This window comes from Gossypium hirsutum, chromosome D07, assembly GCF_007990345.1.
Source record: "Gossypium hirsutum isolate 1008001.06 chromosome D07, Gossypium_hirsutum_v2.1, whole genome shotgun sequence".
NCBI lineage: Eukaryota > Viridiplantae > Streptophyta > Magnoliopsida > Malvales > Malvaceae > Gossypium > Gossypium hirsutum.
This window is the reverse complement of record NC_053443.1, coordinates 22,577,571-22,640,874: the sequence shown is the minus strand read 5'-3', so window position 1 is coordinate 22,640,874 and position 63,304 is coordinate 22,577,571. Positions and strand designations below refer to the sequence as shown.

At 35.4% G+C, this 63,304-nt stretch overlaps 5 protein-coding genes and 1 non-coding gene across 7 annotated transcripts in view; 2 read left to right on the top strand and 4 right to left on the bottom strand.

Annotated features, from left to right (window-relative positions):
• Positions 1-3,342: 3,342 nt before the first annotated feature.
• On the top strand, positions 3,343-5,571 carry LOC121219093 (aluminum-activated malate transporter 10). The gene is made up of 6 exons (XM_041096727.1): positions 3,343-3,775; positions 3,863-4,003; positions 4,107-4,379; positions 4,472-4,578; positions 4,653-4,796; positions 4,899-5,571. The coding sequence occupies exons 1-6, from the start codon at positions 3,442-3,444 to the stop codon at positions 5,346-5,348; spliced, it is 1,449 nt and encodes a 482-aa protein (XP_040952661.1). The 5' UTR covers positions 3,343-3,441; the 3' UTR covers positions 5,349-5,571.
• Positions 5,572-17,456: 11,885 nt separating this feature from the next.
• Positions 17,457-20,445, bottom strand: LOC107954444 (protein LEAD-SENSITIVE 1). Its single transcript, XM_016890004.2, has 2 exons — positions 19,153-20,445; positions 17,457-18,390 (listed from the first exon to the last, which is right to left on the bottom strand). Exons 1-2 carry the CDS (start codon positions 19,244-19,246, stop codon positions 17,699-17,701), a joined length of 786 nt encoding a protein of 261 aa, XP_016745493.1. The 5' UTR covers positions 19,247-20,445; the 3' UTR covers positions 17,457-17,698.
• Positions 20,260-20,333, bottom strand: TRNAV-AAC (transfer RNA valine (anticodon AAC)). Its single transcript has one exon. It is a non-coding gene; the product is annotated as a tRNA-Val (tRNA).
• An 18,727-nt stretch (positions 20,446-39,172) lies between the features above and the next one.
• Positions 39,173-40,030, bottom strand: LOC107956107 (uncharacterized). The gene is made up of 2 exons (XM_016891851.1): positions 39,742-40,030; positions 39,173-39,696 (listed from the first exon to the last, which is right to left on the bottom strand). Exons 1-2 carry the CDS (start codon positions 40,028-40,030, stop codon positions 39,173-39,175), a joined length of 813 nt encoding a protein of 270 aa, XP_016747340.1.
• Positions 40,031-57,834: 17,804 nt separating this feature from the next.
• On the top strand, positions 57,835-62,809 carry LOC107954443 (calcium-transporting ATPase, endoplasmic reticulum-type). 2 transcript variants are annotated; one of them, XM_016890003.2, is made up of 8 exons: positions 57,835-58,159; positions 58,557-60,103; positions 60,187-60,308; positions 60,624-60,902; positions 60,996-61,379; positions 61,527-61,636; positions 61,711-61,939; positions 62,058-62,809. In XM_016890003.2, the coding sequence occupies exons 2-8, from the start codon at positions 58,636-58,638 to the stop codon at positions 62,616-62,618; spliced, it is 3,153 nt and encodes a 1,050-aa protein (XP_016745492.2). In that variant the 5' UTR covers positions 57,835-58,159; positions 58,557-58,635; the 3' UTR covers positions 62,619-62,809. The 2 variants fall into 2 exon arrangements, with proteins under 2 accessions (XP_016745492.2, XP_040952660.1); XM_041096726.1 differs by lacking the exon at positions 57,835-58,159 and adding an exon at positions 58,201-58,455.
• The window catches only part of LOC107954442 (U-box domain-containing protein 24), a 7,367-nt gene continuing 6,678 nt past the window's right edge, over positions 62,616-63,304 (bottom strand). Inside the window, exon 6 of the transcript XR_001699561.2 lies at positions 62,616-63,021. The gene's annotated coding sequence lies outside the window, so the exon portion shown is untranslated. The remainder of the gene's footprint in view (positions 63,022-63,304) is intronic.

Sequence of the window (63,304 nt, the reverse complement as noted above, 5' to 3'; positions counted from 1 at the left end):
GCAGAAGAACTGTAATCAAGTCTAAAACTTTATCACTCTATTATTCTCCTTCACTCTTATACTTATTTGTCTAGCTATTGAGAATGCATGTCTCATTCATGTATTCGACAATGTTTTCAATACAACATGGACAGATTCAATTCAAGCCATCGACACCATTGCCTTACCTTTGCCTTGCCTTGTTCTTGTTCTTGTTCTTGCCTTGTTCCAGTTCAAACAAATTCCACTTTTTCTTCTGTAAAAGAGAAAGAAGGGATGGCGAAGACATGAGTAAAAATCAGGAACATTCAAACACAGTTCCAAGACGACAGACGGCTTACCTATTCCCCATCATCTAATGATTCCCCAGAAATTATGTTGTTTAATCGAAACCCTAAAACCCCAAATAACTTAGACTGACCTAAAACCCAAAAAATTTATCGAAACAGAACTGGATGTGCTTACCTATTCAATCGACAAATCTCGCAGCTGTGCCCACCGTCTTTCAAGATCGACTCCGACCACCTTTCTTCCATTTCTATTTTCGTGATAAGTTTTTACACACTTCTCTCTGTAATTTCGACACTTAGAAATTTTGTTAAGGGTTGCTGTAACTGGAGGACGGAGGCAGAGATGTAAGTGAATTTGTCCGCTGACGAAACGGCGTCGTTTAAGTTAAGTTATAAGTTTTGCGGCGCTTCCCTATAAAACGCCACAATAGAATCTGATTCCCTAATTCACAGAACGACGCCGTATATTGTAATAATTGTGGCGTTTTTGACTAAAACGCCGGTAAAGGATACCTTTTGCGGCATTTTTATATAGAAACGCCGCTAAAACTCTCATTTTCTTTTTGTCTTACTTTTAAATAATTAATTACCAATTTATTTAACAAATAAATAATTACTAACTTATTTATTTGTTTATTTATTTATACCAATTTTAGTTTGGTCCTATATTTACAAATTAAATATTTAATAACTATATATATATCCATATATATTCATATATATCCATATATAAGTAAAATATATACAATGGACGTTAATTTGGGTTAAATGTTTTGCCAGTTATAACTATTATTAATTATTAGTTATATTAACAAGTCTCAAATTATAAATTAACCTTGTAATCTTCATATTAACCATTCAATTTATATATGTAGCTACGTACATGCATAAAGTGATCATCTTATACCTATTATACTCAAAACTTATCTTAATATTAAATTTATTCTGGATATATATTTTACAAATATATAAGAACATATATATTTACCTCCAAAATTAATCAATCTAATATTAACCTATTAAGAAACCCTAAACCCCGGCCAAACCCCTAAAACATCTATAACCCTCAGTAAACCCTAACCCTAATAATTAACCCTATACCCCTAAATTCACATAACCCCTAAAGCATAACCTAGCCCCTAAACCCTAAACTATAAATAACAAACCTTAAATTCATATATACCGGCCCGTACTCCTTAGAATACCATGCATCGACCAAAAAATTCCGTAAATATTCTTTAATAATAAAAAATATAGTGAAAATCTATTAAAATATAATAACTTATATTTATATAGTTAAAAATATTGTATAAAGTTGAAATAAGGAAGCAATATTATCTTTATGACAAATTTTCGTATGAAGCTTCGAATGTCCTCTTAACAAATGGATGAAATTTGTTATAATAAACTTGGTACAACAAATTTTGTCTCTTTGTATAAAAAACAATTTTTTATTATAAAATTTGGTATAGAAATGCATTTTTTTCGATAATAAGTTCGTAAATGATGAGGACACGGGTTAAATGGCCTTTAAAGAAACGGCGCCGCTTAAATTAATTTTAGGTCACATTTGCGGCGTTTGGCGTAAAAACGCCGCTATTGCTTGCCTTTGCGGCGCTACCGGAAAAAACGCCACTAACTTTTCAATTACAGAAAGAAACGGTGACGTTTTCACAAATTGTAGACATATTTGCGGCGTTTTACCTTAAAATGCCACTAAATTTTCAATTACAGAAAGAAACGGTGACGTTTTCACAAAATTGTAGACATATTTACGGTGTTTTCCCTTAAAACGCCACTAATAGAGTACACATTCAACTGAAACGACGCCGTTCTGACACAGTTTCAAGAATATTAGCGGCGCTTCCCTATAAAACGCCACAAGAGAAACTGATCCCTAACACGTAACGACGTCGTATTGATCCATATAAAACACGAACTTTAGCGGCGCTTAGCAAAAATGCCGCTAAAGAACAGAGAATTAGTGGCGCTCAGATAAAAACGCCACTAATGATACGAGCATTAGCGGCGCTTAGACAAAAACGCCGCTAAAGAACAGAGAATTAGTGGCGCTCAGATAAAAACGCCACTAATGATACGAGCATTAGCGGCGCTTTGACAAAAACGCCGCTAAAGGTTAAAAAAATCGCAAAAACGACGTCGTTGGTTTTAGCCTTTTTGTGGCGCTTTACATAAAACGCCGCTAATACCTATTATTGCGGCACTTGTTGGAAATCGCCGCTGATGTCTACCTTTAGCGGCGCTTTGACTAAATCGCCGCTAATGCTCGATTTTTTGCGGCGCTTTTATTTCAAACGCCGCTAAAAGTGCGCTAAAGGCTTATTCTGGTGTAGTGTGGTTAAAATGAAAGCTACTGTCAAATTTGTATACAAACCAGACTTTCTCAACCTGAAATTATCTGTATGGCTGATATACATATACAGCATATATATTGTTTGGTTATAGCTTTAATTTGCTGTGGTTTTCATAATCATCGTCAGTAACCAAGCTGGGAAATTGACTATGGCATGTGCCCATCACATCACCTAGCACTAAGTTGGAACCGTCAACCTAAATTAGCCTGAAGAACCACGGCAGCACCTTAATTAGAAAAACCATCAGTATTGGTGTGCGGTAATGTTAGTCTCGATCCTTTGAATCCCTTTATTTTTATTTTTATTTTCTCTCAAATTGATTAGTATATTACCATATCTGTATGCAAACTTTTTTTAAGCGCATTTCCCTGAGTTTGTGCTGCTTCCATGATCTTTATCTTGACAATGAGTGCCAAAGGTCTCTTCTCTCCTCTTTGCTTAGGAAAATATCCACTTGGCATAAAAGACAACAACCAAAACCATATCGTGTTTGCATTTACTAATATAAACCATAAAGCAAATGACGTTCAGCTAAAAGGTGATCGAATTTTTTTAGGCCATCTCCTGTATATCTCCTTTAATTTAAGGACAACTGGCAAGTGCTTTTCACTATTGGAATTTACCTACCGAAACTCGGATATGCTTTTAAGTTATTAGGGCTTCTCATGTATAAATATTTGCTTTACAATGGCGTTTAGTCCATATCAGTATATCAGTGTAGACAAGTAGGGAAACAAAAATAGTGAGAGGCACACCAGTAGACCAGACAGCCTGATAAGCTCTACTTTATTTTCAACATGGCAAAGAAAGCTTCTAGCAGATTGGAATGGAGGATAAATGTGCCTGATGGGGCATCGAAGGTGTTAGAGCCTGAATCTGGAGCAGTAGGCAAAATATGGGTAGGATTAAAAGGTTGTATGGGAATAATAGTTTTGAAAGTTTGGAGGGTTTTGGAGAATGCATGGCCTATAGGAGTTGCAGACCCTAGAAAGGTAATCCATTGTATCAAAGTGGGACTGGCACTGTCTATTGTATCACTTTTTTACTACATGAGGCCTTTATATGATGATTTTGGAGGGAATGCTATGTGGGCAGTAATGACGGTGGTGGTTGTTTTCGAATACACTGTGGGTTAGTCTTCAAGGCCCTCAGCACTTTTCACTTCATGTTGTTTACCTTATTGAACTTGATTCACTCTTTTTTTTTTTTCCATTGCAGGCGCCACATTTTATAAATGCATTAACCGAGTTATAGCAACTTTTCTAGCGGGTGCACTTGGTGTTGGTATTCACCTGGTGGCTGAACAGTCAGGAGATCAATTGAAACCCATAATTCTTGGGATCTCGGTTTTTCTCTTCGGTAAGTAAAATTAAAGTAACATGCCAAGAAATTAAATTCACTTTCTTTCTCAGCTCAAAGTTTCAAGATATTTGTTGTTGTTGTTGTTGTTGTCGGTATGCAGCTTCAGCAGCAACTTTCTCAAGGTTTATCCCATCGGTTAAAGCCCGTTTTGATTATGGTGCTATGATCTTCATCCTCACCTTCAGCTTGGTCTCAGTTTCTGGCTACCGAGTGGTGGAGTTGTTTGAGTTGGCTCATCTGAGGTTATCCACAATTGCCATTGGAACTTCCTTGTGCATCCTTGTAACCATGTTGTTCTGTCCCGTCTGGGCCGGCTGTGAGCTTCACCATCTAATTCATCAAAACATGGAAAAGCTTGCTGATTCCTTAGATGGTAAGTTTAAAAAGAAAAGAATCATTGCCAAATGAGATTATGTATCGGAACATAGATTGAAACTATAATTTTCTTTGTCAAACTAATTGCAGGATGTGTGACTGAATACTTCAAAGAGAATGGAAGTGAGAAGGATTTAAACAAGAAGATGAAAGGCTATAAATGTGTGCTTAATTCCAAGGCAGCCGAAGAATCTATGGTAGAATGTTATTAATGGGATTAATGTTTCGTTTCCTTGTGCTTGAAGTTGAACCTTCAATATGAATTTGACAGGCCAATTTCGCTAGATGGGAACCAACACATGGTCGGTTCAACTTTAGACATCCTTGGAAACAATACCTCAAAATCGGGGCTTCATTGCGCAACTGTGCCTACTGCATCGAGACTCTAAATAGTTGCATCAGCTCAGAAATTCAGGTCAGAATCATAGCTGATCAAAAGAACTCCTAAAGATTTCAAACAAAAATGGGATATATATACTTAAAGGTTAAACTATTTGCTTGTTGTAAATGGATATAGGCACCTCCATGTTTGAGGAAACATTTCAGTAATAAGTGCATGAAAGCAAGCTCCTACTCCATCAATGTCTTGAAGGAACTGGTAATAACAATCGTGAAGATGAAAAAGTCGTCCAACATAGATGTCAAAGTTGCAGAGATGAACTTTGCAGTAGAAGAACTTGTGGATGCATTGAAATCTTTGCCGACGACCCACTTTATTGCAACAACAACAGGAGAGGAATCAACCAAAGCCAAAGCGGAGGGGGTTGAAGGCAGTGAACATCCTAGTCCAATCATGAAGGTCCTTCCACTAGTGAAGGTGGTTTCAATGATGGTGGAAATTGCAACAAGAATAGGGGGAGTTGTTAATGCAGTAGAAGAGCTGGCGAGACTTGCAGAATTCAAGGCTGCAAAGGATGGGAAACCCAAGCAAAACCAACCTACGGACAAACTTGTTGCAGATCATTGAAATAATTAAACCATCTAAACGACCAAACCTTGAAGTTTGAGTTGGATTGTAATTTGAAAAAACTCGTGTCAAAAAAATTAGTAAAATTTATTAGAAAGTAAGAATTATTAATCAAATAATAATAGTGCAGCTAAAGTAGACACTGAAAAATAAAGTGTAAATAGTGAATTTTTGGTGAGGATTAAATTGAATTTTAGCAAAAATACGAGGATTAAAATGTAAATAGAACATAAAAGGAAAAGGATAAGGATAATTTTAAGTTTTAACATTTTCCATCAAATCCTACTTGAATTTCATTGAAAATTCATGAAATTTAGTTAGCTTTGATATACAAAAGTCATCCAAAAGTGATTTATCTACAAGAATTAGAATTGAAAATGAAGAAAGGAGTAAATGGAGGCGAATCATGGAGAAGCTAAAGGGGTAAGTAATTTAAATAATTTCTGCTTCATTTTTAAGTAAAGAAATTATTATATGTAAATTATAAGTTTTTATATTTATATCTTAAATTAATTTGTATATTAAATTGATATGTTGAATGGGTGGTGATGAATGAATAATGGATGAGAATTTGTGTTTGATTTATGGTATGAATAATGAAAATGAAAACGCAATGAAATTGATAAGGTATAATGACTTTTTTGGCACTCCAACTTTATAAAAAGGTTATTTTAGTTTTTTATTTAATTTTTCGTCTATTTTATCTCTTGAACTTGCGTTTTTTTGTCTAACCACCCAAAAATGGATGGACAAGTTAACATTTGTTAACTTTACTAATGTGGCATACACCTGGATGACACATAAGCATTTAATTAATTTTAAAAATTTTAAAATATTTTTTATAATTTTTTACCTTTTACTTTTTAAAAATAATTTTTTCATTTTTAAATTCTAAAAATTAATTAAATGTTGACATCTCATCCATGTTCTAGTGGTGAACAGGTACACCTTATGGTGAATTCAGGCTCTACGGAGCGACGCATTGAAAGAGGTTTACTAACTCTCTAGATTCAAAAGTCCATTGCTAGTCATGCCATGATCCAGTGGTGAATAGGTACGCCTTATGGTGAATTGAAGTCTACTAAGATAGCAAACAGGGAAGCCTATCAGGGCATAAAAGGAGAAGTCACTATATGACTCGCGTGGCGAACAGTCTGACATAATGATCATGACACGTCTGAAAACGCTAGCATGCGTGCTATAAGAATGCCAACCAATATGTGAAGACAGAAAGAATAAATGAATGAGCCTTGAGCAAGATTATATGGGGTTAAATGGGAATTTTCCTTCTAGTTATTCTCGAATAAGCATCCGCCATTAAGAGTCCACTAGAGGAAATGGACAAGCCAACCTAGGTTAAGAGGAAACAAAACGATTTATAGGTCTTACTTGGAAGTGGGAAGTCCGCCAATGACTATCTTGGAAGGAATGTCCGCCAGTGACTGACTGATTGATAAAGTCTGCTAGGGATTAACAAAGAAAGAGGACGTCCGTCAGGACTATCTAGTGTTGGGAAGACCACTTAGGGCTATCTAATATGGAAGTCCGCCGAGGACAATCTAAGGATGGGATAGTTCACTGGGGACTAGCTGTTGTTGGGAATATCTTGTCAGATGGTCTGAAGTGGTAAAGTTCTATGGAACTACTTACTAGTACAAGTATGCAAGGAAAAAGGGGAGCTTAACTATCAGTCATATCTCATATTCAAGGGCCGCAAATAAAGATATTAGTAAATGAGTCTTCTTAAGATAAGGGTATATGAACAGGCTAAGTCATAAAAGGGTAATTGTTGAGATAATATGGTATGTCTATATTGTGTTCAGTATGGAACGAAAGGATCATGGAAGAATCCACCATTGTGGCGAGACATTTTCATGTCCGCCAATAGTTGACGATAATCCGCATAGTTGTGTATATGGTTATCTCATGATGAGTCAAAATCAAGAAGGTAAAATGGAAGTTTGAGATAAAGCTAGATAATGTTAAGTCCTAGAAAAAAAGGTTGTGTGAAATAGAACACTTACAACTAAATCAGTCGATATGTTCCACCAACAATTAGTTCAGATAACGCATGGGCATTGGCTACGCCAATCAAACAGTGGAATCTTCTAAAACACTCAAGGAGTTTTAATTTTGTGCACTAACTCTTATTTACTCAAAAATTGAGAGTCTTTTATGAAAACTGTTGCACAAAATTTCACTAAGTTTATCTGAACTTAAGAATGTATTGTTTTGTATGCAGGGCCAATGAATGACTCGAAGGTCGTGTGGAGGGACCAAGCCATACATCGTCAGGCCCACGCGAGTGGTGTTGTAGCTATAACATATGTATAGAGAGGCACCCTCAGAGGTTATGTCTCAAGGGTTTTATTAAGTGTACTAATGTTGAAGTCTTAAGTTGTAAGTCAGTGTAAATTAATTGTTCATACTTAGTAAGGCAAATATGATTGTAAGAATCTTAGTGAGTGTAGAAGGTTCATTTGAAGTTAGTATTCAAACGTAGTGATATTTAAAATATTAGAGTGGCGTCATGTGGTAAATATAGGATTACAAGTTGGCGTTGTCTAAGTCTATAAATAAAGTAAGTAAGAAAGATTGTTAAGTAACAAGGGTTAATTGTGACACTTGGTGTAACACCCCTAACTCGTATCCGACGCCAAAATAGGGTTACAGAGCATTACCGAACTTATGACTTAAACAATCATACATTTCATAATCAATTATCATTCAAATCAAAATCCATTCAAATACATTCATACAATCCATGTTACGAGCCCTCGAGGCCCTAAATAGACATTAAAAGTGGTTTGGGACTAAACCGAGTATTCAAGAAATTTTTAGAAAAAACATTGAAATTTTTCAAAGTGCAAGGGACACACGCCCGTATGGCCAGGCCGTGTGTTAGGCCGTGTGAAAATTGGAGGGTATACTGACTTGTGCCTCACGGCCAAGCTACACGCCCGTGTGCTAGGCCGTGTGCAGCTACTGACTTGCTTTCTAAGAAAATTACAGGGGACACACGGCCATGTCACTTGGCTGTGTGTCACACACGGCTGAGACACATGTCCGTATCTCTACCCATGTTGACAAAAATAGGTCATTTTTCAAGACATATTTCTCACCCAAATTGGTGTAAACCTATACACATCAAAATACATGAAACCATGGTATAAATAGGCACTCAAGTCCAACCAATATCAAGTTTATAACATGTACATTCACACCATAATATGATATCCATAAACACATTCATTTGACCACTTTAAAACATACCAAACATAATTCAAAGGTTACCTAAATGGTCAATTACATATATGAGACATTGTGCCTAAAACTTAACATACATAATCATCTCCATTTCAACTAATTAATGCCAAACACAATTTCACAAGCAAGGTATTCATATAGCAGCCATACACCACATATCAAAGGACCATTTGAACATATATACATATCAAAATATGTGACCACCTTACAAGCCATCTCAAATGGCCAAAACACAACAAGACATATAGGCTACATTAGCCAAAACAACTATACATGCCATTTAACCAAAATATACAAAGTCCAAAATACAAAAATGAGAGTTTGATAGTGCGACACAATCTCCGAAAAATTCTAAACCGAGTGAGCTTCCGAATCACTATAAAACACGAAAATTAAAACAGACTAAACAATTAAGCTTAGTAAGTTCGTATGGCTAATAAATACAACTTACCATTCATCCACAGTTTAGATAAGCATAATTAAAACATAGGTAAATTTCAATTGGCCTAAAGCCTAACACATAATCACAATCATGTTAGTCATGTGTGAATACATCAACTATAAATTACTTTTCGTATTCCACACGAATACCTGTACTGGTTCGTATCAACTCTTAGAACCGGTGAGAATTTTGGCTAGGGAAGTTAAAGAATTATGGAATAAACGAGTACCATTAGTTAAAGTATTATAGCACTGTCATGGTTCGAAGGAGGCTACTTGGGAAACAAAAGAATCGATGAGATCACATTATTCGAACTTATTCTCAGGTAACAAATTTCGAGGACGAAATTTTCTAAAGGGGGGAGAGTTGTAATAGCCCAATTTTCAGTAGTGTCGAAAACAGTGGTTCGAGACCACTAAATTTGATGAGTGACTTCAAAAATTTTATTTTTTATTTATTTACGAGGCAAGTGTGATTTTAGAAATATTCTTGAATTGGTGATTTATGTTTTAGAAGAAGTTATTAGGTAAAATAGTTTCGAAAACGAGGAATCGAGACATCAATTTCATAAACTGAGCCATAAATATTTTTATAAATATTTACGGAGTTTCATTGCATTAGTATTAAAGATTCGTTAGAAAATTTTAACATTTTGAAGTTAATTAATTAAAAAGGACTAAATTGAAAAAGGTGTAAAACTTGCTAAAATGATTAAATAGCTCAAGTGTTAAACGAGGGAGGACATAAAAGGCAAATTATCCCAAAGATGATGGCTTGGGTGGCATAGACAGAGAAAAATCAAAGAATCAGGTGAAATAAGGGAAAAATTGGAAAATTGAAAAATTTAGCTTACAAATTGAAATAAAAAGAGAATTCTAGAGAATTTATTCATAATTCTCAGCCAAAAACACCATTGAAGAACCCTTAAGAAGCTAGTTATCATATTTTGCTACATGTGAGTTCAATTCTTGCTCTTTTCTTGAAATTTTTGTGTTTTTAAGATTTTTGTAACTAAGCCTAACTATCTAATTCATTAGTTTTTGATACCATTGATGAATAATCTTGAAAGTTACCATTGATGAGTGCTGGATGTTTATGATGAATTAACATTGATTTGAAGCTTTAATTTTGTTATATGATGATTTTATCAAGTGATTTCAAGGGAAATTGATTTTAGGACCAAATTGTGAAAAAGATTAAATCTTTGGGTTTGGTATTAAATTATATTTATCAAAGACTATGTAATAGCTTAGAATATTTATATAAAGTGTCACTTGAGAAAAATTAACTTATTTGATGGGCTAATTGGTGAGGGACTAAATTACAAAAATTGTAAAATTTAGGGTAATTGTGCAATTTCAAAAATTACTGGGTATAAATTGTGAAGTGAATTAGAATTGAAACATGTGCTAATGAATGAATAATTTTACATTTTAGATCAAGAGCCCTTAGACCAATGCGAAAAAGGGAAAATAGCCGAATAATCTTTGAACCACTACAAATTCCACAATTTAACCTAGGTAAGTTCATATGGTTAAATTTTAATGTTATATGTTAATTGATGAATGACATTTTGTATTTATTCGTAACATTTTTTGAAAATAAAATTATTATTAAATTTATGACATTGAATCAAATGTTCAAAGCGAACGGAACGCATGATTGAGTACAGTCGTTCAATACAAAAGAGGAATTGATGGCAAAATTACCCAAGTAAATCAAGGTTCAGCATTTGTTGTGAACTCTTGTGTTTGATTTCCGTTTAGCTCTCATGAGCTTCAATCAACTCATATGAGTTTTAGTTTAACCTTAATGGGTTTCAGTTCAGCTCTTTCGAGCTTCAGTTTAATCCTTCTGGGTTTTTGTTCAGCTCTTATGAGCTTCCGTTCAACCCTTATGGGTTTCTGTTTAGCACTTATGTGCTTCTGTGCAGCATTTGGGCTTCTGTTTACAATGTACTCATATCCGTAAGACGTTCTCTGATTTGACAAGGATTGGTAAGTGTCATATGGAAATAATGTTTGAAAACTTAAAGTTATTATTGTTATTGATCTAAAATAAGTGGATTCATCAATTAGAGTTGTGATTGACAGAAAATGTTTATGAAATGATTTATCTAAATGAATTATTATAGTATATTCGGTAAGATTTATGTTTAATGCCAACGAACTTACTAAGCTTCATTAAGCTTACTTGTGTCGTTTACTGTTCTTTATAGATTTTCAAGAAGTAAGGAAGTCGAATCAGCACATCGGATCGTACTATCCAACTTGTTCCGGTAGATTTTGCTATACATATTATGGTTTATATGGCATGTATAGGGATTGGAATGGTTTTAAGTAAAGTTGGTTTGTGTAAATACTAGGAGTTACACTTTGATTAAGTTTTTAATAAACTTATATATATATGGATTAAGCATGCACGAGGTTTGTTTATAATGATTTAATGATAGCTAATCAAAAGGCATATTGAGGTATGGTTGTAGTTAAAAATTTAGTAAATATGTAAATATGTATACATGAATAACTTGGTAAGTTTGGATATTGAATGTGTAATGATATGGTAGATATAAAGCTTCATTTTAGCTTGATTTAAAGGTCTTGTTATGATTTGGGAATGTAAAATTGGTTATACATGGGTTGACACCAAGATGGGGTGAGAAAATAGGCCATAAAATGGCCTATTTTCGTCCACACAGGCAGAGACACGAGCGTGTGTTTCAGCCTTGTGTGACACACGGCATGATACATGGGCGTGTGGTTTGGCCGTATGTCCCCTGCACCTTAAAAATTTCGAAACAGAATGCCTAGGTCTTAGCACACGGGCGTTTGGCTTGGCCGTGTGACCTCTGCACTTTACACACGGCCTAACACATGGGCACGTGGTTGGCCATGTGACCCAAGCCAGTGAGTTACATGGGAAAGGACACGGGCTGGGACACGACCATGTGCCTCACATCAAATGCCCACAGGCCTAAGACGCGGGCGTGTCTCTTGGCTGTATGGCTCGCACGGCCGACCACACTGGCGTGTGTCCCCTGTTTTTAAGAAAATTTTTGAGATTTTGGGAAAAATTCCCTGAGTATCCGGTTTAGTCCCGATTCACTTCTAAGGTGTATATTGGGCCTCGAGGGTCCATATAAGGGACAATATGAGTGTTATATAATTGATTTTTGATATGAAAAATAAAAGGTTGTGAAATGTTCGTATTTAGTTCGTAAAGTTTAGTAATGTTTCGTAACCCTATTTCGGCGACGGATAAGGGTTAGGGGTGTTACACCATGCATATCTACTAACTCATTTAATGGTCTAATTGTCATATAAGGACCTCCACTTTAAATTTCTATAGCTATTTAACACATTTAGCTAATAGAACACAACCTTCGCACTTTACTCGATTTAGTCTTTTTCACACATTGAGCATACAAACGGTAAAATTTCTTAATAAAATTTTTATACCAACATATTATCATACTATAGACCACAAAATAATATTAAAATAAATTTTTTGACTTCGTATTTTTGGTCCCTAAACCACTATTTTGATATCACTAAAAACGGGCTGTTACACTTGTTACCCAGACCCGACCATCGAGTTGGGTATAGGGTGTTACACACTCTTTCATTTATATATTCATTTTATTTGTTCTATATTCTTCTCTGATTTTTTTTGTAAGAGAGAACAATTAAGGAGTGGTCTACATGGGGGGACAAACATGCATATTACCTTATGAAATTGAGAATATAGTAAACTGGTAATCTTTCTAACTCTTTTGTATTTTTCAATCGAGGAAAAAGGAAGAAAAATTAAGGATTTCAGTTTAATTCATTGAATTTGTATTGTGATGATTAATGTCATAGATAACCTTTAAAGTTTCTCTACATGCAAATGAATCATGGTTTTCTTACATATGTATACCTTCCTTTTGTTCTGATGTGGTTGTTATGCTTAGCTAACTGAGAAAGAGGCTCAAGTGATTAGGAAAAAAAATTAGGCAAATGTAGCCGGTATCAACTTTCAAGTAATTTGCTGGTGAGTTTTTGGACTCAAATCTTGAGTGTTTTTTTATGTATATCAGTACTGTGTTGTTGTAGTATGATTGACTTCATATTCTACTGATGATGATGAGTGGAATTATTATGGGATGTTTGTCGTACAATTGAATCATGCAAAGTGATGATCTACAAATGCATATTTGGTTGTGTGTATAAGTTTGTTTTTTTATGAACTGTCACCAGTAAAGTGATTACTGAAGAGATTATCATTGAAATAGTCTGATAGGTGATATGTTTGGAATGATTAATATTGTGTTATTAACAGTATGTTTAGTTGAATGCTTGTTATATGTCAATCATAAAAATGAATAATATGCAGAGTGTGGAGGTATGTAATGGCGGATGGAAGTTGAAGAAATATCATGTTGTACACCCTGTGCCACATGTTATTGGTTTTGCGAAGGTTCGAATGGGTTGTACGAAGAATGTATATGCATATTTTGGTTTTGTAGAGGTTCGATTAGATTGTACGGAGATATATGCTGACATGTATCTGATAACCCTACGTGGGTTCTTTCAAGTATTAGACTCTGTGGAGTTTAAGGCTTAAAGCCTCATGTATGTAAACATGCCCCATGGTCATGGACATACGCAAGATAAGGCAGTCCGCTGGACTTATCTCATGATTTAAGTTACAATAGTCCGCCGTACTTGTTTTCTAAGCTTCATAACAAAGTTATACGTGGATTTTCTCCATGTGAAAGCCTGCGGAATAGTTCGATCCATGAATCTTCTATATGAATCCATATGTATGACAATCCATTGGATTTATGTTTATGATTCAAGCTATGGCAGTCTGCTGATCTTATATTCATGTTTCAAGTTTAAGAGTTTAAAGAGACTATCTTTCATAAGAGTTAGTATGGACTATTACCCAAGCAAGAGATCGCATGGGATTGGCCTTATGTTCAAGTTACGATAATTCATATGAATTATTTTTCTTAAGCCAAAATCCACAAGGATCTTCTTTCATGTAGGAGTCCAATAAAGACTATCTTAAATCAAGAGTCCACAGTGAATATCCACCAAATAAGAGTCTGGCAATGACTATCTACCAAACAAGAGTCTGACAGCGACTATCATTTAAGAATGAGTTCACAAGTAAGAATCTGCCTATATTAGTTTGTGATTATGATTCCGCATATAAAGGTTCGCAAGTATGGTCTACAAGTATGTATTTTCCAAGCTCGAGTTCGCGTATATAAGACTTTATGTGTAAATCCTTCTGTAAAAATTATCCAAGTGGGAATCACCATGCATGAGTTTTCTGGAATCAATTTGTCATATGTTAATCTGCAATAATAACTGCTAAGGTAATTTCCATATGTTATGCTGGCAAAATAAGTAATAATCCATCTTGTATGAAATCAATGCAAACAGGTAAGTGAAATCATTCCACATTGTAGCCTATAGCACGAACGATAGAAATGGAGGATTGCGACAATGCAAAAAGTGTACAAATTTTCAAGTTGAGCCAACACAAGTGAGGATAAGAATACGTCAAAAAGATGTGCGAGCTATACTTTTCAAGTAATGTCAAATAGGAGATGAGATCCATGAAGTTCTAACTTATAAATTCATAAATGGTATGTTATATTAGTAACTCACTAATTCATTTGAACTTAGTTTGTTATGTTTTCAGGTATAATGGGTTATATAAGGAGCTGAAAAGGGATCAAGCCAGAATTCGTTCAAGTTTAGGCGAACTTGTGTTCTTAACTGTAACATAAATATATTTGGGTGACCTAGAAGCTGAGCCTCTGGGTAAGAACTCTCTTTTCTTGTAACTAAGTATGAACCATAGTATGCATATATTAGCAGTTCAGCTAATTAAACCTGTTAAGATGTTAATGACAATATGAGAACTAAATTGTGTATGAGTAAAGAAGACATTTTTTTAGTCATATTAGTTGTAAATTGTTCCTAGTTTGTTTCAGTGATAACGTAACCTTTTGTATATGGACCTGTTGATCGAGTCGGGTATAGTGTGTTACATTAAGTTGCTGAACTCTTCAAAAGGTTTTTTTATTTAATCATTGAGCTTTTAAGTTTTTTTTTAAAATTCCGTCAATGAGTTCCACATTACAAGTCAACGATTGGTATGGCGGATCAATACTCATTGGCAAGTATTTATAGGCCAACTGGTCCAATGACTTTCTCCAGATCGATTGGTGGTTCTCCTTTCAACCGGTTTGACCAATCGATTTGATTCGATTCAAACAACTATAATATAAATAATTAATTTTAAAAATGATTTTAAAATTTGAATTTAATTCAAATCCAAATCTAAAATTGAATTATTTAAATAATTATTTTGATTAACTTAAAATTTTGAATTTGAAATATTTTACAGAGAATTTGAAAATTATAAATTTATAAAACAAAAGTTTCAAATATAAAATTTTAAAATCTAAAATCTAAAATCTAAAATCTAAATCTAAATCTAAATTCAAATTCAAATTTCATTTTTTTAAAAAAAATACTTTAACTAATTTAGCTTAAAATTATCATTAATGGTGATTGCTAGTGATAAATAGGCTTAATATAACCTTTGGTATCTGAACTTTGGCACCTAAACCTTTTTTTGGTCCAATTTGGCACTCAAACTTGACACTTTTTCCTAATTTGGTACCTAAACTTGACACTTTTTCTTAAGTTGATACTTAATCTTTTTGGGGGTTCAATTTGGTACCTGAACTTAACTCTTTTTTCCTAATTTGGTACCTACTCTTTTTTGTTCGATTTAATACTTGTCAAATGTTTTACAAATTACTCAAATAAACTAAAAATATTTTTTATGAGGTAGCAAAAATAATTAATGTATAATCGACATGTGACAGATGACATAATATTTTTTTATTTTACATGTTCAATTACTTTTAGTTTTAATTAATTAATTAATTATTTTATTAATTAAAAATAATGAATTTCTTTTAATTTTGGGTTTTAATTTTTTTATTTAATATTAATCTGTTAAGCATAGCTCAATACCTATTTTTTTAACATGAATTTCCTCTAATACTGACAATATTTTTGTAGCATAACAAAAAAAATATTGTTAGTATTTTGGGTAATTTGAATAACATTTAATAAATTTAGGTACCAAATTAAACCTAAAAAAAAACCTTAGGTACCAAACTAGAAAAAAAAATCCAAGTTTAGGTACCAAATTGAGACAAAAAAAATAGATACCAAATTAGAAAAAAGTGTCAAGTTCAGATACTAAATTGAGTCAAAAAATAGTTTAGATACTAAATTAAAAAAATAAAATTTAAATATCAAATATTATATTAAGCATGATAAATATTATTACAATAAATCCTTTTTAAGTAATGATTTAATTACTTGGCATAGTGATTGCATTGAATGTATGAAAATGCATAGGATGGATTTGTTAATGTGCCATTATAGTGATCATGTCATATATTTTTAGTGATGTATGATTATAATTAGTATTACTTCATGCTATTAAAACATGTATATTAATATATGCTCTATTAAACAAGGTTAGAAATGGTTGGAGTATAATTGATAGAAATTGTGTTTTGTGTTCGAGGTAATATTTGATATTTATGTGCATTTTATTCAACATTTCTACATATTTACATTAATATTTGTGTGCACCATTGTGAAGTGTTAGAAAAAGATGTGTTTTTACATGCATCGGAGTATTTATGCTTGTTTGACATTTTTGACATCTTTGTAGAATGACAAATTGTTTATTCCGCGTGTAATTTTCAAAGTGTGTGAGACTTCATTTTAAATCCATTGAATTTGAATATATATTCGATAATATCGACTTTATTTTTTAAAAACTTTATTATATTTATTTTTGAGTTGTTAAATTATAATTTAAAATTTTTAATTCAAATTCGTAATAGTTTTGGATAATAAACGGATTTGAATTTTATAATAAATGCAAACATTTAACTTGTCATCACGATACAAGTCTAGGATTCTCATTTTCTGGTGACATAATCCAACCGAATCAGTCAAGACTGAACTCTATACAAGATGCTGGAACATTTGCCCGGATGGTGTAGCAGGGCCCGCAAACCAACGTCTCTTCCATGAATGCATATAGGGACACCAAAACATCGGGGAGATATATGTTTAAATTAAAACTCTGATAATTTTGGACACAAATACGTCCATTTAGTAGACACAAAACTAACATAATAAACATATCATTAGATCGGTTTGAGGAGGACTTCCTAGGCGCTCTAATGTCGCTCACTTCCCTCTTGTTTCCTAGCAAGCTGTTCTTTACATCTCATGTCATCTCTGTTTCCTTTCACAAAACAACAAATAAACCTGAAAGATTGTGTATTCTTTAATGCATGATAACAAGCAAACACTGTCACCGACTTCCATTCAATCCTTCATTAAAGTTCTTTCGGAATATACTGCTTACACAGATAGAATGCAGCCTTACTGAAGATAACAATATCTATAAGCAGAGAGGAGAGAGTAGCAAAAGACAATTACATCACAAATTCAACGTAAGATTGCAAGTAATGCTTTTATTTATGCTAGCAAATGAACTATGCACCCAAACTTTCCACGCACAAGAAACTCACATCATGTCACAAAGTCACAAGTTGTCTGCTCAAAGCCTCGTTTTCTTGAGCTGCTTCATCGTGATGCTCTGCCCAGCCTAGGCTCACGGCCAAGTCCTCAACAGCTACCTTGATCACATCACTTCGAACACCTATGTCAGTCGCATACCGGCTCATACAGTACATCCCAGCGGTAACTGTTGCCACGCCTACAGGGCTTGGCATCAATAACTTTAGTGGAGAAGAAAGAAGAGCAGCTAAAGGGGCCCCAATGACGGAAGAAGCCTGACCGCTTCTTCCGACCCCTTGCTTTTCCATAATCAGAAGACCAGTTTTGCAATACAGTGCAAAGTCCTCACAGTTATTCTGGAATATGTCATAATTTCCAAATCCATTTTGAAGAAGGTACATTGCCCTGTGGATAACTGTTTCAGGAGGGTCAGACATTGCTGTGGTGCATGTGCCGCCACGCACTTTGGCAAGGAAAACAGATGGGGTCACCCCATACTCAAAGCAGTAGAGCAATCCGTTTCGAAGAAAGCAATCCAGGCATGAGAGTACTACCCCACTGTTCGGCTGCCGGAAGCCACAATCGGGAAAAGTCGGACAAGTTGATCGAGGAGATATAGGATTGTATAGATCAGAAGATGGCTCAGTGCTAGAATCCAAGTTACGTTCAGGTCTAAAATGAACCACCTTGCTTCCACCAACAAAGATACCTACATGATTCAACCATACAAGGAACTGCTCAAGTAAAACATCCCCCAACCTCATCTAATGCCTGAAAGTACTGATTTAAGTTGTTGAGATATGGTCTGAACTAAGAGCTAAGCTAGCTGTGATTTCCTTTCATATTCCTAACGATTCAGTTATGCCCTGGATGACCGTAGTCAACCATTTAACTACCAAGGAAAGACTCTTTTCATGCAGGGTTGAAGGGTTGACATTGGCAACTGTGTCTTGTACTAGACTGAGCAAGAAAAAAGGAGCCACCTATTTAGTTCAACGCATATATGGCAAAAAGTACTTCAACTATGCCAACTACAAAGGAAATTGACTACCATTTTGCGCTTAGCAAGGAATGCATAGATAAATCTGATGGAAAGGAGCCAAATAACAGGCAATTCAACCAAGATGCAAGTAGTGAGATTCTGTGAAGAACAGTCTCTTTAATCCTTGGAGACTGTATAATTCCATGTTTGACTAAATGTTGATTAGTTATGGACACTAGAACTTGTAGCAGTTTATCTGCTAACCAGTACATCAAAAGTAAATCGGGGGCAATCAAACAAACAAAACGGTGGAACAAAATACATATAAAAAACAAGACAAACCCAGAAAACGAGATAAGAGCACAATCACAATGCAAAAATATTTCAAGTTTTTTTTTCTTTAATTCTCTGCAATAAACAAGAAAAAAAGAAGAAGAAGAAGGGAAGCATAATTCGGAAAAGGGGGAATGGAAGGGAAAGAGGGGCTACCATGATGGGAGTAGGTGAAAACAGCTCTGTAAGTGTAAATATGATCTCCTGGATTGATCTCACTCCTCTCTACTCTGTTAGTAAGTAGACCCATTTCTTCACCCTTTCACTTACTCTGCTGCTTTGCCACTGATAATGTAAGGGGGGCTCCGGATCCCTCTGCTTTGGTAAAGGCAAAAAGCCCCAAAAACACACACTGCATTTGACCCCACGCCGCATAATTTAAGGCATTGTCGTCTTAGCAGCGTGGCTTGATCTAATTGGCTCACCGAATCATCCGCTCAACGAACGTTGCTACTTACTAACCCTTTTACCGGTTCCTTTTTGCATTTTCTTTATTTTATAAAAGGGTCAGGATCAATGTTCTATATCAATATCATTGATGGTGTACAGATCCCTTTGCTTTTTCACCGTGACAAGGAAAGGGTAAGTTTGGAATTTAAATCCACCGTCATGATTCATGAGGATTTTAAGCTTGTTTTAACTTTTTTAAGGGAAAAGATGGGCTGGGATACGAGTGGACAAATTAAAGGACTTGTAGCTTTGGATTCGTTGCTACATTAGGAAGTTTCCTTTTATTCCCTGCCTTCCTCTGTAAACCCTACACAGCATGCCCTCTACAACCTCATGTATATTCCACAATTTTGCATTTTTTGGAAACCTAATGAAGCTATTCATATTCCAACAAGTAATATATTTATAACACAGCAATGAACTAGATCATCTGGACCAAAGAAATATTATTGGTTTTGGTAAAGAATGAAAAGTTGCTATTGAACATATATATGATATTTGTAGATGATGCTCCACCTATAGATTACTGAATCAAATTATGGGTTTATTTGTCTATAAGAGATTTGAGATAAAGAAAGTGAAATCTAAAGACATTGTGTGCATAGTGCATATAGGGTTTCCTGTTGGGTGGTGGACAAAATTCTTTCTGGGTTAGACTTCGAGGAGATGGAGAGTGAATGAAGTGAAGTAGTTGTGGCTGCGGGATCCAACTGCCCCGGGTTTCCAAGAGAGAAAAATTTGAAGATTGTGGTCCACTATTCTCCTCTACAGTCAACCCTGTTGTCGCCTTGTCGGTGAAAATATTTAAAAAATTGGCGTCGCCCGGACTCGAACCGGAGATCTTCAGTGTGTTAGACTGACGTGATAACCAACTACACCACGACACCTGTGGGATATCGAACTGAATGTTTGCATAACACAGCTTGGGAAATACAGGCAATGATATTGACAATTTAACTCACTGCTTGTCATCACCACTCGTTATATAACTTCTTGAAGCATGAATTGAAAAAGCAAAAGAAAGAAACGAAGCAATTGGCGCTCTATGAACACCGCTTTGCTCATACTGCAACAAGTTGGACAGAAATTCCTTTGAACTAAATAAACGATGGGTTTGGGGTGTTGTTTACTTCTGTTAAATGTTTGAAAATTGAAGGGTGTTTACTTCATGTAAAAACAACTATTCAACTAATCTTATCTCACTTAAAAAAAATAAAATAGAAAAGTGAGTTTGATAACCATAAAACATGTCAACGTTATTCTCTTCCTAGTGAATACGGTTTGCTTATTTAAATTTAACAATTGTTTCAAAGCATCATTTTACTCTTAATATATATCATTTTTCTCATTTTGGTACTTAAATTTTTCGGCTAAAATTGGTTGATTAAAATTACATTTTTTTAACTGTTTAGTCTACTACCATTAAAAAAATTGATTGAAATGTAGCCCGACTAGAATGTGCGATGTTAATGAGAAACACACAAAGAACTTGAGTGAACAAGAACACAATCCATAATGATTTGAAAGGTTCAATTTCATTCATCAAAACTGAATACCAAAACATAGTATTTAAACACAATCTGTCAATAGATAACTAATTATAACAGCCTTAACTACCAAGCTCTAACTGCTATAACAATTTTCATTCCTTAACATGCCTCCATCTTCTTAATATCTATTGTTTGTTCAAACTTTGCAACAACTTTAAGATATGATCTAAATTTTGCAAACAGATGAGCTGACAAAGGTTTGGTAAATACATTTGGTACTTGTGCCTGTGCTGGAACATGCCCCACACTTAGCTTTCCAGCAGCAACTTTCTCTCTAACAAAGAACAAATCTAACTCGACATGCTTGAACTTCGAGTGCAACATTGGATTAGCATATACAACAACTACTTCTGAGTTATCACACCACACTACTGCCTTTCTTGAGGTAGAAACATGCAACTCAGACAAGAGAGACTCAAGCCAAACCACTTCTGTAATAGTGTGAGCTAGCCCTCTATACTCTGCTTCTGTAGCCGACTTGGAGATAATTTGTTGCTTCTTGGATCCCCAGGCCACAGGATTACCCCCAAGGAACACTCAAAACCCTGTAATAGACCTCCTATCATCCACATCAGTTCCCCAATTAGCATCCGGATAACCAACCAAATCCAAGTCAACAGTTGCAGTAAAGTGAAGTCCATAGTCCACAGTGTTTTAAAGATACCTAAGAATGCGTTTTACAACCTTGAAGTGCTGGTCAAGAGGCTTATGCATGAAGTGTCAAACTTTATCGATAGCAAAAGTAATGTCAGGTCTGGTGATGACCACATATTGCAGGGCCCCCATAGTGCTTCTATAATCGGATTCATTCTCAATTGCATTGCAAACATGCTGAGACAAGTTTGTTGAAGTGACTATGGGTGTGGGAGATTATTTTGCCTGATCCATTCGATCCTTTTTGAGAAGATCAAGAACATATTTGCGCTGACTTAAAAACAACCCATCAATGGTGGGAGTTACTTCAATATCAAGGAAGTAACTTAGAGGCCCTAAACATTTTAATGAAAACTGGGTATCCAAGGTTGAAACAAAGTTATCAATGCTACCTTGATGATTTCCAGTGACAATGATGTCATCCCAAAACAAACTGTGAAGCAAGCAAGTAATCTCTTAGCTTAGAGAACTATGCTCTATGAGCCTGTTTAAGACCATACAGTACTTTCTTCAATCTGCACACCAAAGGTTGTTCACCATACTTCTGCTCAAAACTAGGATGCTGAATCATATAAATTTCTTTAGACAAGTCACCATTAAGAAACGCGTTGTTGATATCCACTTGCCTTAGCTGCTATCCAAACTTCACAGCCAATGTTAAAATAACTCGAATTGTTGTTGGTTTCACAATTGGGCTGAATGTTTCTTGAAATCAATACCTACCTCCTAAAGATATCTCTTGACTACCAAACGACCCTTGTAACGAGCAATAGTGCCATCTGAATGGTATTTGAGTTTGAACACCCACTTGCATCCTACAGCTCTTCTGTTTGCAGGTAAGGGAATTAAGTCTCATGTCTTATTTTTCAGCAGAGCATCATATTATTGTTAAGCTATTAGTGCCCACTCTTTACTAACAAAGGCTTTCTCAATTATGACAGGTCTAATCTCACTCAACTTAGCTGAAAACACCTTGGGCTAGAAAATGCCACTTTTGGACCTAGTTTGCATGGGATGAGAATTGACAGGTAAAACTGATAGAGGATCCTGAAATTCCTCAACAAACAGATCATCACTAGAAGCCAAACTTGAGTTCATATGAAGATTTACAACATGGTAAGACGAGTTTGGAGTATGAGTAGAACGAGCAGAGCTACTCTGCTATCTTTATTCCCTAGCGAGATGCTATCATCTTGCATCAACCTCATATCAGTGGACTCCAAAAAAAGATTACCAGAATTTGGAGTAGCAGACCCTAACACATCACCTAAATCCATCCGAGCTGAAGTAACAGCCACATTTGGAGCACCAAATCTAGATTGTTCTAAAGAAGATACCACAACTGAACGTGAGACTCTAGATGTTGGAATGTAACACCCATAACCCGTATCTATCACTGGAACAGGGTTATGGAGTATTACCGGAATAAACAAATAAAATACAGATAATTCATATTATTATTTAACATTCATGTCAGATATTATTCATAAAGTCCCTTATGAGGGCCCTCGAGGCTCAAATTTCACTTTAGAATAATCGAGACTAAATCGAAAACTTAGAGAATTTTTCGTGAAATTTTAAAATTTTCTAAAGTGCAGAGGACACACGCCCGTGTGGCTCACACGGCCAAGTGACACACCCATGTCTTAGGTCATGTGGTATTTGAAGTAGGGCACACGGCCGTGTCCCCAGCCCTTGTAACTCTCTAACTTGCAATACATTTAAGTGCAGGGGTCACACGGCCAAGCAACACGCCCGTGTGCCAGGCTGTGTGATCAATTCTGAGCATTCTATTTTAAAATTTTATGATGCAGAAGACACATGACCAAAACACACACCCATGTGCTAGGTCATGTGTCACACACGGCTGAGACACATGCCCGTGTGGACAAAATAAGGTTATTTCCAAGCCTTATTCCTCACCCAATTTCACCTTCTACCTACATAAACACTTAAACACATTCACCAACCAATTCAGGATATTTAAACCAAGCCAAAACCAAGTCTTATGCATGATATTTCATCACATGTATTCCTATACTCAGTCTTACCTAATTTATCAAATTTACATTTATGCATACTTTATCAATTATGTTATCTCCATCCATTCATTCATATGTTTACCATCATTAAACCATTTCAATTTCACACATCAAACATTTTAAGGCCATATATATATACATATTTCAAAATATACCAAACACAAGCCATATCAATGGCTAGTTACAACCAAAATATTTAAAACGCCAACAATGGCCAAGTTAACCTATACATGCCATTATAACCAAAATTAGTTTCATAATTGTACCGAAATGGGCCGCTAGATAGTGTGAGTGATCTTTGCCAAGCTTCCAAACCAACAAGATTCCGAGTACTATAAAATAGAGGAAATACAATTGAGTAAGCACTTAATGCTTAGTAAGTTCGTATAGCAGAAAATTATCTTACCATTCATTTACTCATACAATAAATATGCATAATACATCCAAAACGATTTGGCAATTAGCCTAACACATATAACCTCAACAAACATGTTAGTCATGTATTTCATGTGAATAACAAGAATAAGGATGAGCTTATCAGGTATCGAGTTTCCAAGTATTTCATGCATATACAGATAATAGTTTCATTTTAATTTCACATATTCTTATGTCAGAATTTCACCTTTTGAATCATTTGAAATCTAGATGGATACTTGGGTAGTACACCTGAAGTAACAATACTATAAATCCGTCAATTCATATCTAGGAGTGCTTTTATAAGCAGTTAAATAGAAAGCTCTCTCTCAAGCACTATAATGGGAAGCTCATTGAGCCTTGTAACGGGAAGCTTATTCTAGCAATATAACGAGAAGCTCACAAAGAGCCTATAACGAGTAGCTCTGAAGAGCAATTAATGGGTAGCTCCGAAAAGCAATTAACGGGTAGCACCAGATAGCCATATAACGGGAAGTTCAAGCGAGCACTAACGGGAAGCTCACAAAGAACATTTAATCAAGAAGCTCACAAAGAGCCATATAATGGGACACTCATAAGAGCTGCGGTGTGCGCACAACACATGTAGGGTCACAACTGGTTGGGATGCTCCGAAGAGCCTTTAACGGGAAGCTCGCAAGAACACTATAATGAGAAACTTAAGAGAGCTTGTAATGGGACGCTCTTTCAAGCTACGGTACGTCTACAACATATGCAGAAACACTACTATTTCGGGAAATAGAACCCTGTATCCATTGAATCTCATTATCCAAACGAGACTTATTTATTTATCAAGGATTTTTAATTATGAGATCAATTACATATACATATATGAAATTTACACAATTTACATATTCAACACTCAATATAAGCATATAAATATACACAATTAAGTTACACGAACTTACCTCGACATGTAATCCATAAAATTTTCTTAACAAAATTTTCATATAATTTTCCTATTATAATTCAGACCATGAAATAATATTAAAAAAAATTTCTTTTTGGATTCAGATTTGCAGTCCCGAAACCACTATTCTGATTTCACTGAAAACGGGCTGTTACATAGAATTTTGGCTGAATCCAAGAAATGGCAGAACCACTATTTGATCCAGTAGAACTAGAAAAAGGAAAACATTTTTCATCAAACACCACATGCCTAGAGAAAAAAAAATCTTGCTAGTATTATCAAGACATTTGTATCCTTTGTGAACAGGATTATAGCCAAGGAACACTCAATGCCTAGAACGATATTGTAACTTATGAGCATTAAAGGGTCTAAGATATGGATAGCACCTACATCTAAAAACCTTTAAATGCATGTAGTTTAGTAGAGTTTTATGCAACACCTCATGGGTGACCTTCCATTGAGAACAGGTGTAGGAAGTCTGTTGATGAGATAAACAGAACTGATGAAAGCATGAGCCCAAAGATGCATAGGCACACTAGATTGAGCCAACAATGTCAGACCAGTATCAACCACATGCATGTGTTTCCTTTCCAATAAGCCATTTTGCTCAGAAGTAAGAGGACAAGAAAGCCGATGATGAATCCCCAACTGAGAGAGTACCTTTGGAAAAGAATGAAATTCTCTACTCCAATCACTTTGAAGAACCTTAATCTGGCATCCAAACTGAACTGCAACAAACTTCTGTAGATGAAGAAATTTTTCTAGGGACTCAAACTTGCGTTTTATAAGATACATCCAAGTGTACCTAGTGTATGCATTAACAAAGGAAACATAATAAAAATTAGCTTTAGATGCCACAAAAGCAGGTCCTTACAGATCAGAAACAATTAGTTCAAAGGGAGCTGAATAAATAGTAGTAGAAGTAGGAAATAGAAGCTTATGAAACTTTCTAAGTTGACATGCTGAACAAACTGAATTCAACTTATAACTCTTTGAAACAATATTACACTTTTGAAGAACTGTAGTGACATTTTTATTACAATGGTGACCAGGACGTTTGTGCCATAAATCAAAAACTAAACCACTAGAAATAGGAGAATCCAAATGAGTGGTATGAGCAGTGGCTGGAGAAGAAGAAGAAGTTTTGAAACTCTGAGTGCCTGATAGATCAAACTGGTACAAACCATCATGAATGCGGCCCACCAACAAGATGCTCCATGTCTTGATATCTTTCACAAAGCAATGGAAAGGGTGAAATTCAAAATAAACTTGATTATCTTTAGCAAATTATGCAACAGACATTAAATTTTTACAAATTCTTGGAACATGCAAAACATTTTTCAAATGAAAGACTCTACTTTCACTTGTAAAGAATGAGGAGCCAATATGAGCCACTAGTACAGACACACTATTCCCCATGAAAAGCTCATAGTTACCTGTATATTGTGCTACTTCCTGCAAATTATCTATATCATTGGTAACATAGTTGGATGCTCCTAGGTCTGGATACCATACTTTTGTATTCAATGAGCTTGTGAGAAACTGCCCTTTTGTGGAGACAACATTTGTTTGCAAACCAGAACTTTGCACAGTGTTTCGTTGGGAACAACAATGAGAACCACCACAGGATGAGTTGGAGGAATCTTGAAACTAATGACAGTGCACCTACATTGTCTGATCAAAACCCCCTTCAAAAGACTCATCAAATCTATAGTAGCACTTCTATAAAGTGTGACCAATCCTACTACATAGCTAACATTGGGGTTTGTTATGGACAAACCTTCCTCCACGGCCTCTACCTCGAAATGTCCTAGAACCACCTCCCCTGTAGGGTGGTCTAGAACCTCTATTGAACTGCTTAGTACTTCTATCATCATTACCATTTTGTTGAGCAATATTAGCCTGTAAAGGCACACTAGAAACAAAATCTTGTTGTCGAGCTTCACAATCAGTAAGCATCTCAGCAAGAAGATCAAGAGGAACACACATTGCTGAAGCCACAACTCGAATTGACTCATACTCCACTGACAGACCAGTAAGAATGATGCTAATCTATTCTTGCTCAAAAATAGCATTGTCTGCAGCCATTAAGGTGTCACACAAACTTTTAATTTTGACCAAATACTCTTTAATGATTAACTGCCCCTTTTTCTGATAATACAAAGAATACCTTAGAGTAGACTGTCATAGTAGACTTAGTAGCAAACCGTCTCACAACTGTATTCCACACATCAAAACTCGATCGAGCACTAGTGAGATGTACCAAGATATCATCACAAATTGTGGACAATAATCAAGAAGCTAAAAGCTTATCTTGTTGTTTATTAATAAAAAAATCAAGATTATCAACAAGTTTACCATCTCTATCAACAACAGATTGCGGAGGAACATTAACAGTTCCAAGAACAAATTCATCCAGTCCATACCCCTCGAGAATTAACATAACCTATTGTTTCCATAAAGGAAAGCTGTTGATAGAGATGGTAAACAGTGTCATGCTTAAGAAACTGTTGAATCTTTCTCAAAGAATCATAACCAGGATCGGGAGAAGAACTATCTACTGGTGCAACTGTGTTGATCGACTAATGATTCTCTTCATCATTGCTAAAAACAACCTCTGTTGCCATGGAAGAAACACAAAGAAAACACTTAAACCAAAAAATGACTAAGGCTCAGATACCATAATGAGAAACACACAAAGAACTTGAGTGAACAAGAACACAATGCATAGTGATTAGAAAGGTTTAATTTCATTCATCAAAACTGAATACCAAGACATAATATTTAAACACAATCTATCAACAGATAACTAATTATAACAGCCTTAACTACCAAGTACTAACTGCTAACTGCTGTAACAGTTTTCATTCCTTAACAGATTGGCACTTCAATCCAATTAAGAATTACCACGTGGTATTCATATGTATTAACAATAAAAATAAATAAATAAAATTTAAAAATGATTTATAAAATAAAAATATATAAAATAAAAAACCAGTTAACAATATAATAAAAATATAATAAATTATTAACTAGTTTTTATTATTTATTATATTTTTATTGAATAAATTGTTTTTTTTCTAATTTTTATTTATTTTTATTGTTATTACATATGGATACCACATGACACTTCCTAATTGGATTTAAGCGTCACGTGACACATTCTAAATGGGCCACATTTCAATATTTTTATTATATTTTAACTGGTTTTTTATTATTTATATTTTTATTATATATATTATATTTATATTATTTATTTATTTTTAGAAATTTTACTCTATTTTTATTATTAATACATATGGATGTCATATGGCACATTCTAAATGGGCCACATTTCAAAATAAATTTTTTAATGGTAGTGGACTAAACCAAATAACAAAATGTAACTTTAGGTACCAATTTGAGCAAAATAAATAAATAAATAAAAAGATTAGGTACCAAAGTGAGAACAACGATATACTTTATGGGTCAAACGATACTTTAAGCTTTTTTTAGTGGCAATTTAATTCCAAACAAAAGATTTCATTTACAAAACCATAAAAACTTTAAAAGTATTAACTATGTTAAACAATAAATGTTAACTCTAATCTAATTTAATTTTGTTTAATTCTTTTAAACTAAATTGTTCCATTTAATAATTAGGGAATTAATGTGATTAAATCACTATAATAGAAGGATGTCTCATCTACATTCATCTAAAAAAACTATGAGGGTGTTTCGTAAACAGAGTTTTGAGCCTTTTTTTAGCTGATTTGGGCACAAATGGATGATTAGGTAGTCAAATCCGCTAATTGAGTGTTTGGTGAATGGAGGTTTGCAATAGCTTGTTGAGCTAAAACCTCCAAAACAACAACAAAAAAAAAAGCTGTGATGGATAATTTTTTTCACAACTGATTGGGAATGAGATATGTGGAATGACATATCTGACCATACTTGCTAAAAAATTACTCTATTTGCCACATGCTCTCAAATCTAATAGGGGTGTCAAAATATCAGTAGCCTCCATTCTTCTATTTTCACCTTCACCTCCAAAGTGCAAAGTAAATCTCAAAAAAAAAAACAGTTTACAATTATATTGATACACTATTAATATCAATCAATTTTCACAAGGTTAATATTTGCAAATAAGGAAGTTAAGAAATTTGTTTATTTAATTTCAAAAATATTCACTAATTAATTTTCATAATGGATGTTTTAATTCCTTAGTAATAGTGTTTTATTTCAATAATTTCACCAAATAAAGACTAAAGTAGTATAAAAAAAATAAATACTTGACAATAAAATGTGCCATGTTTTTCATTTTACACATATCAGCTTTCAGCTAAGTTTTATCAACACTTTTAAATAAACAGTTAATAGAATCGGTTGGTTAAATTAATTAATAGAATTGGACAAACTGCAATCAGCTATCCACTATTAGCCAATTGCCAAAAATAGCCTATAATCAATATTGACAATCATATTATGCTTTGAAGGTTAGTTTTGACTTTAAAATTTTGAGGATAATCGTCCTTTTTCAAAATAAGTCTAATGTTGATCACAAGGCTTCAGCATAAAAATAAATATTGATTTTATTGGCCATTGAACACGAATTTGAATATGATGTCATCAAAAAGTCAAAATCTAGATAAACTGTAATTATTTAGATAGTAAAAAAAAGTAGTTAATAATACAATTACTAATACGAATAACAAGAAAAATAAACCTCTTATGCAATTTTATCTAATTGTTGTAACATTCAATATTTGTTGGGTTATTCTGTAATACCCTACACTCAACCCAGACGATGGATCCAAATGTAAGACACCACATCCATTGTTGAAGCAACTCAAACAAGCATTTAAACAAGAACTAAAGCAGAAAAAAGAAAAAAAAAGCATGGCAATCTCAATTAAGGAATGTCATGAGTGTTAAAAGCGCTTAAATGAAGTTAATTGAAGCCACATACGACAATCCGAGGTCAAAGATGGTTAAACCCTAAGCTAGGTTACGAATTTTTGAGTCAAACTAGCAAAATGTTAGGCCATGTCTTGAGACTATGAAACTATTTCTCGAGACATGCCTCCCCTGTTCCATTATTTTTGCTTCGAAGTTTAATGTCTCAAGACATTGAGACCATGTTTTAAGATTGACCCCCTATGTCTCAGTCTTAACCTCAAGTCTTGAGATTTGAGCTCGAGTTTCCAACAATTTAGCTTCGATGCTTTATGTCTTGAAACAAAGATATCATGTCTTGGGACTTGCTTGATAAGTCTCTAGTCTTATGCCTAGAAATGTACGGAAATATTCTTATGGCCTTGAGATATCAGTTCAAAAATGCAAAAAATTGGCATTTCAAGTCATGCAATAAAGCCTTTAAATACACCTAAACATCTTCAACATGAAACCAATCTTTCCTAAACATATTTGACATATGGCAACAAGTTTAAAACATAAGATTTCAAGGCATATAACACAACATGTTAAGATTTCACTATACAAGTGCCTCAAATCATATAAAGCATACTTATACCATTTGAATTTGCATCATAAAATCCAATATGAAAGTAGTTGAAAATGTCAATGTCATAATGTACCAAAACATGAAAATACTTGTACTTGCGCATGGAACAAATATCTGCATGCTTAGCATTAAAAAGCTCAATGGTGCTAACAAAACCAATTTCATAACATATATTCAATAAGCAGTAAAGCATTCGATAACATCACCATTAATCAACATTTAAACCATGTTTTCATAAAATCACAACAACATCTAGATAACATTTTAATTTTTTAATATCCCTTTACATCACATTCTAACAATTAGACTTTTCAAGAGACTTCTTAATCATTACAAAAATTCACTATGTTTCATATTTTCAAATGTCATAGTCAACCATACTTTAATATAATAACATCAATATAACAATAAATTAAACTATTATAACAATCCCCCCAATTAACCAAATGTAGATTAAAGAACAGATACACAGATAGTACCCAAACACTCTAAATAATTGCACACAAGCGTCCATATAATATATCTACTCTGATGCTTGTGTAAACACGACCATCCCTAACACTCCAAGAATGCACACAAGTTTCATATCTATACTCTATACACACATATCCTATAACATGTCAACTATACCCGAATAATTTCCAACATTTTTTAATAAGGAATTTAATAATCAATTATTCCATAATATCATTAAAAACAATTATTATGCATCAAAATATAAGAATTAATTTCATTTACCTTGTTGCGTTTCATGCCCTAAGTGTAGTATTTTCATCAATTTACACTTGTAATTTTTTCAAATAGATTGGTAAATAAAATATTTTATGGATTACGTTAATATAATTTGTATAATGTTCCCATGTGTTTTTGCATGTAAAGCAAAATAGAAGCAAATATTGGCTCACTGGTTGTCTAATGTTTAACTAATACTAAGCGGTATTACGTGGTCGAATTATAATACGGAAAGACAACTTGTATTAGTAGACAAACTTAAACATGTCCTTAGTCTAATAAAAAATGAGCAAATCAATTGAAATACTAATATATCGTCTATCAAGTCCAATTGGGGATATACTTTATCTTGGGCATTAGAGCGGATGAGACCCAAAAGATAGGGACATAGATGTGATAGACTGGACTAACAGTACATAGGACTGGACCCAAGAAGAATAGATCATGAATCAGTGTATAGATCTATTCACTTGTGACGTTCAAAGTGTGGCATACTTTAATCCTGAGTGGATTACGAACTATGTATGCGTGACTCGTATACTCTGATGTAAGTAAAAGTCTTAGCTCGTTGTTTTAGACTGCTTTGCTAACATAGTATACAGGGAATTAACGGGCACCCTCTAATTTAACCAGTACCACTACGACCATCTCCTCCGAGATGGCTAAGTAAAGATAGAGTGTTTCTCTTATCTGGGGTGACTTCAACAGTAGAGGGGGTGAGATACTATTTTAATTTCTCAAAGGCTTCCCTGCATTCTTCAGGATACGAGAAGGAGGACCTTAGAGCCTTGAAGAAAGGGAGACATTTGTCCGCCATTTTATAGATGAATATGTTAAGCGCCACGACCCTGCCTGTGAGACGTTGAATATTTTTTTATGGTTCGCGGGGGAGGCATTTCCATGATGGCTTGAATATTTTCTAAATTCACCTCTATCCCCCTTTCCGAGATCATAAAGCCCAGGAACCTTCCAGCTCACACACCAAAGGCGCACTTCTCTAGATTTAGCTTCATGCCGTGAGTTCTTAGCACTGCGAATGTTTCTGACAGACTTCACATGTGCTCCCTTATGAAATCACTTTTCACAAGCATGTCATCTATATAAACCTCGAGGCCGCGACCAATCTAATTTTTGAATATATTGTTTACCAACCTCTAGTAGGCCGCTCATGCGTTCTTGAGGCCAAACGGCATGACCCAATAGAAAAAGAGACCTAGTTCAGTGATAAAGGTTACTTTTTCTTGGTCGTCCCGGTCTAGGAGGATCTAATTGTAGCCCAAAAAAACATCTATAAAACTTATGAATTAGTGACCTACAGAGGCATCAACCAGAAGATCGATCGAGGGTAAGGGAAAGTTGTCCTTAGGGCACGCCTTGTTGAGGTTTATGAAGTCGATGCACATCCTCCAGTTACCACTCGCATTTTTTATCATTACCACATTTGAGACCTAGTTTGGGTATTCCACCTCCCTGATAAACCCTACTGACAACAACTTGGCGACCTCCTACCTTACTGCCTCTACCACCTGTGGTGCGAACTTTTTTTCTTTTTTACTTTATCGGTTTTACTTCGGGGAGTACATTTAACTTGTGTATGATTATCTATTGGTCCACACCTAGCATGTCCGCCGCGGACCAGGAAAAGACATTCAAGGTTTTCCTTAGGCATTTGATCAATGTGTTTTTTCGTCTTCCTTAAATGTTGACGATGTAACACCCCAAACCCGGTCTAAACGTTATGACCGAATCTGGCGATGTCACATTGTAACACCCCTTACCCCTATTCGATGTCGGAATAGGGTACGAGGCATTACTAGAATACATACATTTGTATACGTATTAAACCGAGTTACAAAATTTCATCCGAATTAAAACTTTTAAATTATTAACGGTCTTTTCTAATTCTTTACAACATATCCTCGAAATATTATATTCATAACAAATAGGGCCTACGAGACCCGATATTTACACATGTAATTCAAAGCTTCATTTCCATTTCATTCAATTCACAATTTCTCATGTTCACAATTCAAATCAATTTCTCAATCCAATATATACATTTCAATCATGTAAGAATATAATTCAAGTTACACGAACTTACCAGGCTAAATTGCAGAAATACCAAAATTCAGGGACATTTTGGTAATTTTCTATTTTCCTCGAATTTCTACTCAATCTTGATATAAATTTGTCGAAACCATTTTTATTTTTGGAAAAAAAAATTAGTTGTCGATGAAAATTGGAGTCGCCACCAATCTTTTATTAAGGTGTGATTGGACCACCTAAAAACAACTTTGGTCTACGAGTTTTAGAAAAAACGGGCTCAGGAGTCAGTTACGTACGAGGAAGGATTAGCACTCTCGTAACGCCCAAAAATTGATACCAAGTTGATTAATTAATGTATTAATGTCAAGAGTTGAAAAATACGATCCTTAATTAAATTAAATTATTTATTAAGACGCCCTCATTTTGAAACAGAAAACATCACACTCAATACGTTAGGGCACGATATTTTATTTTTCCAAGACGAGCTGGTCCAAAAAACTCGTGTAATAAAATTTAAGAAAATATTTAATCGTTTAAAATTTATGAAGAAATCACAACCCAATACGTTAGGGCACGATTTCTTAAAATCCTAAACATTGAATATTTCCTTTATTTTTAGAAAATCTTTATCTCGAGAAATCGACGCGTCACATCCAATACGTTAGGACACAATACATTGAATTCCCGATGACAAGTTTTTATTTTATTTTATTAAAAAGCAATCCTCGATTTTTAGATTTCACGAAGAAAATCAAAACCCAATGCGTTAGGGCTCAATTTCCTTGAAAATCCTAAATACAAGTATTACCTCTATTTTGAAAATTTTCTATTTTGAAAATCGAGTAAAAAGATGACATGATGTTAAATTGAATGTATGCATGAATGTCACAATAACAAATACAACAATAAATTCATCAATAGTGTAATAACATAGATAGTAAACAAACTAAATTAATACAAAAGCAAAAATAACTAATGACATATAAAATATCAAATAAATGAGTAAAATAAATAAATAAAAATACATGAATGTAAACATAAATAAATAGCGAGCAAAGAAAACAAAGTAAATAAAGAATAGAAAGCATATAATATATACATTAAAATTATGAAGAATAGAGGCCTACATATGAATTTACATGTAAATCTTTGGATTATAAAAATATATATAATGTATTTATAAAAAAATAAGCATATACATATAAAATATGTGTTAAAAAAATTTGAATAGGTATTTAGGCATTTTTAGAAATAAAATAAAAAAGATATATTCGTATTTATTGATATAAAAGAATATTTGCTTAAAAACTAAATATATAAGTGTACATAAAAATATGTAAAAAATATTAAATAATTGCAAGATAAAAATAAATATACGTGTACATATATGAATATAAAAAAACATTACTTATAAAAAAAATAAATATGTATATAAAAACAACAAATATACATATGTATATATAAATAAAAAATAATTACAGATAAAAAAAATAAAAATAATTATATGATGGAAGTTAATTAATTTAAAAAAATAATAAAATAAAAAAAAAACTAAATTGAACTGAATATAAAAATTTTGGGGTAAATCCGCGAATAAATAAAGCTCAAAGGACTAAATTGAACACGCGAATTGCATAGAGGGGCTGGAAAGGAAATTTATCCCTTCTCCTCTAAAACGGCGCAGTTCAAATTGGACCAAATAGTAATTTAAAATAAATTAAAAGGGTAAATTAAAAAAAACTTAATTGGAAATATATTAAAAGGCGGAGGGGCTAAAAGTACAATTTTCCCCTCCGCATAAAAACATGCGGATCCTGGGTCTGGGTCGGATCTGATTCGGGTCGGCTCCAAGAATGACGCCGTTTTGGGCGTCATGTGAGCTCTCCAAAACGGTACTGTTTAGTACCACTATTTAAACCAACTTTTCCCCAAAAAACATTTGTAGCAGAAGGAGAATAAAAAAAATGCTTGATTCCTCTGCTAGGGTTTCGGCCCTAGCTCCTACATCGCCGCGCCTCCACCGCGATCCCACCGCAAACGGTGGTCGGAACCTCACCCTAAAGGGCTTTTTGGTTCCTTCTCACACGGATTTGTAGGCTTCTCTAGGTATTTCCTTTTCTTTCCTTTTACTTCATTTTATTCGCTTAAAAAAAATAAATATAACAGCAGAAAAATAAATCAAAGTTACAAGTATTAACCTTAAATAGATTTGCTCTTCGTATTAGACTCTCGGGATTTTGCTGTGAATAATAGTTCTTTTTTTATTTATGTTTTTCAAAAAAAATCTGATCCCCTTTTACAATGTTTTTAATGGCTTTTTTATAATAAAAATAACAACATAGAAAGTAAATCTGTTGGATTTGATTCTCAATCTTTGATTTTGTTTCCATTTTGTTTCTTTCCTTGTCGTGCAGGTTAAGATCGCGTGGAGATTCGGCCTGTGTGGACGATTGGAGTTGCGGCGGCTGAAGCTTAGAAACCCTAGGGTTTTTCATCTGTTTTGGGCCATTGTAATTTGGGCCTTTGTTTTAATCCGAGTTTGGGCCATATAGGCCTGTTTGTAATTTGGATTTAGTTTTGTAACAAAATGGACTATTTGTTAGGGGCCGGGTAAAATTTAGGTATTACAGCTGCCCCTCTTTGCTCGTTATCGTGTAACAGGAATGGAGCAAAAACTTTAAAAATGCCCAATTTTACCCGGTCGCGCTGGACCTTGGTACTCTTCTTCTTCAAATAGCCTCATTCCTTCTGACTGCATCTTCAGAGGTGTAGGAACTAGTGCTTCAATCTACTCCGCTGCAATGCCAGAGAGATAGAACTTGTACATTGTAGCTCCTCAAAAGAATAAAATTTGCTATCTTCGATCTACTTCACGCCAATACATGAAGACAAGATCTGCTTTCTTCGATCTACTTCGCCACCAGTATGGGAAGACAAGATCTGTATCTTCGATCCACTTCACTACCAATATAGGAAAACAGGATCTACTATCTTTGATCTACTTCACGCCAATACATGAAGACAAGATCTGCTTTTTCGATCTACTTCGCCACTAGTATGGGAAGACAAGATCTGCATCTTCGATCCACTTCCTACCAATATAGGAAGACAGGACCTGTTATCTTCGATCTACTTCACGCCAATACATGAAGACAAGATCTGATTTCTTCGATCTACTTCGCCACCAGTATGTGAAGACAAGATCTGCATCTTCGATCCACTTCTTACCAATATAGGAAGACAGGACCTGCTATCTTTGATCTACTTCACGCCAATATATGAAGACAAGATCTGCTTTCTTCGATCTACTTCGCCACCAGTATAGGAAGACAAGATCTGCATCTTCGTCCACTTTCTACCAATATAGGAAGACATGACCTGCTATCTTCGATCTACTTCACGCCAATACATGAAGACAAGATCTGTTTTCTTCGATCTACTTTGCCACCAGCATGGGAAGACAAGCTCTGCATCTTCGATCCACTTCGCTACCAATATAGGAAGACAGGATCTGCTACCTTCGATCTACTTCACGCCAATACATGAAGACAAGATCTGCTTTCTTTTTAACCAGCTCCACTGTTGCTCAGGGGGATAAGGCTTTATGATTTCACTGATCTGTGAAACATGACCTATATGATGAACCCAATTATGCCTAAGATGAGGATGGCATGATAAAAAAATGTATCAAATGATCTTAACCAGACATGTGTGAATGGTGTTTGCATGAGTGCAGAATGCTATATATATTTGTGTTTTTTTGTGAGAATTTTCCTTCTTTATCACTTAGGTTATCATTGCCCGAATTTTATTAAGGCTTTATAACTGACATGCTACAACGCCTTTTTGCACGGTTGGCATCTCCAAAGAAACACTTGATCAGATTGCCCCTACCGTGAACTTCAAAGCTCCATCCACTAAGACACCAAATTTTTCTTTCTCCTACTGTAACGCAAGGGTAGGAATATATGGCTTTTCCTCAATCCTCTCCTATAAAAATTCAAGGATCTAAATCTTTCTGGTCCTTTATACTATTCCCAGGGTGTCGTACCAAAGGCTCACGCACAAATGAAGGCTCTCTTCTTCGAGGGAACTTCTTCTTATTCCTTAGTGATTGAAGTTTTGTTGCCGGGCCAGACTTCTTGTCATTTTAACAAAATCCGAAAGAACAGTCCAAATTTAGACTTTCTCTTCTTGGATATTTCAATTTTAAGCCTGGTGCGTTCTAAACAATAGTCCTGTTTCAGGTTACTAAATTATTTAGAAATTCCCAGAGTAATATGCAAAACTTCTTTTGTAAAAGTTTATTAGTCCATCAATCATTATTCTAATGCGACATGTTTTCAAAAATAATGACTAGGGCATAACTCGAAAAAATAGAAAAGGAATTTATTGATAGCAAGTGTCTTGAAAAGAAAAAGTATTCAAGAACAGCAAAGAATAAAGTATTACAAGAACAAAAAAATTCAATACAAGTAATATGAAGACTAGGTGCGTTGGATATCGCAGCTTGAACTTCTCCGTGCCAACTAAGAACCATTTTGAATTTAACATGTGTTTAGGGGATCTACAGTACTTTTTCGATGCCTCAAGACGTCGTATATCCTTTTTCTGTTGATTTAGGTGTAGCCGAATCACCAGGTGCCCTCATGTTTGAGCCGCCCCTTCCGGGTTTTCAACTCAAATCCCCTTTGGTCTCAAGGTGCCCTTTATGGGTTTTCACCTTGGCCTCTCCCTTTTTTTTACGAAGCGCCCTTTGTACATTTTCACTTTGATTCCTCCTTTTTCTTTAAGTGAAATATTTCTTAACTGAATCTGAATTTACAGGATTCGGTAAATTTTTGCCATCCATTTCACTCAAAATAAAAGCGCCTCCAGAGAAAGCCTTTTTTACAACATAAGGTCCCTCCCAATTTGGCATCCATTTCCCTCTAAAATCCTTTTGTAAAGGAAGGATCTTTTTCAATACCAAATCCCCCTCATGAAATTCTCTAGGACGGACCTTTTTGTTATATGCTCTCATTATTCGTTTCTGGTACATTTGACCGTGACGAATAGCTTTTAGTCTTTTCTCTTCTATCAGGTTTAACTGATCATACCGAGATTGGATCCATTCGACCTCATCCAATTTTAATTCAACCATTACCCGGAGAGAAGGAATTTTAACTTCAATGGGTAGGACTGCTTTCATCCCATAAACCAAAGAAAAAGGTGTTGCCCTTGTAGAAGTTCTGATAGATGTTCGGTAAGCAAGAAGAGCGAATGGTAACTTCTCATGCCAATCTTTGTAAGTTTCAGCCATTTTCGCCACTATTTTCTTGATATTTTTGTTGGCCACTTTCACCGCACCATTCATTTTTGGACGATATGGTGATGAATTATGGTGTCTGATATTGAACTGGTTGCAGACTTCTGCTATTGTGCTATTGTTCAAATTCAGCGTATTGTCAGATATGATCCTTTCAGGCATTCCATATCGACATATGATCTCTTTCTTCAAAAAATTACTGACTGCTGACTTCGTGACATTAGCATATGAAGCTGCTTCTACCCACTTAGTGAAGTAGTCAATAACCACAAAAATGAAACGATGTCCATTAGAAGCCTTTGGCGATATTGGCCCAATGACATCCATCCCCCACATGGAGAAAGGCCATGGAGAAGTCATAACATGAATAGGCAAAGGAGGCGCGTGCATTTTATCCCCATAAATTTGGCATTTATGGCACCTCTTGGCATAATTGATGCAGTCTCCTTCCATGGTGGACCAGTAATATTCGAATCTCATGATCTGTCTAGCCATGGTGAATCCATTAGCGTGTGTTCCACAAATACCCTCATGGACTTCTTCTAAGATTTATTTAGCCTCTACAGCATCCACACATCTCAACAATACTCGGTCCTTTCCCTTTTTATATAGAATCTCTCCATCTAGGACATAGTCAATAGCTAGTCTCCTCAATGTCCTCTTATCATTCTCCGTTGCCTGATCAGGATATTCGCGATTCTTCACATATAGCAATATATCTTGGTACCAGGGGCGATTATCATTCTCCACTTCTTCGCTACTGTAGCAGTGAGCTGGGATCTCATAAATACTAATTTGACTGGGCTTCATATTCTCTAATTTATTCACTTCAATCATGGAGGCTAAAGTAGCAACAGCATCAGCCATCTGATTTTCTTCCCGTGGGAGATAGTAAAAGGTAATATTGTCAAACTCTTTAATCAATTCCAGAACCAATCTCTGATAACGGATCAACTTGGGGTCTCTCGTTTCCCATTCCTCTTTTAGTTGGTATTTTACCAATGCAGAGTCTCTATATACTTCTATTGTCTTTATTTTCCGTTCTATGGTCGCTCGGATACTCATGATGCAAGCTTCATATTCAGCCATGTTATTGGTGCAATCAAAATCCAACTTGCTGGTGAAAGGATGATAATCTCCATTTGGAGATATTAGGATTGCCCCAATCCCATTGCCTAACGCATTCGAAGCTCCATCAAAGTTTAACTTCCAAGAATGATTTTCCTGGAGATCCTCTTCAGCATTTGCCACATACATCAAGTCTTCATTCAGGAATTCAAAGTCCAGCGGTTCATAATCTTCTAAAGCTCTGCTAACCAAGAAATCTGCTATCGCACTTCCTTTGATGGCCTTCTGACTCACATATACTATATCGAACTCGGAGAGCAAGATTTGACATCTAGTCATTCTTCCATTCAACGTCGTTGACTCTATCATATACTTTAAAGGGTCTAATTTTGAAATCAACCAAGCTGTATGATAGATTAAGTATTGCTTCAACCTTTTTGTCGTCCAAACCAAGGCACAACATAATTTTTCGATAGATGAATATCTCATTTCACAATCAGTGAATTTCTTACTAAGATAGTATAACACATTTTCTTTCTTTCTAGTCGCATCATGTTGACCCAACACACATCCCATAGAATTTTCGAACACCGTTAAATACAAAATCAATGGTCTATCTGGGATAGGTGGTGACAACACTGGAGTATTGGATAGGTATTGCTTTATCTTTCCAAAAGCTTCCTGGCATTCTTCATTTCAAACGTCCTAAAAAACCTCGAACCTCTTTCTGAGTACGTAGTGGTGGTAAATCTCGTATTGCTCTAACTTTTTCTGGGTCAATCTCGATTCCTTTCTCACTGACTACAAAGCCCAACAATTTTCCTGACCTGGCTCCAAAAGTGCATTTTGTTGGATTGAGTTTGAGCTGAAACTTTCTTAGTCTTAGGAACAACTTCCTCAAGACCTACACATATTTCTCCTCTGTTCTGGATTTAGCAATCATATCATCAACATAAACCTCAATCTCCTTGTGCATCATGTCATGGAACAAGGCTACCATGGCTCTTTGATATGTTACTCCCACATTCTTTAATCCGAATGGCATTACTTTATAGCAAAATGTTCCCTACAAAGTAATGAATGTAGTCTTTCCTATATCCTCAGGGTGCATCTTTATTTGATTGTATCCTGAGAAACCATCCATGAAGGAAAACAATGAATATCCTGCCGTATTGTCCACCAAAGTATCGATGTGCGGCAATGGGAAATTGTCTTTTGGGCTTGCTTTGTTCAAATCTCTATAATCCATGCACATTCGCACTTTTCCATCTTTTTTAGGAACTGGAACGATATTGGCTACCCATTCAGAATATTTGACCTCCTGTAAAAACCCAGCATCAAATTGTTTCTTGACTTCCTCTTTTATTTTAAGCACAATATCAGGCCTCATTCTTCTTAACTTCTGCTAAACTAGTTTACAATCCTCTCTTATAGGTAGGCGATGTACCACAATGTCAGTGCTCAACCCGGGCATATCCTGGTATGACCATGCGAAGACATCTTTGAATTTTTGGAGTAATTCAATGAGGTCTCGTCTTGTCTTTGGGGAAATCTCAGTTCCAATTTTCACCTCCTTTCCTTCTTCCAGGCTCACAACTTTTATTGTTTCATTCTGAGGTAGAATTTGTTTTTCTTCCTGTTCTACCATCCTTAACAAGTCCAAAGATAAACCACAATCTACGTCACCTTCAAAGTCATGCGATCCCTCTAAACACATGTTTTGTTCAAAAGGAGACTCTGAGTTTGCAGCAGCGTCATTCACATAATTTATATACAGGAAACTAATATGATTACAAAAGAATGTATGAATTTATGTGCAATTATTTGTGCAATATGATTATGAAAGAATAATTATATAATATTTACTCGTATGGAAAGAATAAAGAATATTTGCTCGAAAAATTGCCAATGTGTGTTTTATTAAAATAACGATGCTTGAACGTAAGCCTTTTTCAAAAAAGAGTTCTTATTATTTCTAGGCTAAAACAACAAGTTTGTTCTGAATATTACTCTGAGACAATTCTAAAGACTTCAGGTATTTCTTCCGTAGTCCAATTATCTAGAACACTCCCAGGCTCATAAGGACAAATGTCTGACAAACTTCCTTCTTCCTTTGTACCTTCACAAATGGCATTGATGTGTACATTTTCCAGTGTCTCATCGATGCTTTCCTCAATTGATATCCTTCTCTCAAAGTGAATAATACCCCCAGACGTGAAGGTTTTGGATATGTGGGGAATTATCATTGGCTCCCATTTGATTTCCTCCCCATTTAAACGCGCCCTTCTTCTTTCTTGCCTTCTTTCTAGCTCCTTCCTTCTTTGTCCTCTATCTGGCTTGTACCCTAAGCCAAATTTGTCTTGTTTTTCTTTTAGCGCTGGAACCCCAATTTTTCATTGAAGGTATTTCCCTAATCCTCTTCTGGGTAAAGCTCATTTCCCTAACAACAATTGCAAACCCATCTCTGTAGTTTTGGATATTTTAGGCACTAAAATTTTACTCCCTTCCGGAATAAATGTTGCATTTACAAATTCCAGATATCGAAAGGAGCATTCTACCACCTCGTCATTGGTTTTCACATATGGTGCCTCATTGGATACGGCCGCTATAATATCCTCTTCAGCGTTTATCGTCACCAACCGACCTTCTGACACCAACTTTAATTTTTGATATAACGATGAAGATACGACCCTCGTCGACTGTATCCATGGTCTCCCTAGTAAGCAATTGTAGGAGGGTTTGATATCCATCACAAGAAAATCCACCTCGTAAACTGTTGGGCCGATCAATAGGGGTATCTCAATTCGTCCTATGACCTTCCTTTCTGTGTCGTCAAATGCCGTCACTATATTTTGGCATGTTTTCATGTGTGAGCTGTCTATGGGAAGTCTGTTAAGTGTGGATAATGGCAACACATTCAAACCTGATCTATTGCCAATCAACACTCCTAGCAAAGTATACCCCTTGCATCGTGTAGTGATATGCAAAGCTTTAGTAGATCCCATGCCCCCAGGTGGTATCTCATCATCGTTGAAGAATATGAAGTTATCAGCACTGATATTATTGACCAACCGATCCAATTTATTGACAGAAATATCATTGGCTACATAGGTTTCGTTCAACACCTTCATCAATGCACTACGGTGTACTTCAGAATTCAAGAGCAAGGCTAGTATGGATGTGCGAGCTGGTTGTTTATGCAACTGTTCGACCACATTATACTCACTATGCTTCAAAAATTTGAGGAATTCCACAGCTTCTTCCTCCTTCACTAGTTCATTGATAAATAGCGCAGGCTCAGCTACTTTCCTTTTTTGTTCCACTGCTATGGCCTTTCCTTTCACAGGTTCTGGATCGGCATTCACACCTTGGTCCTTTGCAGTCTCCTTTCCAGGGACAGATGTATTGCACTCGTAGTTCCACGGAACCCTCTTACTATCTTGGTAAGAAAAGGTTGCAGGTTTCTTTATTATGATCCTTGGTGTTACTGACATTCTCACTTCATTATTCTTTGGTCGCAAAATGATGACCACCAGCTACGTTACTCTTGGCACCTTCGTGGATTCGGATGTACAGATACTCCCTTCCTCCTTAACTTCTTCGTAAAACTCCATTTCCATGTTATCCATCATGCCTTGAACCAATGCTCTGATTTCTGTACATTCTTGAATCTCATGTCCCTCCTCATGATGGAACTCACAATAGTTTTCCACCCCTTCAAATCTTCTCTCTGAAACAAGTAATCCCCTGTCTACCATCTTCCTTCAGACCCACCTCAAAGGAATTTTCACTTCTGCAATATCTTCCTTGATTTTTCTACCCATGCTCCCACCTATCATGTTCACTCCATTATGATCAGGTAACGGATTCTCTGTCTTAGGTGAATCATCCAATTTAACAACGCCCATGCTTATAAGTCTTTCAACCAGCTTTCTGAACGCCGTACAATGTTCTATAGAATGCCCCACGATTCCTGCATGATAATCGCATTGTTCGTTTGCATCGTACCACTTGGGGTACAGAGGCTGTAGAGGCTCTAAATAAAAGGGAGAAACTACGTGTGCATTAAATAACTTTTGATACAACTTTTTATACGACATTGAAGTGGGCGTAAATTGGGGCTTTTCCCTGTTTTTCCTTGTGTCGGTTCCTTGTTTGTCAATAGCCACCTTTCTCAGCTGATTCACCGTAATAGTCTTTGAATAACTGGCGTTATTAACCTCATTTTCCTTTTTCTTCAAAGCTGACCTTCTGCTACTTTCTACTGCATCTATCTTCCCGCTTCTGATAGCATTTTCTATCATTTCACCATTCATAATTATGTCGGAAAAACTTTTAGTAGCACTTCCCAACATGTGAGTAATAAATAGGGTCTTTAATGTGTTAACAAAAAGCATTGTCATCTCTCTTTCTAGAAGAGACGACTGAACTTGGGCAGCAACCTCCCTCCACCTCTGTGCATATTGCCTAAAACTTTCACCAGGTTTCTTCTCCATATTTTGTAGAGTGATTCTATCAGGTACCATGTCAGTCACATGACTGTATTGCTTTATGAATGCCTGTGCTAAATCTCTCCACAAATTAATCTTGGTGCAGCTCAATTGATTATACCACTTAGACGCTGTCCCTGTGAGGCTATCCTGGAAGCAATGTATCAGCAGTGGGTCGTTATTAACATGCCTAGTCATTCGCCTACAAAACATGGTAATATGAGCTTCAAGGCTACTAGTGTCGTTGTACTTCTCAAACTATGGCATTTTGAACTTGTAAGGGAGTACTAAATCCGGAACCAAGCTTAATTCTTTAGTATCCATCCCATAGTAACTCTCGGCACATTCCATCACTCTAAATTTCTCTTCCAGCCACTTGTACCTTTCCTCTAGCTATTTTGGCAATTCATCGTTCATTTTCTCCTTTTCAGCTGTTTCATCGAAATCAGGGATAGCAGGATTAACAAGGTTGTCTATGAGGTTAGGGCCTGATCCAGCCTAAAAATTTGTTGACGTTGTAATGCCGACCAGAAATTGCTGAGGCTTAATGGTGACAGAGGATTTGTACGGATATATTTCAACTTGCTGAGGGGTAAAGCCTGGAGGATAGATAGGTCCCTCACTGTCTCCTTCTTCAATATTAAGCACAGAGCTTTTCCCTTTATCAACTCCTCCAGTCAACAACTGAGTCAACTTAGTCATCATATTCCCCTGAGATTCCATCATTTTATCCATCATTTTTTGTTGAATCTTCTCAAGCTACTCATTCATTTGTTGTTGAAGTTGATCTTGCATTTCCTTTTGGAACTGTTCTAGCCTTTGGTCCATGTCTTTGGTTTTCGATCGAGTACCGTAGCGGTGTTTGGTAGGTTGGTTGGTTTCCAGATTATCTGAGGAATGGCTTAAATTAATTAGAATCTTTTAGTATTTTTTTAATGCATGTGAAGCAAATGCAATGCATGAAATGAATGCAAAAAGGCGTCAATTTTGATTCAATTCCATTTAAGAAAAATTTACTAGAAATTAAATTTCTTTACATAAAGTGAATTACAAATAAGACTTTGTCCTAATACCCAGAACTCTAATCTTTCTAAGTAACAAAGCTAATTCTTGCCCCAGATCCGATTCTAATTCATACTTCACACACAGCATGTCAGTCTGTACTGCTAAAGTCTAAATGTGATCAGCTACTTCTCGAATCTGGACCACAGCTTCCTCCATAAGATGATCTCTGCTCCTAACTTGACTCTGAAAGTAGTAGAGCTGTTCATTATTAAGACTCTCATTTGTTTTCAAGTACTTGATCTGGATCTCACAATTTTACTGCACCATTTCTAGCTCTTCGATTCTTTTATTCATTTCCTCAATCTTGCTTAAGCTTGCTTTCAACTCTATTGCGAAATTTCGATTTCAATACTGATAAAGAGATCTTTCCAACTCGGTCACCCTATCCTTTAATACATTTTTTCTCTTTGGCTATCTGACAAACTCTTTTCTAGGGCCTCGTTTCGCATCTACATCTCTTGGAATTTTCGTTCCCATCTATCAGCTTTGTCCTTTTCTTCTCGAAGTTCTTTACGCCACTGTTCTAAAGTTTTTCCCAACCTGGCAGTTCTTATTGACAGACGCAACTTTTTATAATCCATCTTCAAACTATCCAACTCCTTCTCAGCCTTGTTTTTCTCTTTCCTTAATTTCTCAGTTTCGAGCTTCTGAACGTCTATGTCTAATCTCAAGTTCGTCTTTTCTTCCTCCATCTGTTCTATCTTCTTTTCTAAATCCGCATCTCTTCTTTCAAAATCCTGTCTTATAATTTCCAACTCAGAAGGGACGACTCACAAAGATTCTTCTATTGACTAGTTGTTTTCCTGTTTTAACTTAGGTGTATTATCGTTGATCCTCCTAAACCACCATTCATGATACTCAGGAGTTGTCATCGGACCCACAGCTAACCTCTTCATTCGACGAGTCTATTTCAATGCACTAAACATCTCTTGAATCTTCTTTCTATAACCATCATCCCTGTACAAAAATTCGCAATCAGCTATCCCTTGGGTCGCAGGTATAAATTGCCTTGACCTATACTGCCTTAGCACCAATAATGGGGCATATCCAACAGCTCCCTAAATACCAAGCAGAGGAACCCAATCAAAATTACCACACCTATACAGGATCTCATCTGGAAGCAACCAAGGTGCTCTCCACTCCACATCCTCCTCTTGAAGATTTTGAAGATTTGTCATCCACTTTTCCTCCGAAATGTCATCTCTCCTCTGCGTAGAAACTATCTCCTTTAGTCGTGAATAATTTTCAGAGAAAACCCGATACGAAACCTTATCCACTTTCCAAAAGTGACTGTGAAACCAAGCGAGTAGTAGCTGTGCACATCCAATAAATCTACCCTCACCCGCTTTTCGGCATGCACTCAATGACCTGAAGGTTTCTGCCAAAATCGCTAGAATCGGTGTAACCTTCTTATCAAGACGGTCGAATAAATCGGTAACTGCTTCATCCACATACCCCAAGGCTTTGGGGAAGACAATCAAGCCGTATATACTTAAAGCAAAGATATCTAACCTCTTTCTCACGTCTGGGTGTGTTAGAATTGCATCTTTCAAACTTCTCCAAGGAACGCATTTACTATCACCCTTTTGCTTAATCCGTGCAGCAACCCACTGTTCACTCATTCCTGTTATACTCATCAGCTTCTTTGAAAAGGTTGGCACATTTACTGCTCTCGAGTAGACCCTGTCCACTTGAAACTTTGAACATCAGAGTAAAGCCACATATTCCTCTATCGTAGGCACCAAATCGACCTTCCCAAATGTAAAGCAGCTGTAAGCAGGATTCCAGAACTGGGCAAGGGCTTGAAACAAATATTTGTCTACCTTTACATCAAGCAAATAAGGTAGATCCCCATAATTATCATAAAATAGTTGTCTAACCTCATCACTCCAATGACCCCAGATTTCCTTCAATTCTTGCAAATTGTTTTCAGTTACACTGATGCGCGTAAAGTCTCATAATTCCGATATATGCCCGTCCGCCAAACTATCATCCTTTTCTTGTTGTGTTGTTTCAGACCAAGTTCGGACAGCCGCATTATCCTCCACTTTATCAAGAAACCCTTTTTCCATGATGAGCTTTCTATCTAGCAACTGAATATGAACCGATGCCTTTTATAATGAAATGAAATGCCATGACATGTAAATAAAACACGAAAAGTTAGTAACATAATATCTACTCGAATATCTACTAGGGTTTAGTGTAGTCCTACCTAGGGTGGATTCCTAAGGTTCATTATATGAAGTTTGGCTTTTAGAGCAAGGGTACCCGAACTAGCAGATTCCTCAATCCTCACCCATTACAGGCTCATATGGACCGAGTTCAGTTCAGGGGAATACATTTCCCTATGGCTGCACGGAGATGAAAATCTCATGAAGACATAGGTACGAATGTATCTCGGAAGCAGTCCACTACCCTGCACGGAGGTGAAAACCTCACGAAGGACTAGTTTCTCGCTCCCACTTAAAAGGGTAAAATTATTCAACTCATGTAATATGTAATGCAAACAATACTTAAATCCATTAAGCAAGAAATAATGAATGCAACAAAATACCATGAATTTTTTTAAAAAACAAAATTTTCTCGACCATAAGACAAGAATTAATCAACTTTGTGGCTCGACTCTCTTATTTTTTTAAAAAAAAAATTTCTTGCGGAGTCGCCAAGCTGTCGAAACCTTTTTATTTTTGAAAAAAAAACAAAAATTAGTTTTCGATGAAAATTGGAGTCGCCACCAATCTTTTATTAAGGTGTGATTGGACCACCTAAAAACGACTTTGGTCTACGAGTTTTAGAAAAAAATGAGTTCGGGAGTCAGTTACATACGAGGAAGGATTAGCACTCCTGTAACGCCCAAAAATTGGTACCAAGTTGATTAATTAATGTCTTAATGTCGAGAGTTAAAAAATACGATCCTTAATTAAATTAAATTATTTATTAAGGCGCCCTCATTTTGAAACAGAAAACATCACACCCAATACGTTAGGGCACGATATTTTATTTTTCCAAGACGAGCTGGTCCAAAAAACTCGTGTAATAAAATTTAAGAAAATATTTAATCGTTTAAAATTTATGAAGAAATCACAACCCGATACGTTAGGGCACGATTTCTTAAAATCCTAAACATTGAATGTTTCCTTTATTTTTAGAAAATCTTTATCTCGAGAAATCGACGCGTCACATCCAATACGTTAGGACACAACACATTGAATTCCCGATGACAAGTTTTTATTTTATTTTATTAAAAAACAATCCTCGATTTTTAGATTTCACGAAGAAAATCAAAACCCAATGCGTTAGGGCTCAATTTCCTTGAAAATCCTAAATACAAGTATTACCTCTATTTTGAAAATTTTCTATTTTGAAAATCAAGTAAAAAGATGAGGTGATGTTAAATTGAATGTATGCATGAAAATCACAATAATGAATACAACAATAAATTCATCAATGGTGTAATAACATAGATAGTAAACAAACTAAATTAATACAAAAGCAAAAATAACTAATGACATATAAAATATCAAATAAATGAGTAAAATAAATAAATAAATACATGAATGTAAACATAAATAAATAGCGAGCAAAGAAAACAAAGTAAATAAAGAATAGAAAGCATATAATATATACATTAAAATTATGAAGAATAGAGGCCTACATATGAATTTACATGTAAATCTTTGGATTATAAAAATATATATAATGTATTTATAAAAAAAAATAAGCATATACATATAAAATATGTGTTAAAAAATATGAATAGGTATTTAGGCATTTTTAGAAATAAAAAAAAAGATATATACGTATTTATTGATATAAAAGAATATTTGCTTAAAAACTAAATATATAAGTGTACATAAAAATATGTAAAAATATTAAATAATTACAAGATAAAATTAAATATACGTGTATATATATGAATATAAAAAAAACATTACTTATAAAAAAAATAAAAATGTATATAAAAACAACAAATATACATATGTATATATAAATAAAAAATAGTTACATTATGGAAGTTAATTAATTTAAAAAAATAATAAAATAAAATAAAAACTAAATTGAACTGAATATAAAAAATTTGGGGTAAATTCGTGAATAAATAAAGCCCAAAGGACTAAATTGAACACGCAAATTACATAGAGGGGCTGGAAAGGAAATTTATCCCTTATCCTTTAAAACGGCGCCGTTCAAATTGGACCAAATAGTAATTTAAAATAAATTAAAAGGGTAAATTAAAAAAAACTTAATTGGAAATATATTAAAAGGCGGAGGGGCTAAAAGTACAATTTTCCCCTCCGCATAAAAACACGCGGATCCTAGGTCCAGGTTGGATCGGATTCGGGTCGGCTCTAAGAACGACGCCGTTTTGGGCGTCAAGTGAGCTCTCCAAAACGGTACCGTTTAACACCACTATTTAAACCAACTTTTCCCCAAAAAAACATTTGTAGCAGAAGGAAAATAAAAAAAAGCTTGATTCCTCTGCTAGGGTTTCGTCCCTAGCTCCTACATCGCCGCGCCTCTGCCGCGATCCCACAGCAAACGGTGGTCGGAACCTCACCCTAAAGGGCTTTTTGGTTCCTTCTCATACGGATCTGTAGGCTTCTCCAGGTATTTCCTTTTCTTTCCTTTTACTTCATTTTATTCGCTTAAAAAATAATAATAAATATAACAGCAGAAAAATAAATCAAAGTTACAAGTATTAACCTTAAATCGATTTGCTCTTCGTATTAGACTCTCAGGATTTTGGTGTGAATAATAGTTCTTTTTTTTATTTATGTTTTTCAAAAAAATCTGATCCCCTTTTACAATGTTCTTAAGGTTTTTTTATAATAAAAATAACAATATAGAAAGTAAATCTGTTGGATTTGATTCTCAATCTTTGATTTTGTTTCCATTTTGTTTCCATTTTGTTTCTTTCCTTGTCGTGCAGGTGAAGATCGCGTGGAGATTCGGCCTGTGTGGAAGATTGGAGTTGCGGCGGCTGAAGCTTAGAAACCTTAGGGTTTTTCATCTGTTTTGGGCCATTGTAATTTGGGCCTTTGTTTTAATCCGGGTTTGGGCCATATAGGCCTGTTTGTAATTCGGATTTGGTTTTGTAACAAAATGGACTATTTGTTAGGGGCCGGGTAAAATTTAGGTATTACAAATTAATATTTCATTCAATTTATTAATTTAAATAATAAACTAATTCATTTCATGCAATTTGGTCACTTTTTGACATTTTTACAAATTTACCCTTAAAATATTATTTTTATTCAATTTAGTCCTTGAACCTAAAATATTCAAATTAGCCATTTTTAATGAAAACTCATGCTAGTTGAATTATCATATATTTTCCTCCTCCTCCTCTCCATTCCACATCCTTAATATATATAACATGCTTATATGTAAAATCTAAAATTTCACTATTTATTTATTTATTCATTCAAAGCTGTCCACTTGAGTCATTGTCACAAAATTATTTATATCTTGAGATACAGAACTTCGAATTAAGATCCGAACACTTTATCTGAAACTAGACTCACATATCTTCTTACATAAAATTTTCAGAATTTTTGGTTTAGCCAATAAGTACAGTTTATTCTTTAAATTCATCCCTATTCTACTGTCTGACAATTTTGACCCTTCTTCACTAAAACTTAATTTTCTTCTCGTACAAGATTCGGATAATGTTCCCGTCTATTTTTATTGAAAATAGACTCATTCAATATTTTAAACATATAAATTTAAGCCCCTAATCATTTTTCTCCAATTTTTGATGTTTTTTAAAAGTTAGAACAGGGGAACCCGAAATCATTCTGACCTTATCTCACAAAATTTATTATAACTCATGATTTACAATTCCATTGCTTACATTTCTTGTATGAGAAACTAGACTGAATAAGCTTTAATTCCATATATTTTTCATCCTCTAATTCAATTTTCACGATTTATGGTGATTTTTCAAAGTTAGACTACTGCTGCTGTCCAAAACTGTTTTAGTGCAAAATGTTGATTACTAGGTGTATAACTCCCTTATTCCCTTTCTCTATAATATTTCCCATCACTTTCACTTATTTTTCTTCACTAATATATCAAGAACATAAGACCTTATATAAGAAAACTCTACTATAACATTATTTCCATGCTTTTTCAATAATATCAAACTTAAAAATATATTGAAATCTCAATGTTCTTACCTTGTGCTATTGATTTCAATCTTTAACTTGATTTTCTCTCTCCTCCAGCTTCTATTTCTTGAATCTAACTTGATATTCTTGCTCCCCATTGTCTCCTTGTTATTTTTCTCTCTTGGAAGCTATGGAAATTCTTTTGATTTCTAAGTGAAAATGGTAAATTTTTGGTGGAAGGACCAAATTGTAAAGAAAGCAAAACTTTCTTTCTTTTCCTCTTTTCTCACGTTGGTTGCATGGACGAAGATGAAGATTATTCATCTTTCCTTCTATATATATACTAAATAGAATAATAATAAAATAATAAAATATCATTTAAAAATCAAATTAAAATATTAATAAACTAATATTTATTTAATTAATTAATCTAAAATATCACCAACATCATCATTGCCTTCTAGATTCTCTCTCTTCTAATTGACCATTTTGCCCTTCATAATCTTTAAAAATTCCATCCTTGAGTCATCACTTAATTTGGTAAAATTGTGATTTAGTCCCTCAAAATTCTTCACCTTTTCAATTTGGTCCTAATTCATCCATTTTCCTTAGTTTCTAGATTATTCCACCCTTAAAATATTTACACTATTAGTCCTTCAAATTTTTTGTATTTACACTTTAACCCCTCAAATTTCGAGTATTTACTCTTGGGCAACAAAACTTTTCTCACTTTTGCGATTTAATACTTTCTTGAATTAATATGTCATAATATAATTCTCAATGTTGCCATAACTCAAAATTTCCCTTTTTGTCACTTTATTTCCTTATTTTACTATCAAGGATACCTGCTTTCTTACTGTAGTAATTTTCGGGGTATTACAGTAGTAATTTTTTAGATATTACAAACGAGATCTTGATCGTTCTCTTTTCATTGTCATAGAAGAGCTGTAATGTTTCGGTATGCTCTGCAGCTTTGGGTTTTTTGCTCATATGCTCGTCTATCACATCTAAACTGTCCAGGTCAAGAACTTGGCTTGCTAATTCAGCCTTCTGCGAATTCTGCCCCTCAGTTATGGGTTCCCTCGTTTCCTTGATAGGTAACATGTAGCATTGCCTCACTGTGCACTGATCAGATCGTAGGAAACTGACCCTAGTCTTTGTCAGAAACTTAATTTTCATACAGAAAGTCTCCACTACCATCTTCGCCATTCTCATTATTGGTTTTTCGAAGATGGTGTTGTACGCCATCGGGTGGTCCATCACATAAAACTAGACATACTTTATGGTTGTATGCTCGCCATCCCCTAAAATGACTAGTAGGGTGATTAAGCCCTTCACCTCGACTGGGTGGTTCGCAAAATCGTATAGTCGACTGGCTTTGGATAACGGCCATTATTTCAACCCCATCTTTCTATATGCTTCCTAGGATAAAACCTCCACCGTGCTTTCGCTATCAATCGATATTCTGGTGACTTTGAATCCAACGATCGTTGCCGAGACTACCATCAGGTAATTTCCTTCTTCGTCGTGGACTAAATCTTCATTGTCGCTACCAAATTCAACACTCCACTTTTCTTTTCGTCACGGCCGCTTTGGAGCAATGACTGACATCACACTTTTTATGTATGCCCGTCTCTTTGTGTTCGAGCCTGCCAAGTTGTCGTCGGTACCCAGGATTACATGGATGGTGCCTCGTGCCTTTTTTTTGCCTTTAGGGTCACCTTTCGAGCTCTGGCCCTGCAACAAACCACTCTAATTGATGAATACGACGAGTTCGACATTTTAGACCCTTCCTTTATGCATCATTCAGTGTAAATCAATCTTCAGTTTTGTGCCCCATATTATTGTGAAAAGCACATTAGTCCCTGGATTTTGTCCTCCTACCAATGTTCCTCATCGAAGACGGTTTAGGCAAGATGCCAAGACTCTTTACTTGGCTGAAGATGTAGGTACGCGTGGCGTTCAGAGGGGTGTAGGCCTCAAACCTTCTCTGGGGGCATATCTCCTTGCATGCTCTTGTTGAGGCTTTTGGGGGGTTACTAAATGCATCACTCTAGGTTTGTTTTCTTTGTGGTCTATTGGTTCTGACTCGCATGGAGTGGTTGGGGAGGCTTTGCCTATTACGAGGTCCTTCTTTGTTTCTGGGCTGTTTATCTTCTCTTTGAAAGGTAACTCGTGACGATTTTTTAATTTCCTCGGCCTCTATGAACTTATAAACTCACTCATATAGGTCCTCAAAACTTTATGGTTTGTTATCTATGAATGAGGACTGCACGCTCATATAGCTTCTTTTTAATGTTGTCGAGAAGGCTTTGCACTTCACTGAGTCTGACACCCCCAACACGTTCATATAATCGTTGTATTGCATCAGGTGATCCCAAGGGTCATTTCTTCCCTCTAACATGTTTTTTGGGACCTTGAAGTCGTGTGCTAAGCCTACTGTCGCAATTTTGGGGGCCAACAAGTTATTGGAGCAAAACAATCAGTCCATGTCCTACGACTTAGGAAGTAATGCTCGTACGTCTCAACGTAGCTCATCCATTTTGTTTTGTCATTCTTTCACTTGTGCGCTTAGGGCTTCATCTTGTGTATTCACGTTGTCCTGAGAACCAGAGTTGTCTAAGTGCATCTTTCTTCTCAGTCCCTTATTTTATCTCAGTAGATCTTGCTGGAAGGCTTGTTGTTCTACAAACCATGCCTTTTGAGCGGCCATTTGCTCTATCATGAACTTTATTTACTCTTGGAGGGCCAGGAATTGCTGCGAGAGTGCCTCATAATTGAGAGGAAGTGGCAATCACTGACCTGTGGAGAGGTTTAGGTCTAAGGAAGAGAAGGCCCTCGAAAAACCGCATTACCAAAGTTTTTTGGCCTATCGGCAAACCATGCAGCAAATAAGTCTGTCTCGTTGTGTTGGGCACTAGAACCTGACTCTCCATCTTATTCTGATGAGAGGTTGAAGGGGAAAGTTTCGTTTGGGTGAGTCATTTGCTTCAAATATTGAAGAAAACTTAATCGAACTGGAAGGAATTAGAATCTGATGATCGGAAGTAAGTTCCATGCTCATCGTACCAATTGTTGAGTAATATTTCTCTTATATCTTATTGATATGAATTTGGGGTATTCAGACATATGATTATAAGCACTATTACAGCTCATAGCAGGGTCCCACTACTTTTTCTTGATTCTATTGCCTCCGATACTAACATTCTCTATCCTTAGTATTGACATTCTCTGCAAACTCCAGGTCTATTGGGCACATGTCTATGGAGCACACGATCATTTCTGATTTTGGGATTGGCACTCTAGGTGCGCTTTATACTTACTAGACAAGTGTTTGGATGGCTTGCGGAGTATGTGGCCCTTTCAGTGAGTCCTTTGGGTGTATGCAAAGTGAGATTATGATTGTCCCTATGTTCCTACGAGCTAGGTTTGTAACCTTACCTTGCAAGTTGGATCTGCGGGTTCTTCCTATGACCTTGCCTTGTGGGCTTTCACAAGGTTCTCGCGGGCTGGGTCTATAGCCTTGCCTTGTAAGCTGGTATGTCTCGTCTTGTGAGCTGGTATGCCTTGTTGTCTACTCGCGGTCGGGTCATGGGTCGGAGGCTCAGATCCTTCCTAGGACTCGAGTATCTGATTATTGACATATAACATCATTATTTTAATTTAATTACCTTTTTACCCTTTAAACTTAACAAAAATTTCCTATCATGCCAAACCAAACTGTCCACTACCTAAACTTATAGTATCATTACCATTTAAAGCCCTCAAATCATGCTTTTATATTCATTTAACACAAATATACTTATAGCAATTAGCTTTTGCAACTTTTACGATTTAGTCCTTTTTACTTAATTAACTATCCAAACGTCAAAATTACTGAACCAAATTTTAATACGATATTTAAATAATTTCGTAAATATTTAATATTTAATATTTACTGATTCACATGTCAGAATTGTGGTCCTGAAACTATTATTTTCGACACCACTGAAAACGGGTTGTTACGATACCAGCTGCGAACCAATTTTAAGAAGATTCCGTGAGGGAGATATGTAAGCGTGGTGCTAAAGAATTTCTAGGGATAAGGGTGACGACCCCGCCACAGCAGAACAATGGTTATCTTACATAGGAAGGGTGATTACAGAGGTGAAATGTACATCGAGGGATAGTCTGTTATGCGTTGTTTCTTTATTGGAAGGAAAGGCATATCAATGGTGGGAAACATTAGTAAGTGTGATCCCGAAAGAACAAATAGATTGAGAGTTCTTTTTAATAAAATTCAGAGAGAAATATGCGAATCCGATGTATGTGGAACAAATGAAGAAAGAATTGTTATATCTCAGACAAGGATGAATGCCAGTGATGGAATACGAACGAGAGTTCGTTAGGCTTAGTTAAAATCATTTAATTATTTATTCTTTATGTTCTTTTCCAAACACTCTTTATTTTCTCAAAAGATTTCTTTTACAATTTTAGTTGAATATTTAATTGGTTTGTTTTTCCTTATTTCTTATTTTTCTATTGGTTAACAGAAGTGCTTGTTGAATCTTGAGAGATATATAAATCCACGAAATATCTTTAAAAACAATGATATTCATGCCTCGAGCAACAATTTTAATTTTCTAAATCCTCAATATATAATAGAATAAAGTTATTCAATGCCATTATGAGTTCCAGTTGGGGTTGCTATATGATGGAAGGATATAATTCCCTTGACATCGCTTAGTTACGCTTCTAATCATATTGACAAAAAGGTTGACAATAGAGTGGATTGCCCATCTTGGAGGTTAAATTGGGATTTGCTTTGTAATCTTCATCCTCATACTTGTTTGCCTTGGGTTAGTCTAATTTTTTTTATTTAAAAAAAAGCCATGTGAGTGACATTAAAGCATTGTTCCATGTTGCCCTTAATCATGTCATTCTCAATGGAATCCGGAGGGAGACTCCAGAAATCATGATATCATTAGCTTTTGGACAAGGAAGTTTCCTGGAATGTTTTGGTCCCCAACTAAAACAAAAAGTTTTTCTTATTTTTTTTAAATAAAAAAAAAGCAACCTTTTTCATATCAACAATTTACTTTACTTGTCCCATACTCTCGTGGAGTTTTGGTTAGAGTGGTTCACTCTTTAGCTTCTTCCCTTTCTTAATTATTTCTCTAATCCTATTCATATTACTTTCTAAAATCTTGGAAGAATATTTGTTTCTTTTATTGCATGCTTTTCCCCCAAGAATAGTTGAAAAAAAGGGCAAACTTATTTACATAAATGCTAAAATATTTTTATGTACCATATTTTAATTCATTTAGATTGAAATTAAATAAACAATATTGTGACTGATGAATATCTTCTTTGAAAATTGGAATTCTGGTAAAATCTCAAACATGATTCGCTGCCTCTTTCTCATAAAATATATTAATTTAACGAGAGTTACTAAAATAATTAAATTATTTAACGTGAGTACTTAAATTATAGACTTTTTATTTTAAATGTATAAAATAAAAAAAATTAATAATTTGGTGATAAAACAACTTCCATATTAAAAAATGGAATCTCGAGACAACCAACATATTGATGAAAAAAAGAGATAATTTTAAGCCTTTTTTTTTCTTCACATTTTTAAATTTTGGCATTTATTAACGCGGATTTCGTGTGAACTTGTACGGTTAAACAAGACGGCGGCATCTGGTCAACCCAAGGAGCCACGGCACATGACTATCGACGGCATCTTATTAAAATTAAAAGAAAATTATGGTCGACAGTATTATTCTCGTTTCCTATATTAAAATTTATGGTGAACATTTACTTTTTAATAAATTTACTGTGAAAATTTAATTATTGGACACGTTTTAATAAATATTTTAAAAATGAAAAAAAATAAAATAAAATAAATATTTTTAATTCTAATTATTCTTTCAAAATAAAAAAAAAATTGTAAGTGGATTAGATTTTTTCATGAAACAAGATATTGATATGTGTATTTATAATATATTAAAAAAAACGAATCTTAAAATAGGAAGTTAATCTTTAGTTATGATTTTAATATTTTTATTATGTTAGAATTGAAATTTAATTATTTTTATTAAAAGAAAATGTTTGGTAGAATGTGAAGGAAGATTTTAGATTCCACAAATAAAGTATAGTAAAATAATAATTAATTAATTAAAAAAAAAGACATCAAAAAATTTGATAGTATTTAAAATAAGTTTAAAATTAAATAAATTTGTGAAGAAAAAGTATTATATAAAATAAAAATAAATAAATAAAAGGGTCATTTTATCCTAAAGATACATTTTATTTTTCCAAATTATTTAAATCAAATCATGATTAAAGAAAACAAAGCTACATTCCATGAAAGTTAATATTTTTATATATTGAGTAACTAAAATTTAAAAAAAAAAAACACTTTTCATTACTAAAACAAAATTCAGTTATATGAAATCATTAAATTGAACTGGCGAAACAAAGGAATCCGAAAAGCAAATTGGAAACAATGCAGTGAGTGGCACTCCCAGAACCACAGAAGATCAAAACGTTGATTTGAGACTGACCAAGAACTACTTCCCTTTTTTCTTATGTTACAAGGTTTCTTATATTTACATAAATAATAATAATATCAAAGAAATACCAAGAATTTTCCTTCCAACTTTGCTTTGTCTCCAAGCCATGTCCTTTTTTTTCTCTTGGCCTAACTATTATTCTAAGGTTTTATTCTTACTTTTCTTTTTAGTTGTTATCCACACTGAATTTCTTATATAAGAAGGAAGTGTTTGTCTCATGGGTTTCAGTCAGTTTTTGCTTTAGAGGTAAAGTTCTTTTCTTTTCTTTTTTTGGTCATATAATTATCTACAGTTACAGTTTTTTTAAGTTTAGTTGGCAGTTAATTGCTACTACTCTAAGCAGTTTTTTTGTCCTTTCCCTTCTTGGGTTGTTGGGTCTGTGTTAAAACTGCTGCTTTGTAATTCCTTTGTTCGGTTGGATGATTAATTGTTATGGTGGCTAGTAGTTAATGTAGGTGGTTGGTTTTTTTTTATTACCAAAGGAAGAACGTTACCTTTTCTTGTTGGGTGATTCGACATAATTTCATACTTGTTAAAAGGAAGTTAATGCACTGTTTCCATTTCTGCTTTATTATTATTATTATTGTTTCTTAGCCATTTTCTTTGTTTAAAATTTGGCTTCATGTTTTCATCTGTTTTTCAGGAAAATTACATGGGTTTCAGCCAAAATTGAAGGAGCTTTTACTTTTGGGTGGTAAGTGAAAACCAACGTTGAGGACTCAATGGATAAAAGGCCTTTCCCTGCGTGGTCATGGTCTGTTGAGCAGTGTCTGAAAGAATATAATGCTAAACTAGACAAGGGTTTGAGCAGTTACCAGGTGGAGAAACAGCGTGAGAAGTATGGTTGGAATGAGCTTGCCAAAGAGAAAGGGAAGCCTTTATTGCGGCTTGTGTTGGAACAATTTGACGACATGCTTGTGAAGATACTTCTAGTTGCTGCTTTTATATCTTTCATTTTAGCCTATATGCATGGGAGTGACTCCGAGGAGTCTGGTTTTGAGGCCTATGTGGAGCCATTTGTGATAGTATTGATTTTAGTCCTTAATGCAATTGTTGGAGTATGGCAAGAGACCAATGCTGAGAAGGCACTTGAGGCCCTTAAGGAGATGCAATGCGAATCCGGTAAGGTTTTAAGAGATGGGTACATTGTACCTGACCTGCCAGCCCGGGAGCTTGTACCGGGTGACATAGTTGAATTGCAGGTTGGTGATAAGGTTCCTGCTGATATGAGAATAGCAGCTCTGAAAACTTCAACTTTGAGATTGGAACAAAGTGCACTAACTGGGGAGGCAATGCCTGTTTTGAAAGGTACTAGTCCAATATTCCCGGAGGAATGTGAGTTGCAGGCAAAAGAAAATATGGTTTTCGCAGGCACAACTGTGGTGAATGGTAGCTGTGTTTGTATCGTTGTTTGCACTGGAATGAACACTGAGATTGGGAAGATACAGAAGCAAATACACGAGGCCTCTTTGGAAGAGAGTGACACACCTTTGAAAAAGAAGTTGGATGAATTTGGGAGCAGGCTTACAACTGCAATTGGACTTGTTTGTCTCATTGTTTGGCTTATCAATTACAAAAACTTCCTCTCTTGGGATATGGTGGATGGATGGCCCGCAAATCTCCGCTTCTCATTTGAGAAATGTACCTACTATTTCAAGATAGCTGTTGCCCTTGCTGTAGCTGCAATTCCAGAAGGTCTCCCTGCTGTGATCACAACATCTTTAGCTCTTGGTACAAGAAAAATGGCTCAAAAGAATGCGATCGTACGGAAGCTTCCTAGTGTTGAAACCTTGGGATGCACCACTGTGATTTGTTCAGATAAAACTGGGACTTTGACCACGAATCAAATGTCTGTTGCAGAATTCTTTACCCTCGGTGGGAAAACCACTACTTCTCGTATTTTCCATGTTGAAGGCACAACCTATGACCCGAAGGATGGTGGAATTGTTGATTGGACCTGTTACAATATGGATGCTAACTTACAAGTCATGGCAGAAATATGTGCAGTTTGCAATGATGCTGGGATTTTCTGTGATGGTCGTCTTTTCCGGGCCACAGGTTTGCCCACAGAAGCTGCTTTGAAGGTTTTGGTTGAAAAGATGGGAGTTCCAGATGCCAAGATGAGGAACAAAATCCATGACTCACAGCTTGCTGCAAACTATTTGATTGACCGAAGCACAATTAAACTAGGTGAGCCATAAATCTTTTGTAGTTTTAGTAGATTCATGTATTGTGATGCACTTCATTGATTTATGATATATTGCAAAACTTAGGTTGCTGCGAGTGGTGGACCAAAAGATCAAAAAGGCTTGCAACATTGGAGTTGGATACTGTACGAAAGTCTATGAGCGTTATTGTTAGAGAGCCCACTGGACACAACAGACTGCTTGTCAAGGTGACTGTCATTCCCTTTTTTTACCTTGGTTCAAATCCTTCATCTTTCTTTCATCAATGGGTAAATGTGACCATTTTCTTCGTAGTGTTGTCTAGAAATCATTTTGCTCTTGATTAAATGGAAAAGATAGAATTTAACTTCAAGGGAAATTAGCGGTCAGTGTAAATGTGTACTTAAGGTGGATTGGAGATAAGAACATGATATACATTTATATATGTTGGTAACGTATTGAGTGGTAAACAGCAAAAAGGCATAAAATTTGTAGTTTGGTTTCCTTGCTTATTTGATCTTTAAATCAATGCGCATCTTCTGTAGGGCGCTGTTGAGAGTTTAGTGGAACGTAGTACACACGTACAACTTGCAGATGGATCTCTTGTTCCAATGGATGAATCATGTAGTCAACTATTGCTTTCAAGAAATTCAGAGATGAGTTCAAAGGGACTCCGATGCTTGGGATTGGCGTATAAGGACGACCTGGGGGAATTTTCAGACTACTACTCTGAGAATCATCCTGCTCATAAGAAGTTGCTTGATCCAGCTAGCTATTCTTCCATTGAAAGTGACTTGGTTTTTGTAGGGGTTGTTGGTCTCAGGGTAAGCATATGTCAGACAGTTTTGTTGTTCATAATAGTTAATGAATTGTCAAGTAAATTATTTTCAGAGATGTAATTTTCCATATCAATATAGGACCCTCCACGAGATGAAGTTGACAAAGCAATAGAAGATTGTAAAGCAGCAGGAATTAGAGTTATGGTGATAACAGGAGATAATAAATCCACAGCTGAGGCTATTTGTCATGAAATTAAATTGTTCTCTGATGGAGAGGATGTTAGAGGGAAAAGTTTTACTGGTAAAGAATTCATGGCTCTTTCCCCTTCGCAACAAATTGAAACGTTGTCAAAGCCAGGGGGAAAGGTCTTCTCTCGTGCTGAACCTAGGCATAAGCAAGAAATCGTTAGGATGCTAAAAGAGATGGGGGAAATTGTTGCTATGACTGGAGATGGTGTAAATGATGCACCTGCCCTTAAACTGGCTGATATAGGAATTGCTATGGGCATAACTGGAACCGAGGTAAATATATCACCTTGATTCTCTTGCTTGAAGATCGAATCTTGTTCCTTTTACCATATGTTGGAATTAATATATTCACGTTCCTCTCTGCTAACGACCCTCAAATAAGTCCTTTCTACTAACAGGCTCATTGTTCAATTTTTCCAGGTAGCAAAAGAGGCTTCTGATATGGTTCTGGCAGATGACAACTTTAGCACCATTGTTTCGGCTGTTGCCGAGGGTCGTTCTATATATAATAACATGAAAGCTTTCATAAGGTGTGTTAATTTGCTCTACTACTTTCCTTGAGCATTTAGGATATGCCTTATTTATTCATTTCCTAAATTTGCAGATACATGATATCATCCAATGTTGGAGAAGTAATCTCCATATTCTTGACTGCTGCTCTGGGATTACCAGAGTGTATGATTCCTGTGCAACTCTTATGGGTGAATTTGGTTACGGATGGTCCTCCTGCGACAGCTCTCGGGTTTAATCCTCCAGATGTTGGTATAATGTGGAAACCACCCCGTAAAAGTGATGACGCTCTCATTGACTCCTGGGTCCTGTTTCGTTACTTGGTTAGTACTGAATATTGATCTACACCAATTATCTTCCCCTTGAAATTCTCTAGGCAAGACATGGTTTGTGGGATTTTTGAATTGGACTAATGTTCTACATTTATGTTTTAAATTGTAGACTATAGGTTCTTATGTGGGCGTAGCAACCGTTGGCATCTTCATCTTGTGGTATACTCAGGCTTCTTTTATGGGTATCAACCTTGTGAGCGATGGTCACACACTAATCGAACTGTCTCAGCTTCGCAACTGGGGAGAGTGTTCGACATGGTCAAATTTCTGCGTGGCCCCATATACGGTTGGTGATGGTCACCTGATCACATTCTCGAACCCATGTGACTACTTCACCATTGGCAAAGTGAAAGCAATGACTCTGTCACTATCTGTATTAGTAGCTATCGAAATGTTCAATTCCTTGAACGCACTTTCCGAAGACAGCAGCCTGCTAACGTTGCCACCTTGGAGGAACACTTGGCTTTTGGTTGCAATGTCGGTCTCATTTGGACTCCATTGCCTTATACTTTACGTTCCATTCCTAGCAAACATGTTTGGTGTTGTTCCATTGAGCCTGAATGAGTGGTTCTTAGTAATTTTGGTCTCAATACCCGTCGTACTTATCGACGAGACCCTTAAATTTTTTGGAAGGAGTCGAAGACATAGAGTGAAGGAAAAGACAGCATAAAAAGAAAAAAAAACAGAACCAAGTTTACTCGAGATTGTTCAGAGGTGCTACTGACAGAAGATTACTAGGATTATGTTAATTTATATTCTTAGCTCCTTTTTTTTGTTGTTGTTGACGGTTCCTTTTGTTATAATCTAAAGGAAATAGGTAAGTTTATTTATAGAAATTTAATAAATAGACATTTTAACTCCCCTCACCGTGTAGACCCGACAATTCGTATAACAGAATTGTTTTCAAATGGAAATAATATTTCAGGGCAAATTATAGACTCCATGGTTAATGCTACAGGTTCGTGCTGGGAGGGAGGCTGAGCTGTTTGAGCTTCTGCAATGGTCCAGCCATTGATTCGAAAAGTTCTCTCCTTACGCCACCAGTACGCTCCATGAGTGCAAGCTAACAGAAACTGCAAATATAACGTCATATCTGATGCAGTTCATTCAATAATGTTAATATGTCGATTTCAAATGTGAGGTTTCCAACTTTCCTAAGCAAGAGTCAAACAATCAATTGCTGGGACCAAGTGAAGCCCTGGTGTTTTTCATGCTCATAGAGTTTGCATTCAAGCTAACACTACTAATCAACTTTTGCTGAATGCATGGCACGAAATGCAAGTTTCCATTTGTCACGTAGACAGGCATGCTCCACATTTACTCTTTGGTTATTAAGCTGATGAATTCTAGACCATC

Excerpts from the sequence above, each read along its gene's own strand:
- LOC121219093 (XM_041096727.1), top strand. The coding sequence starts at position 3,442 with ATGGCAAAGAAAGCTTCTAGCAGATTGGAATGGAGGATAAATGTGCCT. Across the intron at positions 3,776-3,862 it reads TGTTTTCGAATACACTGTGG|GCGCCACATTTTATAAATGC; the intron begins GTTAGTCTTCAA and ends TTTCCATTGCAG. Across the intron at positions 4,380-4,471 it reads GCTTGCTGATTCCTTAGATG|GATGTGTGACTGAATACTTC; the intron begins GTAAGTTTAAAA and ends AACTAATTGCAG.
- LOC107954444 (XM_016890004.2), bottom strand. The coding sequence starts at position 19,246 with ATGGGTCTACTTACTAACAGAGTAGAGAGGAGTGAGATCAATCCAGGA. Across the intron at positions 18,391-19,152 it reads TTTCACCTACTCCCATCATG|GTATCTTTGTTGGTGGAAGC; the intron begins GTAGCCCCTCTT and ends TGAATCATGTAG.
- LOC107956107 (XM_016891851.1), bottom strand. The coding sequence starts at position 40,030 with ATGACTAGATGTCAAATCTTGCTCTCCGAGTTCGATATAGTATATGTG. Across the intron at positions 39,697-39,741 it reads AGATTATCATCCTTTCACCA|CTTGCATCATGAGTATCCGA; the intron begins GCAAGTTGGATT and ends CTGAATATGAAG.
- LOC107954443 (XM_016890003.2), top strand. The coding sequence starts at position 58,636 with ATGGATAAAAGGCCTTTCCCTGCGTGGTCATGGTCTGTTGAGCAGTGT. Across the intron at positions 60,903-60,995 it reads TAGGGGTTGTTGGTCTCAGG|GACCCTCCACGAGATGAAGT; the intron begins GTAAGCATATGT and ends ATATCAATATAG. Across the intron at positions 61,380-61,526 it reads TGGGCATAACTGGAACCGAG|GTAGCAAAAGAGGCTTCTGA; the intron begins GTAAATATATCA and ends CAATTTTTCCAG.